Below are 72089 nucleotides of genomic sequence, written 5' to 3'. Positions count from 1 at the left end.
GGGGTAGTGGGTGGTGGAGGGGTGGATGGTGTGAAGTAGGTGGTTGTGGGATGAGGATGGGGGTAGTGGGTGGTGGGGTGAGTAGTTGTGGGGGTGGGGTTGGGTGGTGGTGGGGGTAGTGGGTGGTTGTGGGATAAGGGTGGGGGTGAGTGGTAAGGTGAGGGTGGGGTGGATGGTGGAAGATGGGGGTGGGGTTGAGTGGTAGGGCGGGGGTGGGGTGGGGTATAATGGGAAAATGAAATACATAACCACGGAAAAACCACCAAATCCGTGGTTACAAAAATTGAGACTCTTCATGGTTATATAACCATGGGATAAACCACAGGTTTACAACACCATACCACATAATTTTAAGAACAATGAAAACAAACATAATTTCGTACAAAATCATACATTAATGAAACATGGGAAACCACCATCTAAATAGGGGGTAAATTTATTTTTTATTATATTGTCATTTACATTGTTCAAATATTCAAGTATCTGTTGTTACATTATATATATATATATATATATATATATATATATATATAAATTCTAGTAATGTTTTTCCAAGCAGGAAGATTTAAATTTATCTACTTCTCTTTAGACTTTGAAATTTCTTTCCAAAGCATCCTAACTAGGGTAAAAGCAATTTTTATAGGGATGAAACACTTCACCTGCTCGGATAACTGTAAAAAAATTGACATCATGGTCAAAGATTACAAGAAAACTTTACTCAAGGCAAGTACAAAGTTGGAAAAAAAAAATGCACGACAAAATTCACTCTAAGGCAAGTAAGAAAAGTTCTTGATATATTTAGGCAGAGGCGGATCTAGAATTTGAAGGTAGCGGGTGTCACTATTTTCTTCAATATACATCTCATTAGAAACGTATATTTGGGTCCGGTCCATCTCTTTTTAATTTATTCGGGTCAAATTAATAGGCTTTTTTTTATTTGCAAATATGAAAATTACATCTCAAAAATCAAGAAACGAACATAGTTAGCATCTTACACAAGGAATCACACTCATTAACACCCATTAACAACAGAATTAAAATCAACATTTTCACCAGGGACTTGCATCTCTTATGTATATTAAAAAAAATGAATTTGCACAAGTAAAATAACACCTTCAATAAGAGAATTACACCAATCAAAATAAGAAAAATAATAGAAAAACTCTTCAATAGGTAAATACACCCCATAAGTAAATGTAGAATTAGATAAACTACAAGTTCTCAAAAATAAATCATAAATTTCATGTTTTTTCTAAGCAGTGATTACGAAATTTCCATCACAGTTTAAGTAGTAAAAGTAATTTAAATTGAAATTATACGTACTCTAATTCATTTCTCATGTTATTTATTGCTTATTAAGAGTGTCCAAGTCAAATCTAGACAAGTAAACATGGACGGAGGGAGTAAAAAACAAAAGAAATTATAAAAAAAAAATTGAATTTTGATGTCAATCCAAAATTCCCATTGAGACCCAAGTTTTTCGATTTAAATACTCACATATTTGAGATTAAGAGAAATGCTTAATTTAAGGGATTTTGAAGTTTCTATTTGTGTGTTTTCGCTAGAGATCACAGATAAAATAATACTCCCTCCGTTTCAATTTATATGAACCCATTTGACTGGGCACGACATTTAAGAAAGAGGGAAGACTTTTGAAACTTGTGGTTCAAAATAAGCCTTGAAAATTTGTGTGGCTGTAAATCATTCATAAAATGAATTTATTTCCAAATTAGGAAAGAGGTCATTCATTTTGGCACAGACTAAAAAGGAAATAGGTTCAAAGAAATTGAAATAGAGGGAGTAGAAAAGAGGAAAGGCAATATAAATAATAAGATAAATAGAAAATTAGGAGGGCCGAAAAGGGAATTACCGGTACAAAGGAAGCAAAAAGCGCAAAGAAAAATAGGAGTCGAAAAATGTTCAAGATAGATTCAAACTTGTGTCAGTCAGCCGTGGCACCTTTGTCTAATTTACGATTGGGGGTGGCAGGATCAAATATTTAACCTAATTTAAGCAAATTATAACATAAGTATATAAAAAAATTATTAATCGAGAGGATGCAATGCCACCCCCACCCTAAAGGGTGGATCCGCCTCTGTATTTAGGAAAGATATAATGTACAACTAAAATGGTGGGATTGTAAAAATGATTTGGGAGCAAATATATGGAATTAATTAATTATTCTAATCATGGTTAGATCTTATTTTAGTTAATTAAATTTCAGCCATTAACTTTAAAATATGACACGTGTCTCCATTCCAAGCAAAAACTTGGGGAAAATGAGAGAAGAGAAATAGAGAGCAGCCAGATCTAACAATTAGGTATGCACAAAATCTGGATATACATTCAACAAAGGAAAAAAAAAGTTAATGAAGATGAAAGATACGACAAAGTGAACATATATATTGCAAAATTTGAAAATACATTCACAAAATGAAATAGTAATAGTAATAAAATTAATATTACAGTGTGATTAATATGAACATCTATATTATCAAATCTGAAAAGTCAATGAACAAAGAAATAATAAAATTACGAATGTGTGACATATATGAACATATATATTACAAAATCTGAAAAATGATCTAGTAAAGGAAATAAACTTAATAAAAGGTGTGCAAATATAATAAGGTATGAATTATGTATCGTGGGGAAGAGCCCAACTATATTCAGATTTGCGCTGCGTAGGACCCATTCGTGGCGAAGCGCTCCCTACCAAGAATTTTTTCATATCCAGAACTCGAACCCGACACCTCCGGTTAAGGGGGAACAACGGATGGGGCTGCTCCTCGTGTGTTGCAAACGTGTGCTGATTTGCCCGGTCGAAAAAGACTTTGTTAAATAAACACCAATAGTTGGATAATAAACATCGTCGAGGGATGAGTCAAATCATTTTTGTTTGAAAATTATTGCTAGTAAATTGGAGCATAAATTGTCATGACCATGTACATCTTGTTTACGCTTTGTAAGCAACAAGAAATGTGACCTTTTATTGTTGTAATTTGTAATTTTATATTATAAGATCCTTTGTTTCATTTGATTTATCACTCTTTCTTTAAAAAACAATAAGTCGTCTCGGGCAGAAAATATTTGACCCCTCAAGAAAGAAAAAAAAAATTGATGCAAAGTTGAATTGGTCGAATCTAAAAATAGCTATGGACACGGGATTAAGATAAAAAAAATGGGGGGGGGGGGGGGGGGGGGGTTTGCGCGCACGTCAGGAAACGTGGTATATTGCTCTTGTGAGATTATTTGTTCCATTAAATTGTCATCTTTTTCTTTTTTTAATTTATCGATTGTTATTTTTATTTTGAAGCTAGAGATCCTTATCATACTATAAATCGTTTTCTCTTAAAAGTCTATTCATAACGGTACATGATAGGAAATTCATTAAAACTTTTCTATTCTCAACTGTTGTGAAAAAGTACTATACATCGGAGTAATTAATTATCCAATCCACCTTTACTGGTAGGTTCTTTTATTCAAACTATATTTTCTCAATTTTCATTCGCTCTTTTATTTTTCCTTTTTGGGGTTCCATATTTATATTGAAGTCCGACAAAATCAGAATTCACATAAGGAAATTTCACATTAACGCCTCTAACAAAGGCAAACATCCGAAAAGATTTTACATTCAATAGGAGTCAAATACTGAAGTCAACGCGTACGCCTCGAATTTAAATACTACTCCCTCCGTCTCAAAATATCTATCGCATTTTTCATTTACACGTCCGTTAAGAAATCATTTATAAGGTTAATTGTCATTTTGACTATTTTACCGTCTTAATGTATTTCATCATGGTCTCTCTCCTCAATAAATATTTACTCCATTAATGATGAAACCTCCTAAGTGTTGGTATGTGAACTCACAAAATCAGCCTATTGATGTAATTAATACAAGAGTAAAATGGAAAAAAGTTACTTAATTTTGCCTTGGATAAATAAAACGACAAATACTTTTAATAATGACGACAAATATTTTGAGATGGAGGGAGTACTTAGGAGCACAGGCGTACCCAGGATTCGAAGCTTGTGGGTTCGGGATTTTAATTGTTTAAAGTTATTGGGTTCTTAATTAATAATTTATACATATTTAACAAAAATTTTAATACAAATATATGGTTCGAACAAAAGCTACTGAGTTCGGCCGAACCCACACCCCTGCTTAGGAGTGATTTTCATTCACTCTCAGAAGTGACAGAGAACTTCTATTGTGGGAGGCCAAAGAAAATGACGTATAGTCAAATCTCTCGATAACAGTATCTTTGGGTCCGAAATTTTTTGGCTGTTACAGAAAATTGTTGTTATACACCTATAACAACATTTGTCATTTAAACAATAGTTGGCTGTTATAGGCAAACAACAAGCATAAAATCTATTTTTTAATTTTTTTAATGTTGTAAAAAAATAATAAATTATTTAAATTTTAAATCTCAAAGATATGAATGCTTCACTGGCTAAACATTAAAAAAAGTTAATAGAATTTTAAGAATTTCAATAAATTAATAATTGAATATATAAAGTCTTAAACTTTATGACACACATTTTAAATCAACACTACTTGAAAATTAAATTCTTTCAAGATTCATGGGAGAAATTTTTATTGTAGCTTGTTTTGTAGAATCCAATCTTTTAGTGGTGATATAACGGTTGAATTTAAGAAGATTTGCGTCTAAACTTTTAGCAAACGGGTACCCAATTGCTTTCCCTTGAAGGGAATCTAAGAGTTGAAGTGTTGAATTTTTTAACTCAGTCCAAGTAACAATATATTGAGGTTCTTCGTTAGCACTTTCAGTGCCGTCTTCGACTTTCATATTCTCTTATTCTTCCACTCCAATGCCTTGGGCAATAATCTCTTCCATAAGTGAAAGATTTAATGATTGGAAGTATTGCATCAAACTCTACACATATATTCATATGTAATATTCTGTCATCTATATAGTATATTAAGGTATCAAATTAAATACTTGGTCAAAATCTATACTGTTTATTTTTGGTAATCATAGATAGCTATTATATGGGGGTGATTTTACATAGAGCGTACTGTTATAAAGTTGGTTGTTGCTGTTATAGGTAAAATGCTATTATAGAGAAGTAAAATATAACATAAAAAATCGATTCCAAAAAATCTTAGCTGTAATAGAGAGGTGTTGCTATATGCGGATGCCGTTATAGAGAGGTCTGACCGTAACTTTCTTGCTAAACCAGTATGATCTTCCATACTATTTTGCATACTTCTTCTTCAATACTTACTCCATTTTAATTATTTTATTTTATTTTTCTTTTCGTAATAAAATATCTTTTCTTTTTACAAGTCTTTAATTCCAACAACAACAGCAATAGCAGCAGCAACAACAACATATCCAGTATAATTCCACGAATGAAGTCTTGGAGAAGAGAGTGTACACATACCTTACCTACTATAAGATGTAGATAAATTGTTTTCGATAACTCTCAATTCAAGAAAAAATATATCAAAGCAAATCAAAATAAGAAATTACGGGAAAAATGCAACCATGGCAAAGAACTATAAAAGCAAGACAAATCATTCTGAAAAAAAAAATAGTAACTAAAACAGAATAATATAATAATCAGAATACGAGACAGTAACTGTTATCAAAGAATTCCAACTTCCCTTATCGTATGTCACGCTCCGAACCATGGTTTGGGCGAAACCCGGCACTCGGTGCCTTACTGCATGTGACCGAGTGAACCACATGGCTTGTTGAATCATTATTACATAACGTGTGAGGAGTTATAACGTGAAAACATGATGAGGCTTTATAAATCATAATAAGTCATAAATATTTAATAAAAATACTTGTGAAAACATGGATGCGGAAAATACCATACTGAGCCAAAATGACTATCCGACTCTGAATATCTGACATAACATGACTGACTAACTAGTCTTTGAAACCTCTATCATGAGTATGAACTGGAAAACATACTTGCTGGGACAAGGCCCCCAGCATACCTTAAATGCATAGCTAATCATAAAATAAAGAGTTGCCGAATGAGATGGGGCCCACCAATAAGCTGATAAGTCTGAAGTCCTACTGAGCAGGTGCATCGTCCTGTAAATCTGAATCTTCATCGTGAAATACAGGCCCCCGGGCAAATAAAAGGGGACGTCAGCACATTGAATGTACTGGTATGTAAAGCAACTAAATGAAATAACATGGGACATGGAAATAACATGATAAGAACTGAAGCTGAAACTGGAACATGACCATGGAAATATATATATATATATATATATATATATATATATATATATATATATATATATATATATATATATATATATAATATGAATAAAACATTATAAGTAGGGAGAACAATAAATATAATCGACAACATGGTCTGGTACATGCGTCCTACTAGAAGAACACTCACACCTTGCCAGGGAAATGAGATTTAATTATAACATGAAAGAATCCAATCATTATGAGAAATCTTTCTAAACATGGGTGGAGCGATCCTCATCCTACGGTAGCTTACGTAGTTTCAGGCTACTTGAAGCCTTCTCGATAATTAGTGCAACTCCCAAAAATATGAACATGGAAAATAGATGGCACTTGATGCCCATGGTTTTCATAAATCATAACTTGCATGTATATGGATATCATTTAATAATATTCTTCCATGATAATTAACTTGTAAAACATGTAGAGTACAACAACGGCAACCCAGTGAAATCCCACAACGTGGGGTCTGGGGAGGGTAGAGTGTACGCAGACCTTACTCCTACCAAGGTAGGACGGCTGTTTCCGAAAGACCATCGGCTCAATAAAAAACATAAAAAGATGTCAGATAAGGCTAAGAGATTCAAAGCGATATGGAAATGAAGTAACGCAAGCGACACAAATAACATAGAATAATCAAAGCACAGGAAATAAGAGATAATAGCATAAATCAGAGCACAAGAAATTATACTACGATAATGCGACTACTAATAAGACAGGATAATGAGACTATCTACTAGCCTTCTACCCTAATATGGGTCCTCCAAACCATCTTATCTAAGGTCATGTCCTCGGTAAGCTGTAACTGCGCCATGTCGTGTCTAATTACCTCTCCCCAATACTTCTTTGGCCTACCCCTACCTTGTCTGAAACCATCCATGGCCAACCTCTCACACCTCCGCACTGGGGCATCTGTGTCTCTCCTCTTCACATGCCCAAACCATCTCAATCTCGCTTCTCGCATCTTGTCTTCCACCGAGGCCACTCTCACCTTGTCCCGAATACCCTCATTCCTAATCCTGTCACTCCTGGTGTGGCCACACATCCATCTCAACATTCTCATCTCAGCAACTTTCATCTTTTGAACGTGAGAAATCTAAACTGGCCAACACTCCGCCCCATACAACATAGTCGGTCTAACTACCACTTTGTAGAACTTGCCCTTAAGTTGTGGTGGCACCTTCTTGTCACATAGCACTCCGGAAGCAAGCCTCCATTTCATCCACCCTGCCCCAATACGATGTGTGAGTATTTATTGAAAATAACATAATAATTCATAACTTGCATGTAAGAACCCATGAAATGCAAAGTATGGGTCTTAATGGATTACGGACGGATTCTCAATAACCAAAACGGAATATCAAGAACACAATGATGGACTAAAAATAATTCAAGCATAGTGTAACATGGGACATGGACCTAGGGTTATCATGAACATGGTTAAAAACCCTAGTTTTCGTATAATTTCGTACTTTATGGAAGAAGTGACGTGGGGAAGAATAATGATATTCCCACACGTAGATAGCAACCCTACATACCTGGTACTGCTCCAAAAACTTGAGAAAAGTCTGAATCTTGAAGAAGAATTCCAAAAGCTTTGAATTTGAAACCTTAAGAAGAGTTTTCACCATTTTTCGTAGCTACTGTTCATAGCTCAAACCACACATCTCCGGACTTCCAAATCCGATTTCCACCATTCATATTTTGAAACTATATATTATGACCACTCAGTTAAAATTTGGGCTCGATCTAATGGTTAACTTATCGGTAAAATCCAAATGAATATGACTGGTCGGAGTAAAAGTCTACATAAAATACTAGGGTTTTCTCTAACTCTTTATAACTCTTGATTTTATAGGGTAAGGGGATGGTTGGATTTATTCTAGTGTTTAGCAACAATGAAATCTTGTAGAATACAAAGGTTCTTGATTAAAATATTTACCTTGGAGGAAACCTTAGGAAACTAGATTGCCAAACCAAACTCTTGAAGGTTTCTTGATTTTTCTTAATTGCAAGAATGAGTTTCTTGCGGTTTTTGTAAGATTGAAGTGCTTAGGTTCTTTAGAGATAGAGGTGGAGAGATAAAGAATAGTCTCTTAGGGTATAGAATAGTGTTATGGACGTTTTTATGTCACGCCCCGAACCATGGCCTGGGCGTAACACGGCACTCGAGTCTTGCTTGCATGTGTCCGAGCGAACCGCATGGCTTGCTTGCCAACATGGGCATCAAAACAATACAATTTATATGATGCAATTTAAATGAATCATGAAATGTAATTTGCGGAATAAAGTCTTAGAATTTTCTCATAACATGAAATATCATGAAAACACAATAGTCTGCAAACATGAAAGCATAGCTGACTCTGTGAACAAATATATGTCTATGAAACCTCTAAAACATGTCTGAATACTAACTACCAAGACATGGCCCTGGACTACCATAAACTGAATACTAATGCAGACTCCATGTTGAACCCCGAGAGGAGTGGGACTCACCAATAAGCTGATAACTGAAGTGATCCTACTGCGTAGGTGTATGCTCCTGAAAACCGGTATCTACACCGTGAAGTGCAGGCCCCGGGCAAAAGGGACGGTAGTACATGGTGAATAGTACTAGTATGTAAAACCTATTGAAATGAAGAACATGGAACAACATAGGTACAGGACATGAACCGAAACTTAATGTAACTTGAACATGAGCATGAAACGTGAGTAAAGTCTGAAAACAGTAAATCAATGGAAAATACATGTATGTAAAACTACTTGTAACGTGGGGAACGCTATAGTATAACCGACAACATGATCTGGTACTTGCGTCCTACCAGGAGAACACTCACACCTTGCCAGGGATAGGATATTTAAGTGATAATAAGCATGTAAGGATCCAAACTGCATAATGAAGGTGTTGCCTCCTTGCTGACAACCCTTATCCTACGGTGGCAACATAGTTTCAGGCTATCTGAGCCTTCTCGGTAAACTAAGCAATTCCCAAAAACATAAACATGATATAGTTGGATAAGAAGCCCATGATCTTCATGAAATAACTTGTAATCATGATTTCACGAAATAACTTGTAACATGGTTTCATGAAATATCTTATAATATGGTTTCATGAGATAACTAATCATAGTCTTGCAAACATATTCTTGATTCATGAGTACTAACAATAGTTCAAAATCATATATATATAATTGAATTGAAAACATGCTTGTAACTTGCTACATAAAATCATAAAGTTTCGTATAAACATAATAAGAACACATGAGGAAGAATTCATGATTCATGGATTAAGCTAGGGTTCCTAATAACCGTAATGGAAGATTAGGAATACAATAACGAATATAGATACAAAATTCATGTACATAAATACATAATTCCGGGCTACTAATATGTTGGGTTTAATGCCCTAGGGTTTGAACTTCATGGATATCAAGAAACGGAGCATGGGGAAGAACGTAGAGATTCCCACATGTGGATGGAAGTTCTACATACCTTAGATGCTCCAAAATCTTGAATTAAAGACTTGAATTTTGGAGAAGATTTCCTAAATCTTGATTCTTGAACCTTGAGATGGGTTTTCTTGATAACCCCAGATTAGGAACAATGATTTTTTGCTTAGATCATTAGAGTATATGTTAGAATTGTGTTGGAAAAGTTTACTCAAGTTAGAAAGGGATTAGGGACTTGAATTCAACCTAGAATCATGATAAAACTTACCTTGGAAGGTTCTTAAGGTTTGGGAATTGTTCTCTATGAATTTAGGGTGACTTTGCGTGACTAAGGGTGTTAGGAAAATAAACCCCAAGCTTAAATATAACTTAAAAAGCGAAATCCCAACTTTTGACCCGAACCCGACCTGTTACGCGATGGGTCTGCGATGCAGGGGCCATCGCGTGACATTTTGCAGGTCGATACTCAGAGTTGTGCGATCATCCCGCGATGCAGGGCCATCGCACGGGCTCGCACGCGCCTTGCAAAGCGACGTGTGTCGGTTCTACGCAGTGTTCAGTAAGCCTGTCGATCATTTTCGCAAAAACGCACAAACTTTCAAATTCTCCGGTAAACTCCAATGATACTATTCTAACCTTAGTTCTAAGATACGGGATGTAATAGACTTGATTAGTTTTCCATAACACTTTCTACACCTCCCATCTTGGTTCCATTATATTATCATCTTACGAGTCAAACCTTAGCCCGAAGGTACGAAGTGTTACAATATCTCCCTTTGGGATCATTCGTCCTCGAATGATAGATCATGATTAGAATTTAGGCTGGACATGTCATGATTACCTGGGCGTGAGGAGCATGACGTGGGACATAAATACATGAAGACTGGCTGGCATGACTACATAAGTGCTAAACTGTCATGGGATACGAATATGTGTAAACATGGATATCATAACATGGGATTTGAATGTCGAAAACATAATTGTTACAACATGAGGGTTGAATACTGAGCACGGGTAGGATCTGAATACTTAGAGACTTGATCATAGACGTTCGTTTGTCACCACGATAGACATATGAGATAAGAGTACGACTTTGGCCTTGAATGAAATCACAATTTGGTGCAAATGAGTCCGACATGAGTCATAGAATAGAAATAGGATCCCAACATATAGTGTGAAACTCGAGCATGGCATATCATGAATATGTCAAATCTGAGTAGAGTACTCCCCGAACCATGGCCTGGGTGAAACACGACACTCGGTGCCTTACTGCATGTGACCAAGCGAACCACATGGCTTGTTGAATCATTATGGCATAACATGCGCGGAGTTATAGCGTGAAAATAGGATGAGATTTTATAAATCATAATAAGTCATAAATATTTAATAAAAATACTTGAGAAAACATGGATGCAGAAAATACCATACTGAGCCAAAATGGCTATCCGACTTTGAATATCTGACATAACATGACTGACGAACTAGTCTATGAAACCTCTATCATGAATCAGAACTGGAAAACATACTTGTTGGGACAAGGCCCCAGCATATCTTAAATGCATAGCTAATCATAAAATAAAGAGTTGACTAAACCCCGAATGAGATGGGGCTCACCAATAAGCTGATAAGTCTGAAGTCCTACTAAGCAGGTGCATCGTCCTGTAAATCTGAATCTGCATCGTGAAATGCAGGCCCCCAGGCAAATAAAAAGGGACGTCAGCATGTTGAATGTACTGGTATGTAAAGCAACTAAATGAAATAACATGGGACATGAAAATAACATGATAAGAACTGAAGCTGAAACTGAAACATGATCATGGATGTGAATACATACATATATATACACATGTATATATATATATATATATATATATATGTGTGTGTGTGTGTGTGTGTGTGTGTGTGTGTGTGTGTGTGCAAATAAATATATATGAAGTCCTACTAAGCAGGTGCATCGTCCTGTAAATCTGAATCTGCATCGTGAAATGCAGGCCCCCGGGCAAATAAAAGGGGACGTCATCATATTGAATGTACTGGTATGTAAAGCAACTAAATGAAATAACATGGGACATGGAAATAACATGATAAGAACTGAAGCTGAAACTGAAACATGATCATGGATGTGAATACATACATATATATATATATATATATATATATATATATATATATATATAACATGAACAAAACATTATAAGTAGGGAGAGCTATAAATATAACTGACAACATGGTCTGGTACATGCGTCCTACCGGCAGAACACTCACACCTTGCCAGGGAAATGGGATTTAATTATAACATGAAAGGATCCAATCATTATGAGAAATCGTCCTAAACATGGGTGGAGCGATCCTCATCCTACAGTGGTTTACGTAGTTTCAGGCTGCTTGAAGCCTTCTCGGTAATTAGTGCAACTCCCAAAAACATGAACATGGAAAATAGGTGCTGCCCATGGTTTTCATAAATCATAACTTGCATGTATATGGATATCATTTCATAATATTCTTGCATGATAATTAACTTGTAAAACATGTAGAGTATTTCTTGAAAATAACATAATAATTCATTACTTGCATGTAAGAACCCATGAAATGCAAAGTATGGGTCTTAATGGATTACAGACGGATTCTCAATAACCAAAACGGAATATCAAGAACACAATGATGGACTAAAAATAATTCAAGCATAGTATAACATGGGACATGGACCTAGGGTTATCATGAACATGGTTAAAAACCCTAGTTTTCGTATAATTTCGTACTTTATGGAAGAAGTGACGTGGGGAAGAATAATGATATTCCCACACGTAGATAGAAACCCTACATACCTGGTACTGCTCCAAAAACTTGAGAAAAGTCTGAATCTTGGAGAAGAATTCCAAAAGCTTTGAATTTGAAACCTTAAGAAGAGTTTTCACCATTTTTTGTAGCTACTGTTCATAGCTCAAAACACACATCTCCGGACTTCCAAATCTGATCTCCACCGTTCATATTTTAGAACTATATATTATGACCACGCAGGTAAAATTTGGGCTCGATCCAACGGTTAACTTATCAGAAAGGGCCAAATTAATATGATTGGTCGGAGTAAAGGTCTACATAAAATACTAGGGTTTTCTCTAATTCTTTACAACTCTTGATTTTATAGGGTAACGGGATGGTTGAATTTATTCTAGTATTTTGCAACGATGAAATCTTGTAGAATACAAAGGTTCTTGATTAAAATATTTACCTTGGAAAAAACCTTAGGAAACTAGATTGCCAAACCAAACTCTTGAAGGTTTCTTGATTTTTCTTAATTGCAAGAATGAGTTTCTTGCGGTTCTTGAAAGATTGAAGTGCCTAGGTTCTTTAGAGATGGAGGTGGAGAGATAAATAATAGTCTCTTAGGTTTTATAATAGTGTTATGGACGTTTTTACTTAAAAAAATAATAAAATAAGGAGTCCCAATTCGAGTAGGAAAAGGCTCAAAACATAACCCAAAATCTGAAAATTCTGCTCCAACCAGCGTTAGTAAAGTAGGCATAACTCTTAGCGCAGAGCTCCGTTTGATCTCCACAAGATACCATTGGCAAGAAATTTCAAAGGCGCTTTCATGTTTTAGGTTTTCTCAAATTCTCATCAAATCAAGGGGTTGCAGGTTCCCGAAGTAAGCTTGTCGATCATTTTCGCAAAAACGCACAAACTTTCAAATTCTTCGGTAAACTCCAATGATACTAGTCTAACCTTAGTTCTAAGATATGGGATGTAATAGACTTGATTAGTTTTCAAGAACACTTTCTACACCTCCCATCTTGGTTCCATTATATTATCATCTTACGAATCATACCTTAGCCCGAAGGTACGAGGTGTTACATTTACCCCTTTCTAACCCTTCCATCATTTCAATGTTTTAGTAGTTTGATCTGTCATTTCACATATTGCATGCCGTTCATTTTTCAATTAGAATTAGGGCTAGAAATAAATACTGAAAATTAAAAAATCGGACCGAACCGAACTGAACTTCAAAAAATTGAAACCGAACCGAACTAGTTTGGTTCGGCGTTCGGTGTTCACCTTCAAAAAATCAAAACCGAAATAGCCGAACCGAAGTTTGATAAAACCGAACCGAAGAACCGAATGGCCACTGAAATTTAATACATTAACCAAAAAAATTAAAATAGTCTAGGCCCATTGAGTTTAAGCCCCCCAAAAAAAAAACAATTGTAACAAGCCCTCTTTTGCTTTTGTATCTCTAATTTTTTCCACTTCAATTGAGAAAATCAAATATCCTTAACAAAGGAAGGTGACTAGGATGTGTCTTTAGGATTAATGTATGTTCTTTATGTTTTTTCTTAATTATTTTTACTGTATGTATATAACACCTAGTAATCTTATATCATGGTTATGGTTTTCTGTTCTTGTGTATCCTGTTTGTTTGATTTTGATTTCAATTTATCAGTTTTATGTTTTATTGCTTTTGAGAATATGAATTAGTGTAAATGGAATCACATCTAATATCATAGCAAAAAACCGAATTGAAAAAATCGAAAACGAACCGAACCGAACTTTAAAAAACCGAAACCGAAAGAACCGAACTGAACTAGTTTGGTTTGGTGTTCGGTGTTCACATTCAAAAAACCGAAACCGAAATAGCTGAACCGAAGTTTGATAAAACCGAACCGAAGAACCGAATGTCCACCCCTAATTAGAATTGATACAATATTTTTTTGGCAAACATTTGAATAATGTTATGGCATATTAACCTTTATACAAACACGTGTTTGTGATATTCTTACAAAATGTATACTTTCAGTTTTTATAATTAAATTAAATTAAAATATTAGTACTATGAAAAATATATATCAATTTTCGTTTACGATTTTAGTTACAAATATATAATTATTAATTCAGATATTTTCAAGAATCAATATATATCTTAAATATCTAATTTAATGTCATTTATGAAGGCACATATTTTTCAAATTTACCTTTTAATTTTTGATAATTAATTTTTATTTTTAAAATTTAATTAAATTGGATGTAATTACGTTATGACAAACAAACAGACCATCATAATTACCATACCACGTAATTACATGGGTGTAAACCAAATTATCAGGTGGCTTTCCAAATGGATGTATTATCTTTAGTTTACATCTACAAGATTTAAAAGTTTTCTTTAATTTTTAATTTCATCTCAAATCCAAACTAGACAAACAAATTGAAAAAATGGGAGTATATAATTCAATACTCCCTCCGTTCTCAAAAGAAGGGAGTATCAGTTAACTTTAGAATCAATATTACTGCTCTTCCTATTTCAAATACTAAATTTGTAATGGTAATCCTATTTAATGACGAATTCATATTTTTAGGATAGAAATGTTAATTCGAGTTAGATTCATAGACCATATATATACTCCATTTTATCATCTCTTTAACGTTTTGCTTCCTAATTGGAATATAATAATGTTATTGCTTGTTTAAATGCTTAACATATTTTCTTTTTATGGTGTGAACATTTATATTACAAAATCTGAAAATACTTTCAACAAAGGAAATAAAACTAATAGAAGGTGATAAGTGTTAAGTTATATGTTACAAAGTCTTGAAATACATTTAATAAAGGAAATAAATTAATAAAGAGTGATGGGTGTGAACACATATGTTATTTTGAGATACATTCAACAAAAGGAAAAAAAATTACAAAAAGGTATTAACATATATGGACCATCTATGTGGTAATGTATCCCAATGTTCCTATAAATGTTAAGTTCTTCCTCCATTTGCAGAAAATTACAAACAACATAAAAATGAAGAAAATGGTAATCCTTTTCTCTCTTGGTTTTCTATTTCTTTCTCAAATATCTATGATCACTTCAAAATACCCTCCTTGCCTCAATTGCGATTGTACTGGCAATAATTGCAAAAGACCAGGAGATAAAATTCCATATGAGTGGCCGGAGTTAGTAGGAGTTGAGATTATGAAAGCTAAAGTCACAATAGAAAGTACCAATTCTAATGTTACTGCTGTCCCACTGGTTGATACTGAGTGTATTCGTATTCACGATGTGTGTTGCAATCGTGTATGGCTTTGCCCAGATGAAAAAGGCCTTGTTAAAGAAACACCAATAGTTGGATAATAAACATAGTGGAGGGATGAGTCAATCATTTTTGTTTGAAAATTGTTGCTAGTAAATTGGAATCTAAATTGTTACCATGTACATCTTCTTGTTTAAGCTATAGGCAACAAGAAATGTGACATTTTATTCTTGTAATGCATAATTTTATCTTATAAGATCCCTTGTTCCATTTTATTTATCGCTTTTTCTTTAAAAAATATTTTTTTTTTTTTGAAAATGACATTGAACAGTCAACCTCTCCTTGGGTAGAAAACACTTTACCCCTAAGAAAAAAGATGTCGGTACAAGTTCGAATTAATGGGATCGTGAAACAACAAACAAGTATGGACATAGGATCAAAACAAAAACAAACAAACAAAAAAAGGCATCAAGAAACATCATGTTTTACTCCTGAGAGATTATTGTTCCATTTAACTTGTCATCATTTTATTTTTTTATTATATTAGAGTTAGTTAGTTTTATTTTGAAGCTAGAGATCTTTTATCATATAAATCGTTTACTCTTAAAAGCCTATTACTATGACCGAACAAGATAATGGAGAATACATTAAATACTTTTCTATTCTCAACTATTGTGAAAATGTACTGCCCAGTCTATCACATGGGAGAAATTAATTCTCCAATCCAACTTTACTGGTAGGTTCTTTTATTCTAAATATATTTTCTCAATTTTTGTTCATTCTCTTTTTTTCTCCGTCACTCGGAGTTCGGGTTTAAAGCTGAATCTCAGATTAAGATGAAGCTATTTTACCATTCCACCACAAGTTCACAAATATTACCGGTGATTTTTATTCGAGAAAATGACAAAATTGTCCTTTAGGTTGAGGATAGGTTCAAAATAGTCCCTTAGGTATGTACGGAATATTTTTGATCTTTTAAGTTTGTCAAAAATTAACGCGTTTAGTCTCCATCAAATATTTAATAACTCTATTTGTTAGATTTAATGAGAACCATGAAACTTAGTGGGACTCACATTTAGAGATACAATTATTATAGTTTTTAATATATATAATTATTTGTTTAGTTTGCTACAACGATAGCCCTTGAGGTGTAATTATTATAGTTCTTAATATATTTAATTATTCTTTAGTTTGCTACGACCTACGGCCTTTGAGGTGCAATTTCTGTTATTTTTTATATCATTTTATTGTGTAGTGCAGTTTTTTCTTTTGTTTTTTTTTTTTAGAAAAAAAGAAAGATTTGACGGGACTTTTTTGATGTTTAAGTTTAAACATTTTTTCCCACTGTTTTTGTGAAATTTAACTAGCATGAATTGTTAAATATATATCGGAGTCTAAAAATATTACTAGTAATTTTTAACAAACTTTAAAGATAAAAAAAAAAAAAAGTTGGAGATTATTTTGAACCTCAAAGACAAGGGATCATTTTTGTTATTTCCTCAATTTCATTCACTCTCAAAAGTGACAAATAAAATGATGGGAACACAAAGAAATTGACGTACTAACTTTGTTTCTAAACCATCTGTATCCTAACTTTGTTTCTAAACCATCTGTATCTTCCGTATTGTTTTATCCGGTTTCTTCCTTATTAGGTACTCCCTTTGTCACATGGTACCGTTCAAATTTTAAGAGTCAAATGGTGTAAGTTTAATTATAAATTCGGACATATAATTTTTATGTTGTTTAAAACAAAATTTACATATTTAAAAATTACATAAAAGATATTATACGTCACAATAATTAATAATTTAAAACATTTAAAGATATATGAAAAAATTAGTCGAGAAAAAAACTCGAAATGAAAAAAGTGGCACGTAAATGGGGACGAGCGAGTATATTACTCTAAATAACAAAAATGGGAGGCTCACAAAATACGCACTCCAAAAAATCCGTTTATAGGAACTGAAAAAATGACTCCTTCCAATCATCAACAATCACCAAAAACCACCAATCTCCGACTACTTCTCCTCCATCGCTGTCCTCAATTCAAACCCCTCTTCTTACCCAAACTCTGAACCCGTTACCGAATTCTCGACCCGCTCGACGAATCTGACCCATCATTTCTCCCCCTTTCTACCCTTCCATTATTTCAATGTTTTAGTAGTATCGATTTATCATTTCACATTGCATGCCATTCATTTTTGAATTAGAATTGATAGAATATTTTTTGGCAAACATTTGAATAATGTTATGGCATTATAGTAATAAACATTCACCTTTATACAAAATGATAAATGTATGCTTTTAGTTTTTATAATTAAATTAAATTAAATTAAAATATTAGTACTATGAAAATATATATCAATATTTCTTTTACAAATATATATGATTAATAATTAATATATTTTTAAGAATCAATATATATCTTAACACATGTAATTTAATGTCAATTATAAAGGCACATATTTGTCAAATTTTACCTTTTAATTTTTGATAATTAATTTTTATTTTTAAAATTTAATCAAATTGTGTGTAATTACGTTATGACAAACAAACAGACCATCATAATTACCATACCGCGTAATTACTTGGGTTTACACCAAATTATCAGGTGGCTTTCCAAATAGATGTATTATCTATAGTTTACGACTACAAGATTCAAATGTTTCTTTAATTTCTTGTTAAATCAAAACTAAAAAAACAAATTGAAAAGAAGGGAGTATATAATCCAATACTCCCTCCATTCACTTTTACTTGTTCACTTTGAACTTTTTACGCTATTTAAAAAATAATAAATGAAGTGCAAAATTTACCAATGTATCATATTAATTGATGCAAATTTTTATTGGATTTGAAAAATAACTTGCATTGAGTAATTAATACTATAAGTAAAATAGAAAAAATAAATTGTCTTATATTGATATGCTAAAAGTGATAAGTGAAAGTAAAAGTCTATTTTTAACAAGTAAAAGTGAACAGATGAAGTAGGCGTTTGGCCATAAGAATTATTCACTTTATTCTGAAATTTTTTTCACTTTTCAGCGTTTGGCCATAAGAACTCCGAATTCCGAAATTCCAAAAACTCCAAAAACTCATTTTTAAAAAAAATTCACTTTTTTCACTTTTGTACAACTACATTCCACCAAAAATTATAATTTTAAAAGTTATGACCAAACACAGCTCTAACTCTAATTTCAAAATTCCAATAAAAAATAAAAAATATTTGATTTCTATGGACAAAAGGGGCCGAGTATTTAAGAACTCCTAACAAAACTGGAAGGCTTACAAAATACGCACTCCCAAAAAATCCGTTATCGAAATTGAAAAGAAAAAATGGCTTCTTCCGATCATCAGCAATTACTTCTCGTCCATCGTTTTCCTCGATTCAAAACCCTATTCGTATCCAAACTCCGTACCCGTTACCGAATTCTGGACCCGCTTGATGAATCCGACCCATCATTTCTACCCCTTTCGGGTTCGGTTCGGGTCATGCTGTGTGTGGGTCCTACTCCTGTAACATCGGAAATACTTGATAAGTATCCTTCATTGGAATGTATTGTTGGTACTAGTGCTGGATTTGACCATTTTGACCTTGTTGAGTGTCGCCGACGTGGCATCCGTGTAACTACTGCTGGTGATTCTTTCTCTGATGACGTGGCGGATCTTGCTGTTGGGATGTTGATTGATTTGCTACGAAAGGTCTCTGTTGGTAATAGGTTTGTACGTGGTGGTTGTTGGCCTGTTAAAGGAGAATTTCCCCTTGGTTCTAAGGTCTGTTTTGTTTATTTTATATGCTCGAAAATTCATTATTACTATTTGATTCTTGATTTCTCCAATACAACAACATAGTAATCCCACAAATGGGATCTGGGGAGGGGAGAATGTACGGCAGACCTTAACACTACCTTTTGGGGTAGAGAACCTGATTTCTCCAATGCATTTTATACTCCCTCCATCTCAATTTATGTGATATACTCCCTTCATTCCATAATAAGTGGGTTTTTAGGCTACTAGAAAATTAGGAGTGTTTTTACTAACTTACTCCTCATCAAGTTTTACTTCTTTTTAGAAAAAGAAAAGGTAGTTAATGAACTTTGACTATTTACATAAGGGTAATTTTGAAAGAATTTGTCTAAAGTCTTTTTGAAATCCTAAACCACCACTTATTTTGAAAAGCCTACAACACCACTTATTATAGAACGGAGGGAGTAGTTTGACTGGCACGGAGTTTAAAAAATAAAGGAAAACTTTTGAATCTTATTGTCTAAAATAAATCAAAGATATTTGTGTGGTTATAAATCTATCTCAGGTAAAGTTTAAAGTTAAATTGTTGCTAAATAAGAAAATCAGAAAATGTATCATTTTTTTTGGGACGGACTAAAAAGGAAAGTGTATCACATAAATTGGGACAGAGGTGTAATTGATTTGATTAATGGTCGAGATTGAAACTTCCCAGAATGAGCAACTTAGAACAGTTTGTGCTATTTTCTTATGTTGCATTAAAAATTTGGCAAGTTTTCTTAGCTAAAGAAAGCATATTTTTTGCATTAATTATTTAAATAATGTTCTTATATGCTTGGAAATTCTTGTAATTAGATACTGTTTCTTCTTTTTTAAAGGAGAATTTCCCCTCGGTTCTGAGGTCAGTTTTGTTTATTTTAGGCATAATACAATAGATAGACACTTAGTTCCCGTTTGGCTATAGATTTTGTAGTTGAAACTTGAAACTTGAAAATTTGAGATTTTGAAGTTGTGATTTTTGGAGTTGGAAGTTGTGTTTGGATATGCATTTTACTTGAAAAATATTTGAAGTTTTGTGAGTGAAAGTGAAATTCAATTTTTGGAATTTGAAAATATTTTGAAGATGAATTTTCAAAATCTGATCAAATTTCATGGCCAAACACATATTTGAAGATAAAATTCAAAATTTGATCCAAAATCTATGGCCGGACGCTAGCTTAAACTTGGCCTCTACTGGCAACTGAAAACTTCAATTTTGAGAATGCACATCTAGACATCTCAACTCGTCCCCACTGTATCAATTGAACACTCCAAGTTGCAAAATGATCATCTAGATTCTAGACACCTCCAAAGTGTATGTGCCACGTTAGTGTCAGGTGTCCACTAGACACAGTGGAGACGAGTTGGGGTGCATTCTCAAAGTTAGTGTGTTTAGTTGCCAGTAGAGCCAATTTACAGTGACTAATAATGTATTATGCCTTTATTTTATATGCTGGAACATTAATCATGACTAGATTCTCTTTATTTTCTTATGTATGTAATTAAACATAGATTCTTGATTTGTCCAATGCATTCTATAAGTTGTTTTGAGTAATGGTCAAGATTGAAACTTTCCAGAATGAGCAACTTAGAACAGTTGAAAAGTGTGCTATTTTCTTATGGTGCTTTAAAGAATTTTAGCAGGTTGACGATGTTTTACTTAGATACAGAGCTGCTAATTAGAAAAACGTCATTTCATAGCTAAAGAAACCATATTTTTGTTACTAAGGGTGTATTTCCTAGAATATAAGTGGTTTTCTGACTGAGATAGATGGAGGATTGTCCTAGCTTGCATTTGGTGGGAGCCCAAGACTATTGTAACCCAAAAATAAATTTTTGGAACCAAAATAACCCATTAAAAAAAAAAAAAAATCAAAATAAGCTTTACGCACAAAATCTGTGCGTAAAAGAACTTAAGTGTACATTTACACTTAAGTTCTTTTACGCACAGATTCTGTGCGTAAAAGCTCTTAAATATACCGGGCTCCTTCTTCCCCACCACTGGTCCCTCACGATCAAAAAAGAAAAAGAAAAAGAAAATCAGCCATTAAAGGTGCATTCCGAGGTCTCACACGATCAAAAACATCGTTTTCTTGTTGATTTCCAACCCGAAAGTCAATATTTTTGGTATATTGAAGTCTAGGAACAAGTTTCTTCGCAATAAAGCAGCGTATAATTCAATTCAAAAACTCAAAATCAAAACTTCAATCTAGGTATTTTACTACAATTTTTCTATTACATTATTATTGTGTATTATTTGCGGTTATTGACCAAAAAAAAAAACTTTTAAGCACTTTTTTTGTGTGCAAAATGGGGCTGTTTCCAGCCCGTTTTTTCGTTTTTAATTGTTTATTTAGTATTTGTTAATTGTTAGATTAACGAGTTAAGTATTTGTTAGATTAGTTATTTCAATTGTTAGACTAGCTAATTATTTATTTATTTTTTGTTAAGCCAATTGTTTATTTGTTAATAATTTGATTAGTTAGTTAATTGCTTATTTATTAATTATATGCTAATAATTTGTTAATTGTTTGATTAGTTAGTTAATTGTTTATTTATTAATTATATGTTAATTGTTTGTTAGCTAATTGTTAATTTTTGGATTACTAATCTTTATATCTTTAATTGATAATTTATTTATTTGCTAATTAGAAATTGAAAATTCTTAGTTTAGGATTCAATCCTTTGTATAATTTCTCGATAAAAGATTACATAACTAATACTACGTATTAGAGATTAATTAAAAAAATAATGATTAATTTAAAATGCATAAAAAATATACCATTTTAATCCTTACTTCATGCTTTAAATAGATAGGATTCACCAGCCCTACAAAACGCCGGCAGCTGACCCAAAAATCTGATCATACGGCGTCCATATGAAAGCCTATAGAAAGAATTCAACTAGTTAACAATAAAAGACTAACAAACTAATGTTAAATAAAAAAAACTTACCTCGGGCGCGGTCATGTGGTCTAATTGATCCCTAAACGGGAGAATGACATGGTGCGTCTCCACACCTCTGGTATAGCCTCGCGACCATCTCCGCGCGTATGGCATATCCTCATCAACATAGTCATCTAGAGGGCGAGCAGCTATGGGCTGAAAAGGTCTCAACCTAGTCCACACTCATATCTGTCATAGTCATCAAAAAAATTATTTATCAGTCGTCGTTTTGAAAAAATATATTTAGTATTTTATTACACACACTTAAATATATTACCTAAAGAAGAGGGCTAAATGCAGCGACCTCTCACCCATAGAGGCTCGATCTTCTGTACATGTAAGCCAGGACAGCGGCACCCCAACTGTAACATCCCAGCTGGTCTAGATCCTCAATAAAGAGCAGATACCTTATGCTCATATCCGCACCTGACGTGTTCCGAAATATGATGCCTCCGAATATGATGAGAAGATAATAAGCAAGCACGTCGGTCAACATCAGCTTGAGGCGTCGCCTTGCCAATCGGATGCTGCAGATCTACTAGGCGCAAGTGAGCAGGACCGCAACAACCGACTCTGTCCACGTATATCCCTCTGTTGAGGCACGAAACTAGTGAGCCTAGTCAACTCCTGGCGATACGGCAGTTGCGGAGGCTTCACTCTATACAATGCCTCTCCACCAATCTGTAGACCATAAATCATCTCGACATCCTGCAGGGTGATGGTAGCCTCGCCAGTGCGGAGATGAAATGTATGGGTTTCCGGTCGGTAGCGCTCAATCATGGCCGTCACTAGAGCCCTATCTTGCACAAGCCAATCAACCTCGATGCACCGGTAGATATCGCCCCGGCGTAGCATATCTATGACACGAGGATGTGCGGGAATAGCCTCTAGAATATCCCATGCTGAGTCCCCCGAACGGATACGGACCACTTTACTATGGGATACCGGTGCATCCCATACATACTGAGATCTATGCTCATGCTGTAGATAAAGTGCCCCTCTGTTGTCGAAGGGCCCCGACTCCATGGAGGTGTCCTATCTATTTTAGGCATTTTAAATTAATCATTAATCTATGAAGTAAGGATTAAAGTGGTATATTTTTTACGCATTTTAAATTAATCATTATTTTTTTAATTAATCTCTAATACGTAGTATTAGTTATGTAATCTTTTATCGAGAAATTATACAAAGGATTGAATTCTAAACTAACGATTTTTAATTTCTAATTAGCAAATAAATAAATTAACAATTAAAGATATAAAGATTAGTAATAAAAAAATTAACAATTAGCTGGCATATAATTAATAAATAAACAATTATTAACATATAATAAACAATTAACTAACTAATCAAATTATTAACAAATAAACAATTGGCTTAACAAAAACTAAATAAATAATTAGCTAGTCTAACAATTGAGATAACTAATCTAACAAATACTTAACTCGTTAATCTAACAATTATCAAATACTAAGTAAACAATTAAAAACGAAAAAAGGGGCTGGAAGCAGCCCCATTTTGCCCACAAAAAAAGTGCATAATTTTTTTTTTTTGTTGGTCAATATCCGCAAACAATACACAATAATAATGCTTAGGTTAATAATGTAATAGAAAAATTGTAGTAAAATACCTAGATTGAAGTTTTGATTTTGAGTTTTTAAATTGAATTATACGCCGCTTTATTGCGAAGAAACTTGTTCCTAGACTTCAATATACCAAAAATATTGACTTTTGGGTTGGAAATCAACAAGAAAACGATGTTTTTGATCGTGTGGGACCTCGGAACGCACCTTTAATGGCTGATTTTCTTTTTCTTTTTTGATCGTGGGGGACCAGTGGTGGGGAAGGAGCCCGGTATATTTAAGAGCTTTTACGCACAGAATCTGTGCGTAAAATAACTTAAGTGTAAATGTACACTTTGGTCCTTTTACGCACAGATTCTAATCTGTGCGTAAAGCCTATTTTTTTATTTTATTTTTTAATGGGTTATTTTGATTTCAAAAATTTATTTTTGGGTTACAAAAGTCTTGGGCTCGTAGTAGTGATGTACAAAAGATCAAGTTTGAATTGCATCAAACTTTTTTGTTTTTGGTGCAAGCAGATTTACCTAGAGGAGATTGAATCCATAATTGAAATCCTAGGCTCTTGTTAGATTTCAGATTTTTGGATCAGTTTTTTTCTCACTTTTGCTGTAAATATGGTTTCAGTGCAACCTATGCACCGATTAAGTTAAGACATACCAATGTTACATTTAAAAAAGAAAAACAAAAGTGGTTTTCTGACTCTCTCTCTCTCTTTTTTTTTTTTTTTGGGTGTTTGGTATTTAAGCAGAAAATAGTATCCCAAAAACATTTGTATAATCTACGCAAACCCTATCAGGGTGGAGGATGAGGTGGTGAGGATGGGGGCTATGTGGGTTGGGGTGGGGGTAGGGTGGGGAGGAGATAATTAGTGTAGAATGCCTCTTGTGGAACTTGTTTTCCAAGAGAATATTTTCCAAAAAATTTGACCAAGGAAAATTGGAAATAGAAAATGTTTTCCTCCATACTAAACACACCATAAAACTTATTTTGTGCAAAGAAGAGTTATAGTAATTTGCCAAAATTTTATATTGCAGAATTCCTAAACGGTGTCTCTCTATTAACCAGTGGGTCTGAATAGAATGAAATGGATATAGAGGATTTGTATAGCCGAGCTCAAGTGGCTGCGGATTGAGGAGTTATCCATTGATTTCCATATTAGCCTGGGTGCAAAACCTTAATAAGAAGTCGAGTTTCAGCGGTTTAAAAAAATTGAGTTCAATAAGATAGAGTAAATTGTGAACTTCTAAGTAGAAAATAGACATTTTTGTATATGGTTTCTATGTCATTTTACTGAAATGCTACTTAAGCGGGTAAAGGAGTTGTGGAAAATGACAAGATGACAATGTACATAACATGTTTTTTTTACACAGGTTGGTGGAAAACGAGTGGGCATTGTAGGTTTAGGGAGCATTGGTTCAAGGGTCGGTAAGAGACTTGAGGCCTTTGGCTGCAGCATCGCATACACCTCAAAGAGGATGAAGCCTAGCGTTCCGTTTCCTTTCCATTCTAATATTCATGATCTTGCAATTAACAGTGATGTTCTAATTCTTTGTTGTTCTTTAACAAAAGAAACACACCGCATGGTTGACAAAGAGTTGCTGACTGCCCTCGGGAAGGACGGTATTGTCATAAATGTTGGACGAGGGGCGATCGTTGATGAGAAGGAACTGGTTCAGTTTCTGAAGAGAGGTGAGATTGGTGGTGCTGGTCTTGATGTTTATGAAAACGAGCCCCATGTGCCAGAGGAATTGTTTGGATTGGATAATGTCGTGCTGTCTCCACATGTTGCTGTTTTAACTCCAGAGTCTTTTGAAGCACTTGAAGGGCTATTCACTTACAACATAGAAGCTTTTTTTTCAAATAAACCCTTGCGGGCTCAAATTGAATATGAATGATGGAATTTTCTGTTCGACATGTAAGTATACAGTTCTTTTATCAGAAATTTACTGCTGTGATCAATTTCATTAAGTTTCTGCACCAATTTGAGCGTCACTTTACTGTCCAACCAAAAATGCTGAACATGGGAAGAAATGATGTGTGTGTGTCTGGGGGTGTGGGGGGTGCAGAGAGGACATAATAGTGCAGCATCGAGGTCCGGGGGGTGGGGGGTGAGGGGGGCTTCATATTTCTTGTTTCTTCAATAAAATAATTGTAGTTTTATTGATGAAAGCATCCAAGGGGATGCTAAGCAGTACAAAAAATAGTGTTGCTCTATTTAGATAGTACGACAACAAGAGAAACTATTTAGATTCTTCAGCAGCAATATCCTGATTGTCGTTCTCGAAGACTTTGTGCTCAGCAGCGGCATCCTGTTCATCCTTTTTGACGGCTTTCTGTTCAGGAGCAGAATCCTGATTGTCCTTGTTGACGGCTTTCTGTTTACCAGCAGAATCCTGATCGTCCTTCTTGAAGACTTTCTGTTCAGTAGCAGAATCCTGATAATCCTTCTTATATACTTTGTGGTCAGCAGCAGCATCGTGATCATCCTTCTTGAACAGCTTGTGCGCCATATGCTGTGCAAAGGTGCGAGGTGGGAATCGAGGTGGATCAGCGTCGGTGACAGTTTCAGGTAGGGGCTTAAGGATGATCTTATCCTTTGGCGGCTCACAGAAAATCGCCCATGAAATCCTTACTTTCTCTTTGTTCACAACCCCTCTGTGAAGAATACTCTTGTACTTTCCATTGCTTAGGATTTCAAGGGTATCCCCAATGTGCATGATTATGGAATTAGGCACACACTTTGCAGTTACCCACTTCCCTTCATAGAAGAGTTGCAAGCCGGGCACCATATTGTGGAGGATGAAAGTCAGTGCACTCACATCAGTATGAGCTTCGACGCCAAGTGCTAGTTCTGGTTGGGGGCATTTAGGGTAGTAGTTAATCTTCATTTGAAGCAACAGGTCTTCCATGCCTCCAACTTCCTTCTCTAGTCTTCCTTCTTCCAGTCCCAGTCCAATAGAAAGCACAGCTAAAATCTTTGTTGCTAGGTTCCTTATCTGCTTGGCATATTCACTTGTTGCTGGACTGCAAATTGGAAATATTTAGTTGTTAGTGAAGTGGTAAAAGTCCCTGGCAGAAAATTTCCTGTTACCAATGCTGGTGGAGGTAGTAGGTTATCGGTGGATTAGTCGAGGTGCGCAAAAGCTATAGCCCATACACCGCCGTTATAAAAAAAGAAAAGATTGAAATTTTTTGCAATCATGACATTATGTAAAGAAACTTACATGTAGTCGGTAGGGGTTTTAGGCCAGATGGCCAAGTCGTGCTTGTCCTCGGGGAAAACACAATGGAAGAAGTAATCCTCCCACTCAAGCTGACCAGAAGCACTATTTGCTAGCTTGCTGCCATAGCCTTGGACATTGCCAGAGGTTTGATCATTAGCATACTTCTCCTTTTCTTCAACAGGTAAATCAAAGAAGGTACCTCCGGCAACCTTAACATGATCAATTAGCTCATCCGATATACCATGGTTTACGAGGTGCATCACACCCCATTCCATGGCTGCTTTCTTCAACTCTTGGTGGCATCTCTTGCGAATTTCATTGTCTTCTGAGTCGATTTGTTTAAGATCTATCGTCGGTACTTGAGGTCCTCCTTTCTTCTCTTCCTCAAAGATGTTTCCCATTCCATTTAACTCTTCTTGTGGCCTCACATACTCTTTAGGAATGGCCTGGATTCCACTTTTAGCCAAGCTTTCAACTCTTGAAGGGGTTGGAACAACTGCACTCACCATCTTTGTATGAATAAAATTAATTCCTTCTCTTGCTTTTTCGTTCTTTCCCTTTATATTAGATTGGTGATCTAGTTGAGGTTTATATATGGATGGCAAAATTGGTTTTTCGTTCTTTCCCTTTATATTAGATTGGTGATCTAGTTGAGGTTTATTATGGATGGCAAAATTGGTAGCTCTTATGTTGACTGTAAGATGAAGCTTAAGCATTCAACCACCATGCATGCACGTGCCTCATAGCTAACCTGGTTTTGGTTTAAGGTTTTCAGTTATCACACGTTGGGATAGTTTCAGTTTTACTGCTCAATTCTCGATGCCTAAAATTAGAATGGTGGTTGGGTCACAATTTTATGATATTATTTTGTAGAAACAAACGACTGGTGGCTGGAAGCTAGACCTCCATTTTCTCCCTATGCTGTTTTCCATTGACATACTTATTTTAGTTTAGTTATATTCCTTAAAAAGATATTTAATTGCCTTAACCATAGGAGAGTTTTTGTCTAAACTCTCTTCGGTCTCTTCTGATACATATTTAATTGGCAATCCATTAATTGTGGAATTGTAAGGGTGGATTTGGGCCCACAAGGGTGTGGGCTAGTGATCAACGAAATGAGTTGAGAACTATGAGGTTTCAAATTCAAATTACAATAAAGACAAAAACACTAGGTAGTTTTTTCCTATCTGTTCAAGTCTTGGTGGATAGAATTACTGGGTATTTGTGATAATGGAAGATAACAGGTTACTCATGGAATTGATCGAGGTGTGCGCAAGTTGGTCGGTACACTACGGTTACAAGAAAAATGATAAGGGTGTGGATTTGAAAAATATAATTAATGATCTCATACTTTCTAACATCAAATATTTTGAAACAAATTCGGTTTTTCAAAATGGCTAATATTTGAGACCGCAGGAATATACAATAATTATCAAGTTACTTGAAAGTCCATTACGAGCACCTTTTTATAATAGGGCAATTTGCACGATTGTCCTTATTCGGGGGTGGTCTTTAATTTTTGGCCCTTAAATTGCTGGTCTTTGATTTGAACTTTCGCACAGGCAATTTTTTTTAAAAAAAATCACAAGACAGAGTTTATTACCTTATAACGCAGAGTTTGCTTTAAGGTAGCAAATTCTACCTCAAGGCAGAATTTGCCTTCGGTCCTAAGACTTTGCCTTCAGGCATAAGACAAACTTTACCTAAAGTTTGAATTCAAAATTCTGTCTTGCGAATTTCTTTTTTAATTTTTTATTGAGCAGGGGTTTAAACTTAGAATCCATGGATTTTTAGGCGAAAGACAAAAAATTAAAGACCACAGATTTGAGGGGCAAAAATTAAAGGCCAGTGCCTAAATGCCTTTGAAGGATAATCTGCGCGAAAAAATGTTTATAATACGGAAAAGGGCCAAATATACCCTTCGGTATACTTTGGGACCAAATATACCCCTTATACTATTAGTTCAAATATACTCCTTCTCTGTTAAAGTTATCCAAGATGGACATCCAAACTTATGTGGCACTAACATTAGATGAGGTGGATGCCACGCGGCATGTCACCTCAGTACCCCAACTTATTTTACCCCTCACCTCTATTTGTTCTTCCTCCTCCATTAAAATTTTCTTCCCCTCCACCGCCATTGCCACCATTACCGTCATCGTGAATTCCAATATCTCGTGATTTAACCCACAGCAACAATCGAATGACGACATTAACAATTATGGAAGAAAACCCAAAAGAACTGTGGAAGAACGGAAAAAGCTGATGAAGAAAAAGAGAAAGAACAATTAAGACTCTAGCTCAAAATTGAGAAACTCCAATCAGTAGAATGACAATTAAAAGTCCAATAACGTGTGATTTAACCCACAACAACCATTCAATGGTGAAATTAACAAACTGGGAAAACCAAACCCAAAGGAATCCGAGAAAGACATGCAATATTTATGGTTGTTGTTCTAATCTCTGATGGTAATTTCTTTTGGTGGGGTCATGTTTTTTTTTTTTTTTTTAAATCAAAATTCTTTAAGGGGTATGAGAAAAAGAGTGAAAATTAACTTGATTAGTAAGTGTATTCCCTAGAATTCACATATTTTTAATCTTTTGCTTCTGATTTTCCTCTTTTTGTGAAAGTGATTAGGAAATTATTGTTTGAATTATAGCCATTAAAAATTCACTTACGCTTCTGGGGTAAGTCTGGAATTCCTTTGGGTCTCAAAGTAAAATAGTTAAAGGAGTCATCTTTTTAGCTCTGTAGTTAGTATTTTTTGCTTATATATGTTGATTGGTGCTTCACAATTGAATCTTCAAGTTACATGTTAATTCAATTTGATTGTCTTTTTGAAAGAAGAATATATTCGGGTTCGGGTTTTCCTTCAGCTTCTACTCATACTTATAGTGATTTTTGCTGGTGGCGGTAATGGTGGCAATGGCGACGGAGGAGAAGAAAATTTTAATGGAGGAGGAAGAACAAATAGAGAGGAGGGGTAAAATGGGTTCGGGGTGCTGAGGTGGCATGCCACGTGGCATCCACCTCATCTAATGTTAGTGACATATAGGATTGGATGTTCACCTTAAACAACTTTAACGGAAAAGGGGTATATTTAAACCAATAATATAACAACAGGGGTATATTTAGCCTCAAAGTTTAACGAGGGGTATATGTTGCCCTTTTCCAATAGTATAGGGGTATATGTGGCACTTTTCCAATAGTATAGGGGTATATTTGGCCCTTTTCCGTTTATAATATGTTGGTGACATAGGAAAAAAAGGAAGTATCCTATAACAAACTTGTTAAACTGTCTTTCATATTATGTGCAGATGTATAAGTTTTTTAAGTTCAAAAAAGGAATACTTATACATCATGGACACGGCACTTTCTATGCAACTAATAGAGTGCTAGACAGCTAGAATAAGATCAAGAAATAAACATATTGAGCAAAAACTTAGATTCTAATGTTCTTCAATAAATGATGTTCACCAAAAATATGGGCCTACGTTTCAGTTTTTGACTGACAAGAATGTCTTGACAACTTAAAACCCAAACTTTTGAAAGACAAAAGTAATGGTTTAACATTTGATGAGGTTGATTAAAAAAAAAAAAAGTATAGTTGATTCGTCAATAACTGATATTTCTAATCGTATTAACTTTACTGGTAGCTAGAACTTAGAACCATCTTCATTCCAACTATTACAGCTAATATTTCTAATACATGATGGTTAATATATTTTTTTCCTAGAAAAATCTGTTGAAATAATAATTTTTTAAAGTAAAAATAGACGTGAAAATGATAGCTAATTCATAGTATCAAAAGATCATCACATTCAAAATCTTTGATTTATTTTTCGGACTATGAACTGTAGTAGAAATATGTGTTTTCAAACAAGTTTATAACGAAGCCTAATAAATTGTTTGGTTAGTACTTAGTACTGATGATACAGTAAACTTTATCATTAATATATATTTTGTCTCTCAAATTTGTAATTAATAAAGAGTCGATTACAGAAGGTCACACCTTAAGGATAAATCTAAAGCTCAAGGGGTTATTTCTCTGGGTTTAAACTTGGTTCGAGTGAGAGTTACTCTACTATCTCCAATGTCCAAACTAAAAGATGTACTATAACATATAAAAAAACCTTTGAATCTTGTGGTGTTAAATATGTCATGTCATTCTTTTAAAAGTGTCATTGAGGTAAACTAAAACTGCTGAAATTAAAAACTAATTAAATATAAGAATATGACATTCTCTTTAAACATATTAAAAGGGAAAGTTACGACAAACAAATAGCTATATATTTGATCTTTCCTTTTGTTGATAAATTAAATCAAGTGAAGATAAATGTTATTTACATAAATTTGAAACTTTTGATAGAATAACCTGTATTTTAAAAGTTAATAATGGGCTCCTAAATTGAAGTTAGAAGCCAATGGATTGCAGTTTCAGCCTACAATTTTTTTAGTGTAATATTCACAACTCAGATGAGAGTATAAGACCTCTTCATCTTCTTCCTTCGCTTTCCTTTCATTCACACGCTCAAATAATTTTTAAATTGCCTGTCCTATTTTTACTGGGAAATATTATTATTCATGAGTAAATAGTTCCTTTTTCTATTATTACCTTTTTTTTTTCAAAGATCTCCTGAATGCGTTAATTACAAAAAAATTAAGTGCATAAATCTTATTTTACAGGTTAGAAAGATCTCCAAATTAAACCAAAAAATTAGATATTTTGAGTTCTCAAAACTTCATGATTCTTTAAAACAGAAGGAATATTTACACTCTTTTAAATTGGTAAAAGTTTATTGCCTCTGTGTTATGTCAGAAGAGGGTTATACATATATTCCTCTCAATGACCTCTTTTAACTAATTTTCTTCAAATTATGTTGTAGCGTTTTAGTGTTTAGTACGATGTTGTGAGTATCAAAATGGTCGTGCCAAACAAATCCCACGTGACAAACACATGAATCCGCGTGGCAAGCAACTGTAGGCTCCTAGATTCTGGTGGTCGACCACAGGAAGCTGACGTGGCGAATCCTGTAACATCAATAATTCAATAACTAAACTGGAAGATTTAGTTGAAGGTAAACAAAGACAGAAAACAATTAATTTCCCCTCCACACAATAGCCTTATCTTGAATTGTCATTTGTTGCCACTCTTTGCCACCTCTACCATAACCATCACACTCAAGATTTTCCCACAATGCAACAGCTTCTACTACTACTACTACCAATTTTACTGCCTTCTTTTCATTTCTGCAACCTCCATTTTTGCCACCACAAATGGCCACCAAACTTGGCTTTAGCATAACAAGTTCTCGACTTTTCCATGCACCTTTTAAAAGGCCAGTTTTTTCTGCTTCTTCACCGGCTGCTTCTTCTTCTTCTTCTTCTTTACCAAGGCTGCCATTGATTCCTTTTGGTGCTAGCAGAAAGCTGTCTATTCGAAAAAAGTTGTTGATTCTTTCACCTAAGGCTACTGCTGACCAGTCAGGTTAGGTTTTAAAGTTTTCATTTTGGGTTCTACTACTTATTGTGATTAGTGGATTATCTTACTGGGGATCAAATACTTTTCGGGGGTGGGGGGTGGGCAGAGCTACAATATTAGGTATGGGTTTGGACGAACCCAATAACTTTTAGTTAAATCCTATATTTGTATTAGGAAATCCACTAGATATGTATAAATATGATATTATTTCGTTTATGTCCCTTCGGCTAAACTTAATCGACAGTAGCCCAAATATACAAAGATATGTATATCATACATATTGTCTATGCATATTATACGTATAATATCTGTATAGTATATGTATATTTAGGTATAAATGTATAAAATCTATACATTTGCTAGCTATTTTGTTAACTAGATCACCCAAAGGTATTAGGCTGTAATTATCCCTAATATATATTAGATTATGAACCCAATAACTACAACGAGCTATGGGTTAGATGCCAAATTCAGAACCCATTTTCAAATTCTGAGTCCATCTCTGATTATTCTTTAGTTTATATTTATCAAATTGGGCAAAAATACTCGTCTACTATACCTAAAACCTTAACTATTTATCCAATAATTATATTTTTGGGGTCAATGATACCCTTGGGGAGTTACTAACGGTTAGCAAATGGTCGTTTTTGCCATTGATCTTAAATGGAGCTCTAATGAAGTAATTTGAAACCATAGTGAAAGGTAAAGAGGTAATTTTGGACTTTTTTCTTGAAGTATCTTGACACGTGGAATCCACTCATTTTATCATGGAGTTCCGTTTAAGTCAAGGGCAAATACAAGATTATTTGCTAACAACAAGAGCATGATTCGCTAACGTATAACGAAGAGTAAAGTAAGATATTTCGTATAGTATAGGGGGGAATTTGGACCTTTTTTCCCAAAGTATTTTGACACGTAGAATCCACTTGATTCACTTCAAAACTCCGTTAAAATCATGTAAAAATATGAGACAATTTGCTAAAACCAAGAGTATGAACATCCTCAGAGTATAACGAAGGGTGTTAAGTTTGGACCTTTTCCCTTTCATTTATTTCTTTTGCTTTTATGACTGTCTTAGAGAATTGTTCAATTGATAGATGCTTTGAATCCAGGTTCAAATACTTTAGCTTTTATAGGTGCTACTCTTGCAATCACCTCTGTAGGATGTCTTCTATTTTCTTTTACTGATGTTATTATGTGCTTGTTTTTATATGTTGTGAATTAGCCTAGCATGAAGTAAATGTATCGTATTGCAAAAATGGGAATGATCTAATCATAAATAAAAGTAGACTCTTCTCAAGATAGCTACTTTCTGTCAAAAAAAAAAAAAAAAGAACATTTCAATAGACTACTTCTAACAGGTCCTGTTTTAGTGAAAAAGTTCAACATTTCTGCTTCAATGCCAAGTTTCAAGATTCAAATTTTGTTTCAGTACAAGGGAGTATTTGCCCAACTGAGAAATTCCGTTTCTCTTTCATAGAGTCGTAAAGGCTTGTAGACAGTGAAACACTATGTAAGTAACACCAGCCAGGTTCGTAGTGGATGCCTGATCGTCAGTTGCTAGGTTAATAAGATAGCTAATGCAGAAAGCGTATATGCTAATAAAATTAATAAGTCACCAGGTAAGTATATATAACTATGACTGCCCACACAAACTTGCTTACATTGCCCATCGCAAGACCAGATAAAGGGGAGGAGGGTTACGACAAGCTGGTAGCCGCATAAAACTAGTCAATTTATGATAATTCTCATAATACAGAATTGTAAAAAAATAGGCTTGGGTTCCATCACATTGCGGCTTGGATGTGAGGAGTTTAAATTAAGATACATGGTCAATGAGGATTCATATTGCTGACCCCAACTTTTTGGGATTAAGAAGTAGTTGTTGTAATCACCAATCTTAATAACTTAGAAAGGCATCTAAGATATTCCAGCCTTTATGAAGTGAACTAGGCAAAGAATGACGACAGTGGTTAAGCAGAATAACATATTCAACTCCTAGCTGAGTAAGTTTGATCAAACTTTTTTTGATAACCGTGGTGTCTGGGCCAGCTCGTACCTCGACTAATTCCACGGGGTACCTGCTACCTCCCACCAACAGTAGGTATTATGTAATTCTGTTATCAAGGCTTAGACAGATGGGAAGAAATCACCTATGTTTTTTTGGCTGGTATTTGAACCCCAGACATGATTATCCTGTCTCTTCATTGGCCACTAGGCCACACCCTAGGATGCAAGTCCGATCAATTACATCGAGACCAGGGTTTTTAGATTACGTCAATTGAGAGAATATAAGGAAACTTCCAAAAGTTAATGCCATCTAGTCTTCGAGACTACTCAAATAGATTTTACAAGCTTCTGCTGCACCTCAGGAAAATAAACCTTTTTCTATGATCAATTTGTGGTGAGGCAAGATAGCTGCAAAGATAGGTGATTCACTCTCAACCTACCTTACTAACAGGAGTAATAAAGAGGAGGTCAGTTTCGACAATTAACGAAGAGTTGATCATACAAACTGAATATTTTATTTTTTCTTTTTCATTTAACTTTTTGGGTCTTATCCAAATTCTCCATTTCACGGTCGCATATACAATATTACGTTCACAAAACCTCTTTATTTTGCTTCCAGGTCAGGTCCAAGGGGATGAAGTTGAGGACAGTAAAATCGGGCAGTATTGTAGTCTTGACAGGAAAGAAAAGAAATCTATGGGGGAAATGGAACAAGAGTTTCTTCAAGCACTACAAGTAATGAAGCAAATATTTTTTTATTCATTCCCTGGATATTTATATTTTTCGTAATGATCGAGTCTTGTGTATGCAGTTTTTTCTTACCGCTTTTGATTGTTCCTTTTAATTGCTTGTTTTCGCTCCCCTTTCTAACAAACAGAATGGCTTTGTCTTGGCTGTGTACCACAGTCATTCTATTATGAAGGAAAGGCCATAATGTCGAACGAGGAATTTGATAACCTCAAGGAAGAACTAATGTGGGAAGGAAGCAGCGTTGTCATGCTAAGTATAGAACAATTTCATTTAATCGCCTAAACTCTTATAATATGATCTTTGTATAGCTTAAATGACAGCAATACCTCTCAATGTAGGTGCCGATGAACAGAGATTTTTGGAAGCTTCTATGGCTTATGTATCTGGGAATCCGATTTTGACAGATGAAGAGTTTGACAAGCTGAAGTTGAAACTTAAGGTGATTGCCCATTGGTGATTATTCTTATATTAGTGTTTCATTTATAATATACCAGATGAATATTAGCTTGGTAATGAATGTTATTATAAAATACCCCTTTACATTACTTACAAATAAAATATACCAAAAGAGTAAGAGCAAGGTCGATATTATTTTGAATTTTTGCCTGTTGGTTAAATAAAGTGACTGTTTACACGGTATAAGCTCTGGTTCTGAAATATCAATAATTATCTGGTACTTTCTGTTGGTATCAGGTTATTTTACGCTTGACCGGTAACTAATATGGGATTATTCCATTATCACAATAAAGGCTATTCTTCTATATATTATCCCAGTGAACATGGGCATGGCAAATATTCTTTGCTACTTTTCTTTCTTGTTCACGTATGCATTTTTTTTTTAAAAAGCATTTTTTTTAAAAAAAAAAAATATCTCATTCTTATGCCGTTTTCACAATTTTCTTTCTTATATCTCTTAATTTCTAGATGGATGGCAGTGATATTGTGGTTGAGGGTCCACGGTGCAGTCTCCGTAGTAGAAAGGTTTGTCCTTCAGTTTTTCCATTTGCACCACAAGGATTTGCCGTTGTGTATCCTCGTATAAGCCTTTGATCATAGTTACTTCCTGCAGGTTTACAGTGACCTTTATGTTGATTATCTGAAGATGTTCTTGCTAAATGTTCCTGCAGCTGTTGTCGCACTTGGATTGTGAGTAGCATTTCTTTTTCTCTCGATACTTCAACTTCAGAATTGCATTGTTTGCATAGTTTCAAACAAAAAAAGATGTCTTGTCCATTTCTAAAAATGATAGGTAATATTCAAAATATTCACAAAAAATGTTTACGTTTGAGCTAAGAGAAGGAGAAAACTTGTAATACAAAGTGTAAGGGTCGGTTCTTACTTGCTTTTGTGTTTATAATGTCAATTAGACATTAAGTTCGAAAGAGTGAAAGAAAAGAAGAAACACAGACATCCAACTTCATAAAGAATGATAACTAGCTCTCCTAATGGTTCCATCAATTTTATAAATTCATTTTACAACTTTCAAGCTTGTTTTTATGATCTTCACACTTAGTGTCAAAAAAATGAAAGGCAACAAGATAGCACCATATGTATTGTGTTTTTAGCTCAGAAAGCAACAATCCCATATTTCTTTAATACTGTTTATACGGCTGCTTTATTGCAGGTTTTTCTTCCTCGATGATTTGACTGGATTTGAGATCACTTATCTTTTGGAGGTAAATATCTTTTTGAGACCATTCCCTTTCTTCTCATTTTCTCCCTAGTTGAAGTGATTAAGTGCAGAATATTCTGCAGTAGCTTGGACAAAAAGTTGGGAATGTTTCATTAGCTTTAGCAAAGTGACAGGAAGTTGGAAGATCTCAAAGCATGAGACTCTAACATGGGAGGTGATTCCGGATGGATTTGAAATAACATAGGAGAATGTCTCTGAATAGATTGATCGAGGCAATATATGGTAAGTTAGGAGGTCAAACTAGTTTGTCAAAAGGATTGGAAGGACTAGTGGTGTTACTAATTACGCCTAATCTTTGTGAGAGGACTTAATAATAACTACACTCTTGTGCAAAGTCTACAGTAAAGAGTGGTTAGTTGAACATGCTTCATCATAAATTTATACAGCATATGTAGAAAATTATACTAAATAAATAGGCCAAAATTACTTTTGCATATACATATATTATATTTTGAACAACCTTAGCGAAATTCCTGAATTTGCCACGGTATGTGGTACCATATATGTATCCATGTTAATTAACCTTAGGTTTCTTCCATATGACCACAAATCCACAATTGATCTTCATTGCTCTGCACTAACCAATTTTCGTATTTAAGTCACCGTGATGCATCCAGACCTGCCTACGGGTGCCAGTCCAGATGTCATATGTTTTTGTGAAACATAAGACCATATTGTGGCAGGCCTTTTTAGTGACAAGAAACTCGTATAATTCAACTGGTTCCTTGTCTATTCCTTCTTAATCTATGATTGTTTCTACTTGTCTTAATGGTTCTTTGCGATTCCTGGACAAAACTGACACTGGTCCTTTTTCTTTCTCTCAAAAATATACTGTGCTTTGTTTTTGCAGCTTCCGGAGCCATTCAGCTTCATTTTTGTGTGGTTTGCCGCTCTGCCCTTCATATTGTGGCTATCCTTTACAATTACAAATGTTATCATTAAAGATTTTCTGATCTTAAAGGTATAAGTTCATAAGCTTTCTGTATGATGATGTCAAGGTTGTATATATTTGAAATTAATGCACCATAAGCTTAAAATTCAGGGGCCCTGTCCGAATTGTGGAGAAGAAAATACTTCCTTCTTCGGTACCATATTATCCATCTCTAGTGGAGGTAACACCAACAAAGTGAAATGCTCAAAGTAAGTCTAAAAGTGTCGACGTCTTCTAAGGAATTTTATGATCATTCTCTACTTGATTTATATCTCCATGGTCTAACCATTGATATAATCTTTCTCAGCTGTGGTACGGAGATGGTCTATGATCAAGGAACACGCTTAATCACATTGCCGGAAGGAAGCAGCGCATGATTCTAGGTACCTATACTCTGTTATTGTTGCTTAAGGAAGAAAGAAAAGACGCTTATGTTATTTTAAGAAAATGTACCTTGGACCTAACTCAACATAAAAAAAATGCTTATCTTGGTGAAATTTTCGCCGGTTGTCCCTTTTCTGAACAGTTGTTTAGTAAATGACCCTCTTTTTAATTTTGCAACTTATGGACCTTTTAGACCATGGCCTAAAAATCCTTTTTGAACAAACTGAAATTCTTATGAGAAAACATTAGACTACGGTCTAAGATTGTGTAAGTTATTGCAAACATTTGACGACGGTCAATGTTTTGTCGGCAGGATTAAACAATATATGAGCACATATTAGATCCGAATCTAAAGTTGTTTGAAACTTGAAAGGGCAATTTTCCAAGGGCTATATTTGCATAACTTTTAAAAATTAGAGACAATCTAAATGGTGGCCTAGAAAGGGATGTCCGTAAATCGGCCCTTGTTTTATGTATAGATGATGCTATTTTTGAGGAGACAAGTTAAACTGTGAAACCATGATGCACTGACAGCTTTACTTGTAAATGCAGGGTGATTTTATGTGTGAGACATCTGCAAAGAGATTGCACTAACACCAGTTTGCATGGGAGAGAGATCATATTAATGTACATGATCATGAGGGCAACTTGTAAAATAAAAAAACCATTTCTTATGTTAAAATGGTGGATGCTTTGCAACTTGCAGTATGTCAACATGTAGTTAAGTAATGTTTGTATATACCACAGGCCTAAATTGTTTGTATATACCACAGGCCTAAAAGTTTAACAAATTTTAAGTACAGGAGATCATGCATATTTTGGTTCAAATTATCAAATTTCCTGAGTAGAATTGAATCCTTTCTTCAGCTTCCCTTGATGTTTTATTGAATGCCTGATGCAGAGCAAGCAATTCAAACCAGGCGATTCAAAGAAGTGCGATAATATACCTGGAATCTGAACCAATGATCTAGAGCAATTTCTGGACCTTCTTTGCCGCTGCACTATAACTTTTCTTCATGCAAAATAAAATCACTTTGGCCTAATTATACGTGTTAAGTATAATTTTTTTACAAAGAGGATTCAAGTGAACCGGTTTGTATCTCCTTAGCTGTCCTTGCTCGTAATAGTTGAGTCGGTACACGTCCTCGTGGTTATAACTTGTGGTATTAAAATATGATTCATTGTCGGCGGCGGATCCAACCATGGATTTACGTTCGAGTGTTTCAGGGTCAACCTTATATATGTTTGTTGTTGTGTGTGTAACGCGCGAAAAGCGGGTCTAAATAGAGTTCAATACTTCAATATATATTTCAAAATTTACCTCCAACTCAAAACCTACCGCGTCTAAATTTTAGATCCACCATTGTCACAGATAATACTCTTCAAACTTCAAAGAAAAGAAAAACAAAAAGACCAATTCAGTTGCACTGAACTATATGAAATTATACTTATGTCTCCCCATACTGTGCTTGACACGTATCCATGCATACCAAACTCTATCCTCCTTTTATTATTTTCTTAATTAATTATTCCTTCTATGACTCTTCAATATTTCTTGGAGTTTTTTGTCTGAGAGATGCAAGACATGCAACTAATCATAAAAAAAATCGGCGAATTTTTTATCAACTTTAAGTTCTGTGTTAGACTACATTCTTAGAACATTTCTATTATTATTAAGAAAAAATCAATCTAGAAACAGGTACGGCGGTCTAAGCACCAAGTACCATAAAACTTGCCCGCACGTTGCCAAAAAAGAAATGTAACAAACATTGTAGTTTGATTAATTGGTATAAAGATAAATAAATTTTAGAACAAACTAATTGACTTAATCCTTTTATTATAAAACAGTTGACCTTATAGCCTAACATGTTCGTGGGGGCACGAAGGAAATATTCTCTTATAATCCCTTAGACACAACCTATAAAAGGACCAAATTTATATGTCAATTTCATCATAGCAAAGTTGTCTTGAAGTGTAACGTTCCATTCCTTAGGAAAGATCTAACTGAAGAGAAACAAAAAACAATGGCATTTTTCAACTACAAATGGAGCTTGATTTTCTTCATCATTGGATCAATGGCACTTTTTCACCAAGCAAATATGGTTGCAGCCTACTATTCCACCCCTAGCCCTGCTAAGTTTAAAGCCATGCCTTGGAAGCTTGCTTATGCCACGTTTTACGGAGACGAGTCTGCTTCTGAAACAATGGGTGCGTAACAATAGTCAATTACTATGTCTTTATCAACTTAGTTTGACTACTTCAATTCTACGGGCCATCAGCATATTGCAACCTTTTCCTACAAATGAGTTTGATATTTTTTTGAAATTTTAGTAATTTTTAACACAAATATCCACATTCCTAGCCAAAAATATTGGATATAATTGAACTCGTGATTATATGCTCCATCAACCATTGAATTTACCTTATATGTATACTTACAAAGTTACAGTGTAGAGATTTTATACATTAATTAATTAGTGCATTTTAACCTGTTGTAGTAGGTTATAGTCTTATTTTCCAAGTTACGGGTCTCACTTGTTACATACGCTTACTCATAATTATCTTTTAAGTGATCTGATAGTATAAAAATTCATTTGCACTAATGAATTGTTTTTGTGGTTTTACAGGTGGAGCTTGTGGATATGGGAACTTGTTCAATTCAGGTTATGGAACAGCAACAGCAGCATTGAGCACTGTGTTATTTAGCAATGGATATTCATGTGGGCAATGTTTCCAAATAATGTGTGTGAAGTCAAAATTTTGTTACAAAGGGTTCACCACTATTACAGTCACAAACCTCTGCCCACCCAATTGGGCCCAAGACTCGAACCATGGTGGATGGTGCAACCCACACGCCAACACTTTGACATGTCTAAACCTGCTTTCATGAAAATTGCTCAATGGAAGGCTGGCATTGTTCCTGTTTCGTATCGCAGGTATGTAACAAAATTTCTACATCATCAAATCACTTAACAATAAGCAGCACGTAAAATGATATGATAGTGTAAAAATTTATATACAAGTTAAGTTCCACATGTTATGTTGTGCTGCTATCTCAAAATCCAATCAAATTATAATTAGCTTTCAATAGTTTTGCGATATAAAAGCTTACAACTTTACGAGCATGAATTATTCATTTCATTGAATTTATCAAGATCGAAGAACCAATTTTGAGGATGATTAAGCTTGCTCTGGTAGTAAAGTACCTCTATTGTTAGCCGGTAGGTTGGAGGTTCGAGTCATGTATTTTTAAGAAATTCTTTGAAATTTGCACGTTGTTCCTCTACATAGCTAGTAGATGGGAGGTTCGAGTCATGTAACTTTAAGAAAGTCTTTGAAATTTGCACGTTGTACTACTAAAGATAATCTTACATCATTAATTTCTTGCCACCAACATGGCGTACTTCTTTGTAATTGTAGGGTACCTTGCATTAAGAAGGGCGGTATCAAGTTCGCGTTCCAAGGAAACGGTTACTGGTTGTTGGTATACGTGATGAACGTTGCCGGAGGGGGTGACTTGGTGAGCATGTGGGTGAAGGGAAGAAAGACAGGGTGGATAAGCATGAGCCACAATTGGGGAGCATCATACCAAGCATTTGCAACTCTTTCGGGCCAAACCCTGTCTTTCAAGCTAACTTCCTACACATCTCATGAGACTATTATAGCTTACAATGTTGCACCCTCTAATTGGCGTGTAGGCATGAATTACCAAGCCAAAGTCAACTTCCGTTAGTCATGTAATTATTAAGCATCAGCTTTAGCTGATTAGTCGGATCAGTGAGTTTTAGAGATTTTTTCTAAGTTTTCTGGAAGTCTCGAGCCTTAACCGAAGGCAGTAATTTTTGCCTTCACATTTTTTTTTTTTACCCTTCTACTATGTAGGCGCCCTTGAAGGAGTGGTGCTGCGGTCTTTTTTCCTACAAAAGTCTTGCTGCGGTTTTTACAGCAATCTTTAAGTTTTAGTTTGTGATCTTGTACCTAGTCTTTCATTGTTGAAAGGAATGTACATTTCTTGTACAGCTGGAATAGAACTATAATTTGATCAGAATAATTACTCTAAGCTCTTTTTCAAGTCTTACATTGCTGTGACACTCAATTTAGGGGCGGATGTAGCCTTTCAACTACGGGTTCACCCGAACCCATAACTTCCAATATGGAGTATATGTAAAAACCTACTAAAATCTCAATAAATATTTGATCTGAATCCATAATCTTGACAACGATGTCTTTAATGCTGAGAATCTTGAAAGTTGAACACATTTTATTTCTATCTTGGATCTACCCCGGTACTCAAATTAGTGAAAATGAAGACATTAATTAAAGATTGGTTTTCATGGCCAAAGAGTTAAGGAGAATCATAGCAAGCAAATTCTAGCAATAATGAATCAATTATACTATATTTGTTAATTTATGATCACTAGAAGGTATAAGTAGATAGAAAGGAATATGATGTACCAACTAATAATGGAACAAAAATGCAGAATTCTTTTTCTTCCCTCTTCTAATAGTATTAAGCATGGCGTTTCTCATTTATCAAGAAATCAGTAAGAACTTATCAAGAGAAAATTATTGAATATACTCGAGATGTATGACAATTGAAAAACAAATGCTTAATCATCTAATTATAATTCCTCATCTAATTGTCTTCCCTACCAAACTGAAGGTATAATATCAAAACTAACTTGAGAATCTAATCATATTCTTTAACACAAGTATTTACCTACAAAATAACTTTATTGTAACTCGATATAATTAACTAATTATCACAAAAGTTAAACCTGCGCCATATATTTCAAATTAAAATTTCTACGTGTAAAATGATGCGCTTTTTGCGGAGACAAGTTAAACTAATAAACCATGCTGGTCAAACTTTACATGTAAATGAAGGGTGATTATATTATATGTGTGAGACAATCTGCAAAGAGATTGCACTAACACCAATTTGCATGGAAGAGACATCATATCAATATGTGCACGAGGAGGGTTGCAACTTGCAGTGTGTCGATATGTAGTAAAGTAATGTATATATGCACAACAGGCCAAAATTTAACAAATTTTAAGCATAGGAGATCATGAATGTAATTTTATTCAGATATATTATCAAATATCTTGAGTAGAGTTGAATCCTTTCTTCAGCTAATTACATTTATACTTTATTGAATGCCTCATAATGAATGGCGGCACAAGGAATTCAAAATAAGCAGATTAAAAAAAATTACAACGTCACACTTGGCTTTTGACCCTTCTTTACCACTTCGCTGTAATTTTCTTTATGTCAAAGCGATTTGACAATTTATGTATAAGCCGAAAAAAAATCATTTTAGTCATATTTATATCGTATAATTTTTCAAAAAAAAAAATATATATATTCAATTGAACCTTGTGCATGTGTCCTTAGCTCAGCCCTGCTCATTATGGTTAAGTGGTACCCATACACACCCTTGCAGTTATAACTTGTGTTAAATAATTTTTCACTATCTGTGGCGAAATATTCAACCGTGGGTTCACATTACAATTTTTAGGATCAACCCTGCATTTGTATGTTTTGTGTGTTTGTAACTCGCGAAAATTAAAGCAAGTATAAATAGAGTTCTAATATATATTTCAAAATTCAGTCCAACTCAAAATTTGCCGTGTCTAAAGTTTAGATCCGCCACTATCCACATTTAATACTCTCCAAAGAAAAATAAACCTATTCGTTGTATCCATGCATACCAAACCCTATCCTCCTTTTATTATTTTTCTTAATTAATTATTCCTTCTTTGACTCTTTAATATTTCTTGAAGTTGTTTGTCGAACGGGAGATGCAAATCATGCAACTAATCATAGCAAAATCCGGAGGACTTGGAATTAAATTTAAGTTCAATGTTAGCCTACATTCTTAGAACAATTCTATTACTATTATTAAGAAAAAATCAATCTATAAAATAGTACGGCGGCCTAAGCACCAAGTACCATAAACTTGCCCCTACGTTGTCAAAAAACAAATATAGTACAACAAACCTTGTAGTTTGATTAAGTGGTATGAAGATAAAATAAATTTAGAAATTGCAAAATAATTGACTTTAAGATTTTTTTTTTTTTTTTTTTTTATATAAAAATGTTGACTTTATAGCCTAGGACGTTCGTGGGTGCACGAAGGTTACAATATTCTCTTTATCTCCTTAAGACACAAACTATAAAAGGCCTAAGTTTATAACTCAATTGATCAGATCAGATCAAAATTGTCTGAAGTGTAACATTTCAGTCCTTAAGGAAAGATCTAATTGAAGAGAAACGAAAAAAATATGGCATCTTTCAACAGCAAATGGAGCTTGATTTTCTTCATCATTGGGTCAATGGCACTCTTTCACCAAGCAAATATGGTTGCAGCCTACTATTCCACCCCTAGCCCTGCTAAGTTTAAAGCCATGCCTTGGAAGCTTGCTTATGCCACGTTTTACGGAGACGAGTCTGCTTCTGAAACAATGGGTGCGTGATAACATTTATGCCTTTATTTCAAACTAGTTAACTTGTCCGTGCTTCGCGCGGTTAGACACATATTTTATGAATTTTCTTGACAAAAAGAGATACAAAAATATATAATAGAAATCTTAAAAAATAGACATACAATAAAAGACATCCATATATAAATTATTGAAAGATAAAATCAAATGTGTAAGAATATATTAAATCAGCGAAGGATGTGAATAACCTTTTTCTATTTGTGTCTTTAATCATATAAAAAATAAAAAAAAATATAAAATATATCCATTAAACGTCAAACCAAGAAAAATTATGTCTTGTTATCTTTAAGTGAAGCAGAAGATTAGTTTTTCTACTTGCCATAAATTGTGATATATTAATTATGGCTAACATAATAATTATTATTGTTATAATTACTAATCGTATTTATCTATTTATTTATTTATTATTATTATTGTCTAACATATTTCAACCTTTTAAAAATATTTCAGTTAATTTTTCTTTCAAAACCCAAATAAAGAACCATACATCAGTAGCTGCACTAAATCACAAACAATGAAACTACATTTTATTGTTATCCATCAAAATCGAGAAAAAATAAATAACTGTTCTATCACTGTTGGCAGGATTAGTCGCTTGTTGGCAGACTAACCGCGACAATAACTGTGTCCTTAGATTTATTTGAAATTTCTAACAAATATCACTCGCATTATCGAGCGTATGAATTATATAGTTTAATTTCTAAAGAGTTGAGCAAACTTCGGCAATAGAATTATTTCTGAAAATATCCAACCTAGTTAATAAAGTTTGTTATAATAGTAAAAAGTTTGTTATTGGTTCATTAATTGGGAAAATTAAAAATGATGAGAGAGTTTAAGCTTGTGAAAAACTTTAACTAAAAGAATATATACATTAACCTAAAAATTATCAACAATCTTTGCGTCTCTTTTGTAAACATCCAAATTGAGAGATCAAAGTAGAAAGTTCTACTTCTAGGTCCTAAACATAATGAAACAAAAAAGAAGAAAATAACATCAATTCAAAATTATAATTATGATCAGTCAAACGCGCCATTTCAATGAATCACCAAAAAAATAAAAATAAAAAGTAAATAAAATTACATCCACCAAATAAGAGAATTAGAAGAAAACAAACCGCATTCGAAGCCAATTATTATCAGCAACAAACTAACATATCTTTATTATCCTAAAAGAAAATTAGAGTATATAACTTACATCAAAATAATAATATTCTAAGCTAAAAATTACGAAAAGACAAAAGATACGAAAAAAAGAAGATTCCAAACGTGGCGTAAAATCAATATTTTGTCTCTGAACAACTTATTATCACCTTCATATCATATTAATAAATAATGAGTTAGCAACATATTTCTAAACATTTGCCTGATAAAAATCATTCATTTGAATATATTTGCAGTATATAGTCGGATGGATCATTTTCCTTACCTTACTGAATTAGGATTCGTAGAAGATATGATCAGCTCACGTGTAAGCCTGCTTACGTTCCATCACGAATGAATAAAAGTTCATTGCAAAAGAGTTCTACCGGCTTTGAACACCTCTTAATAGAGGGATTTATGTACCCATTTACAACAAAATTTATTTACACCCATAATGCATATAATACAAAAAGACATCGGAAAGGGTAACATTAGGGAAATCAAAGGCCAGAGATAATTGGCAGGATAAATGCATAGGTATTAAAGATCCAGTATTAGTACTATCATTTATTATTAGTATTAAATTATAGGAAAGGAGAAGAGTTATCAAGACAATGAGTTATTTCTCTTGACAGAATTTGAATTCGTGCATGCATAGATATCAATAAATATTAACAAATGCTAATTACAGGATAATAAATGCTATTATTAGTATTATGAGAATTAAGATATTCATTGTCACAATAAAATAAATAAGAAATAGGGAGAAAAACTCAAAAAAATGAGAAAAAAGATAAATGCCAATGGAAGCCATAGAGAGGTGCCACATAGGATTGTTTATGCCTAGCTTTATATTATATATAGATTAGTTGAGTTGGTTATGTATTAATTTTTATATCGTAGTTTGACTACTTTTACAAGCCATGAATCGTAACAACCCTTTTCGTTTAACGAATTATACACAACGTAACATAAAAACATTGCTAATTACCTAGAGGTAGAAAACCCTCAATAATTTGGTACTTTTCAAAATTTTAGTGATTTTTCACACCTCCTTGCAAAAAATACTAGGTTCAGTTGAATGCATTGATTATATGCTCTATCTACTGCTGAGTTTACCTTATATGTATACTTATAGCGTAAAAATATTAAATACATTATTAGTGTATTTTAACGTGTAGTAGCAAGTAGTTCGTCTTACTTTCAAAGTTATACCTAATCTTACTTGTTTCAAACAGTTAGTTGTAATTATCTTTTAGGTGATCTGATAGTATAAAAGTTTACTAACTGGCATATGATTTTGCAGGTGGAGCTTGTGGATATGGGAACTTGTTCAATTCAGGTTATGGAACAGCAACAGCAGCATTGAGCACAGTGCTATTTAGCAATGGATATTCATGTGGGCAATGCTTCCAAATAATGTGTGTAAAATCAAAATTTTGCTACAAAGGGTTCACCACAATTACAGCCACAAACCTCTGCCCACCCAATTGGGCCCAAGATTCAAACCATGGTGGCTGGTGCAACCCACCACGCCAACACTTTGACATGTCTAAACCCGCTTTCATGAAAATTGCTCAATGGAAGGCCGGCATCGTCCCCGTTACGTATCGCAGGTATGTAACATAATTTTTACGTCATCAAATCACCTGAAAAAGTTATTGAGAAAATAAGCAGCATATAAAAATTACATGATAGTGTAAAATTGTTTATACTGTCAATCCAACATTTTATATATGTTGTGGCACTATCTCGAAATTCAATCAAATATAATTAACTTTGTATAATTTTATGATGTAAAATCCTAAATTTACGAGCATGAATATTCATTTTGTTGAATCTAATTAAAGAATCAATTTTTAAGACGATTGAACCTGTTCTAATAGTTAAGTACCTCTACCATCAACAGTAAGTTAGAAGTTCGAGTCATGATTTTCAGAAATTCTTAATTTCATTGAGTTTTAATCAAGATTAAATAATCAATTTTGAGGACGATTGAGCTTGCTCGGTAGTAAAGTACCACCACCATCAACCAGTAGGTTTGAGGTTCGAGTCATGTAATTTTAAGAAATTCTTTGAAATATGCACTTTGTTCTTCTAAATCTAATCTTGCATCATTAATTCTTGCCTCTAACATGGTGTACTTCTTTGTGATTTTAGGGTACCTTGCATTAAGAAGGGCGGTATCCGGTTCGCATTCCAAGGAAACGGTTACTGGTTGTTGGTATACGTGATGAACGTTGCCGGAGGTGGTGACGTGGCAAGCATGTGGGTGAAGGGAAGCAAGACAGGGTGGATAAGCATGAGCCACAATTGGGGAGCATCATACCAAGCATTTGCAACTCTTTCAGGCCAAACTCTGTCTTTCAAGCTAACTTCCTACACATCTCATGAGACTATTATAGCTTACAATGTTGCACCCTCTAATTGGCGTGTAGGCATGAATTACCAAGCCAGTGTCAACTTTCATTAGTCGTGTAATTATTAAACATCAGCTTTAGCTGATTAGTTGGATCAGTGAGTTTTAGATATTTTTTTCTAAGCTTTCTGGAAGTCCCGAGCCTCAATCGAAGGTTGTATTTTTTGTCTTCACTTTTTCTTTTACCCTTCCACTATGTAGGCGCCCTTAAAGGAGTGGTGATGCGGTCTTTTTTTCTACAAAAGTCTTGTTGTGGTTTTTACAGCAATCCTTATATAAGTTTTATTTTGTGATCTTGTACCTAGTCTTTCATTGTTGAAAGGAATGTACATTTCATGTACGGTTGGAATAGAACTATAATTTGATCATATATAATTACTATAAGTTTTTTTTTTTTTTAATTCAAGTCACCATGTTATTCATTGGAAGAGAGTGGGAACAGAGTTTGGGGAGGAAGATTCCTCCTTTCAGCTTGAGGGATCGACATGCCAACCCCTTTACATGTTTGTTGAAACAAAGAGTAAAAACAGAAGCATCAAAACTGACTATTTCTACTACCTAGTCTACGGTGGGTTGTAACATATTTCCTTCGCCTTCAGTTGGCGGACTCGAAAGGAAACCATCTCCATTTTGTCCAGTTGTATTAAGCCCCTGACTATCCTGGGCAACCTCTCAAAGCTTGGAAAGATTAGCCTCCTCTTATGTATTTGACTAATTGTTGCCAGCTTATCTGCTACCCGATTTGCTTCGCGAAAACAGTGTTGGATTTGTATCCCATTTTCTTCAATTCTCCTTTTTTATATCTTCCACTATTTGTGCTATTCTCTACGGTATTGTAGCTTCATTTTTTATGTACATTGTGAGTAGTTTTGAGTCCGTTTCCGCCACCAAATCATTTATGCCATAGTCCAGACTGAGTTTAAGCCCAATTAATAACGCCTGGCTTTCGGCCCAGTTACTGGTTCTAGGGCCAAAGTAGACCGAGAAGGCTACTATTGTATTTCCCCTACTGTCACTAATGATTCCTCCAGCTCCACAGTTTCCCATCTGGCAACTTCCATCCGTGTTTAGCTTGTAAGCTCCTTGTGTGGGTTTCCTCCATCTCATCACCTTGTAGATTTTTGTGTTCATCGATCTATCCACCACGTTCTGTAGTTGCTCCCACGACCACTGCGTTTGAACTCTTCCGAATCTCTGACTCACCAAATCACATAGAGTTTGCATGATGAACATACCTGATCTGTTTGTAGAAGACTTCTCTGCCCCATATATTGCTGCATTTCTTGATCTCCATAGCTCCCATGTAATTATATCCGGTAACACTTTTACTATGTAAGCTGCTATAATGTTTAGAGGTCTGTTCTTCCACCATTGCATCAAGATCTGTGTGAGAGATAGCCTTGTTGTCCGAATCGTAAATAACCCTGCGAAACTCGACCAGATGACCTGTGCAAATACTCCCGAGCTAAAAACATGCTCTGAGTTCTCCATTCTTGTGTTAGGAGCTGAGCAACAATAGCACGTTGGGTTCATGCTAATCCCAAGCTTGCTTACTTTCTCATCCGTAGGCAGCCTGTTGGTGGCTGCCCTCCATGTCACGAAAGCCATTTTAAAAGGAGCATGTTTCTACCATATGTTGGAGTAGACTTGATTTTTTTCTCTCCTTTGTCTCACCATCTCCCACACTGAAGAAACCGTGAACTTCCCACTTGTTGTAGCCGTCCATATAGCCTTGTCACCCCTCCATGTGTAGAGATTTATTGCTTGTAGCAATACTTCTTCTTGAGCTGCAATAGGGATTTCTATGTCTAGAGATGCAAACTGCTATTCTTCATCTCTATACATAGAAGCTAAGGTAACATTTCTTGGCTTTATACCTTCTTCTAGGTGTCTTCTCAGCGCCCCATTTCTGGTCCAATTGTCATACTAAAAAGACACACTTCCTTCGCCTGGTCTCCAAATTATATTGGCTTCCACTTCTTCTTTGATTCTAGAGAGTTCTTTCCAGTGTTGGGACTGACCTGGGTACCAGTTCGCCATGGCGGAGTGGTTTCTGCTGCAATATTTAGCCATCATAAAATCCTTCCAAAGTGAGCTGTCTGTTCTTAGATTCCACCAAGCTTTTGCCGTGAACGTTTTACATACATCATGAATTCGTCGGAATTGAGCACCCCCTTCTTTAAAAGGGTAGCACAGTGATTTCAATGCTATCCAGTGGTGTCTATCATTACCATCTGCTCCCCTCCAATAGAAATTTGCAAAAATCATTTTTATTTGCTTTAGAACTCCCTTAGGAGGTTGCACTGTTGCCAACAAATGGGTAGGAATTGCCTGCAGCACATGTTTAATTAAGATTGCCTTGCCCCCCGCTGAAAGAAATCTAGTCTGCCATCCTTTCATTCTACCCGTCAATTTTCTAATCATCTCTGAGTAGTATGCAATTTTTTGCTTCCCAACTATGAGTGGGCATCCCAAATACTTCACCGGAAATTGTTTTATTTGCATTCCGGCTATCCTTGTTACCCTGTTCATCGAGCTCAACGAAGCTTTGGGGGTTAACATTAGACAACTCTTCTGTTTATTTATTCTTTGCCCTGAATAACTTTCATACCTCTCGAGGGTCTTCATTACTAGCTTCAGAGATCGCTTGTGTCCACTAGTAAAAATGATTATGTCATCTGCAAATGCCAAATGGTTAATCTGGGGCCCCCTCTGTCTCATGTAAAATCCAGTGTATCTGCTCCTCCTTTGTATATCATTCATCAACACTAATAGAAGTTCACTAATCAGTACAAACAGTGAAGGAGATAACAGATCTCCTTGTCTCAAACCATTTCTTAAATTGAAGAAGCCATGTCTCTGCCCATTTACTATCAAAGAGTACCAGTTGTTTGAGATGTGCCTACGAATCATATCCACCCACTGCTCCGAGAAACCAAGTTTGCTCATAATGTTGAATAAATATGGCCAAGAAACTCTGTCGTAAGCTTTTGCCATATCTAGCTTCATTACCACATTCCTACCTTTCGTTGGCTTCTTGATGTCTCTTATGATTTCTTGTGCTAAAAGTATGTTCTCTGAGATCAATCTCCCTTTTATAAAACCTGACTGGTTCCTGGAAATTATTCTAGGCAGTATATTGACTAGTCTAGCATTGAGGATTTTTTCCAGGATCTTGCTAGACATATTGCACAAACTGATTGGTCTGAGATCAGTTAACTGTTTTGGGAAATCTACCTTTGGTATCATCACTAGGCATGTATGGGTGAAGAACCTTGGTGGGGATGCTCTTTTGAAGAATACTAGAACAGCGTTAAACACATCTTCCTTGATTAATTCCCAGCACTGTTGATAAAAGAGTGCACTGAGGCTATCGGGTCCTGGTGAGCTATCAGGATTTATTGAAAAGATACTGGTTTTAACCTCTTCCATTGTTGGCAGGGTTGTTAGCATGTCATTCTCTTCTTGAGTTACTCTTGGTTGGAGGCAATTTAGTAAGGAAAGATCCTTCACTGCTTCACCATGATTTAAAATCTTTTGGAAATGTTGGATTGCCGCATCTGCTATGTCATGGCTACCCTCTCTTCAAACTTCATCATTATCTTGTATTCTCTGTAGGTTTAGCCTCTTCCTTCTCCCTTTAATCACACTATGAAAAAAGGTTGTGTTTCTGTCGCCCTCCTCTAGCCATTTTGCCTTTGCCTTCTGTTTTAGTACCGAGTCTTGTAGCTTCAGGAATTGGTGATATTTAGCTTTAAGCAGATTCAACTCCGATCTCTTCGCAGGATTGTTGTTAGCAATGAGTTGATTCTCAGTATCTTCTATTTGTTTTTCAAGCCTCTTCGGTTCTTCATAAATATCGCTGAATGATTGCCTTGACCAATTACTCAGTCTACTACATACTCTTTTCAATTTTATTTTTTTTGATATAGAACCCACATTGGGTTGCCTGCTACCTCTTCTTGCCAAGTTTCTGCAACAATTGTTTTAAAATCCTGATGTTCGACCCAAAACTCCAAAAATTTGAAGTATCTTGGACCACTGATTTCCGGCTTGCTAAGAGTAATAAGGAGTGGTGCGTGATCTGAGCTTACCCTTGCAAGGAGTTGCACAGTAGTTTCTCCTAGTTCATCTGCCCATTCTGTGTTGATGAGTACTCTATCAAGCCTTTTCCAAATTGTTTTGGGAAAACCTCTGTTGTTACACCATGTATATTTTGTTCCATAGTAACCTGCATCAACCAGCCCACAATCCTCTATGCAGTTAAGAAAATCAATGTTTTTGCTTATTATGTATGGCCTTCCCCCAGACTTCTTCTCAGCTTCTAGTATGACGTTAAAATCACCCATGACGCTCCAGGGTCCTTGCATCCTGTTTTCCCAATATCTCAATTCCTCCCAAAGAAATCTTCTCTCCTGAATTGTGCATTTGGCATACACCACTGAAATGAAGAGCGAATCATGTAGCCATAGTACATATATTTTACAGGTGACCTGTTGTTCCGTATTATCCAAAACCTGCAGATTTAACTCTGATGACCGAAAAAGCCAAATTTTATTGTTGCAATTGAAGAAACTATTTTGAAGACCAAGCTGTAGGCTATATCACACAATTTTTGTTGCTCTAGCTTTTGGTTCTTGTAATGCAATGAATGAAAGTTTGTATTGGTTTTTAGATATTTAAGCCTCTCAAAAGCTTGTTGGGACTTCATGCCCCTAATGTTCCATGAAAGTGTGTCAAATATCGGAAACATTTTGGGGTGGGGTTTTTGAGTCTTTCTTGATGTTCCTCGTACCTATGTCAGATTGCCCTTTAAAGGCTCCACCAAGGCTTTGAGAAAAGCTTATTGACTGGTCATTGTTCCTAGAACCTGCCTCGAGTTCGCCTTCTTTGTCAAAAAACAAAACTCTGTGTGGTCTTCTTGCGTTTTCATCATCAGAGAAGGCACGCATCCCCTCCTCCATGATGTTTTGCATTTCCTCATCTTGCGTTTCAGGAACTATCTCCATGTCCTGGCTCTGTATTCCCAACCCTTTTGACTTGATGGGCGTTATTAACATCTGAGTAGGGGACTTCCCAGGTGTTAATTCTAGCACATCAATTTCTAAGGCTATATTCAAACCCTGAGCTCCTTTCTCTCCTACTATTTCAACATGGCTTAAGTTTAGAGTGGGAAAAACGTTGTGAGTTATTTCATCACCCAGTTCAGGAAGATTTTGGGGAGGGATTTTCGACTTGAATTTCCTTTTTCTTCCTACTCCTACCATCTTTTGTTGATCGACTGTGACATTTATGAGAGCTTTCTCTGCTTCAATAGCTGCAATCTCTACCTCCTATTCAGGGACTATAATTTTTTCTTTCCTTGGTTTCTTCATCTTCTTCTGGGCCATTTGTTTGTTCTTCTTCTTTTTGCCCTACTTGATTTTCTTTCTTCTGCCCATTTTTTCCTCTTGTGATGTTGCTCTAACCACCTGAATGTCCTCTCCGTCTTTAACTGGTTCTTCCTCCCTTTGTCCCTTTACTAAATCCATTGGACTTTTATCAATGTTTGGAGACACCATCATTCCTTTCCCAATCGGAGCCAAGGGTGCAGGGGGGTGTTTTTGTTCCCTTCTCAACAAAAATCAGAGTCTGCCCTGCCCGACCATTTGGGTTTCTTCTATCCTTTTTGTTGTTCCTCACTTCAGTCCATCCCTCTCCTTCTTCATTGCTCGCCTTGGATGGTTCCTTTCCATTTCTAATGTCATTTTCCTAGCAATATCTCCTCTTGGTAGTAAAAATTTGCATTGTTGCTCTGAATGCCCTTGTGTCCTGCAGTGGGAACAGAAATCCGAAACATTTTCATACTCAATTGACTGGGTGAAAGAATCCACTTCGCCCGATGAGTCGACCAGAGCCACCTCCACTTCCTTCAGTCTAGGACGGGTTAGATCAATTTCCACTCTCGCTTTTGCCGTGGTTGGCCTAGTCCTGGCCACCGTAGCTTTGTCTAGTGCTATGAGTGGTCCTATCGGTTCAAGGATCCTCTCCATTACTGCCCAGTCATGGTAGTGCCATAGTAATTCAGGCAAAGTTACCCAGACCGGGGTGAGTGCTGATTCCATGTTTGCTTTGAAATTCCTAGTCCATCGTTCAGTTCACATTGTCATACCACATAGATACATGGTTTTCGTGTCCTTGTAACGTTTGAAATCCTCTTCCTCCATGAAATCAATGAAGACATGTCTCCAATCAAAAGCCCCAATCTTAATCGCCCCTTTCAGAGGAAAGGTTTTTTTGAACTCCTCTCTCAATTTGTCAATTTGGAGTCTAGTTCGGGGGAATTTCCCTACCATGGTAAATTTGCATTTCTCTGCTAGTAGATCATCTTCCGTCTTATCAAAGACAACTTTTGCCTTTCCATCCGCAAACTCAAAAGGTTTGTGTTGGAGTCTGATAGCCCTCCTTCCAATGGCGTATCCTTCCGCAACGGATAAATATGAGGCTCTGTTATCCGCTACGTTGTGCGATGTGATTTGTGGTGGTGGTTGTTGCTGGTTTCCGGTGGTGTAGGTGGGATTTGGTGCATTTTAAATGAGTTTGTTGGTGGTTAGGGCAGCAGCCCTGGTAGGGTTTTGCGGTGCGCGCGTGAGGCCCGTTCCAAGAGAGTTTTTTTTTTTTTGTTGACTTTAATTGAAACATATGTTTAGTTAGTGAAGTATCTATAAGTTCTTTTTCAAGTCTTACATTGTTGTGACACTTAGTTTAGGGTGGATGTAACCTTTCTGCTAGGGGTTCATCCAAACACATAACTTTTACTATGAAACCTACAAAAATCTCAATAAATATTTGATCTGAACCCATAATCTGTACAACGATGTCTTTAATGCTGAAAATCTTAACAGTTGAACCCATTAAATTTTAAAACTTGGATCTGCCTTGGTACTCAAATTAGCGAAAATAAAGACTCTAATTAAAGATTGGTTTTCATGGCCAAAGAGTTAAGGAGAACCATAGCAAGCAAATTCTAGCAATAATGCGTCAATACTATATTCTGTTTATCACTAGAAGATAAGTAGGTAGAAAGGAATATGATGATGTACCGACTAATAATGGGGGAAAAAATGCAGAATTCCTCTCCCCCTCCTCTAATCATAATAAGCATGGGGTTGCTCTTTTATCAAGAAATCAGTAAGAACTTATCAAGAGAAAATTATTAAATATACTTGAGGTGTATGACAATGGAGAAACAAAAGCTTAATCATCTAATTGTCTTTCCTAATAAACTAAAGGTATATTATCAAAACTAAATTGATAATCTAATCATATTCTTTAAGACAAGTATTTAATTTACATACAAAATAACCTTATTGTAATTAACTCGATATATATTACCTAGTCACGAAAGTTAAACCTGTCCCATATTTTTCAAATTAAAATTCCTATTGTGTAAAATGATGCTCTTTTTGTGGAGACAATAGTTACACTGATAACCCATGCTGGTCAATGACAACTTTAATTGTAAATGGAGGGTGATTATATTATATGTATAAGACAATCTGCAAAGAGATTGCACTAATTAACACCAATTTGCAAGGGAGAGAGATCATATCAATATGTACATATCATGAGGGAAATTTGTAAAAATTAAAACCATTTCTTATGTTAAATGGTAGATGCTTTGCAACTTGCAGTGTGTCGATATGTAATTATGTATGTATATACCACAGGCCAAAGTTTAACAAATATTAAGCACAGGAGATCATGAATGTTTTTTATTCAGATATATCATCAAATATCTTGAATAGAGTTGAATCCTTTCTTCAATTAATTACCTTGATGTTTTATTGACTGCCTCATATATAATGGAATTCAAGCAAGCAGATTTAAAAGAATGCCACACTTGGCTTGTGACCCTTCTTTACCACTGCACTATAATTTTCTTTATGCCAAAGCGATCCGACAGTTTATGTATAAGCCCAAAAAAACATCTTATTCCTATTTATATTATATGGTTTTTCGAAGAAAAATATTCAATTGAACCTTTAGCATGCGTCCTTAGCTCTGCCCGTGCTCAGTATGGTTAAGTCGGTACGCATCCTTGCAGTTATAACTTGTGTTAAAAATATTTTTTATTATTGGTGGCGAATCCAACTATAGGTTCACGTTCCACTGTTTTAGGATTAGCCCTATATTTGTATGTTTTGAGTGTGTGTGACGCACGAAAAGCAAGTATAGACATAGTTCAATATATATTTCAAAATTCATGATCCAACTATCAAAACTTACCGTGTCTAAATTTAAGATCCGGCACTATCCACATTAAATACTCTTCAAAGAAAAAGAAAAAAACTATTCGGTTGCCACGTATCCATGCACACCAAACTCTATCCTCCATTAATTATCTTTCTTAATTAATTATTCCTTCCATGACTTCTACATTTCTTGAAGTTGTTTGTCGAATAAGAGATGCAAATCATGCAACTAATCATAACAAAATTTGGAGGATTTAGAATCAAATTTAAGTTCAATGTTAGGCTAAATTCTTAGAACATTTATATTGTTATTATTATTAAGAAAAAAGTCAATCTAGAAAACTGTACGGCGGGCTAAGCACAAATACCACAAAACCTGCTCGCACGTTGTCAAAAAACTAATGTGTAACAAACTTTGTACTAGAATATTACGTGGTATAAAGATAAATGAATTTTAGAACAAAACAGTTGACTTAAGAGTTTTTAACTGATAATATAATACTTCCTCCGTCTCAATTTGTTTGACACTTTTTATTTTTGAAGAGTCAAACTTCTTAATTTTGACGGTGTGTTTGAACATAGAATCTTCCAATTTTCGAGATAAAATTTACATATTTGAAAATTACATAAAAAGTACTATAAGTCAACATAATTAATAATTTAAAATATAAAAGAGACATATGAAAAAATTACAATCAAAGAACAACTCATTTGACTCTCGAAAATCGAAAAGTGTCAAACAAATTGGGACGGATGGAGTAGCATTTTTAGCCCCTCTATTATTGATAAATTCTTATTTTAGTTTTCGTGATATTCGACAAAGCAAATTTAACCTTCAGTTATTTGAAATGTCTGTTTTTGAACCCTTTGTGTAGGAATTATATTACATTTAGAATAATTTTAAAATTATATTAAGTGTCAAATATGGAGTAGTACAAAACGCTGAACATAGCACATGGGTAATTAAGAGCCCGTTTGGATGGGTTTATTTTAAGTGACTTTTTAAGCATAAACCATCAATTAGGAATTCTAGCTTTTGACTTTTAGCTTATTCTTGTTATTTTGTTTTAAAGACAAGTGCTTAAAAATACTTTTTTACTTTCCTCTAAGTGGTGAAACAATTGATAATCATAATAAAATTGTGAATATTTACAAGCAAAGGAATCAAAAGTGCATGGTTCAATTTAATTGAAGGTGAAATACACTCAATCAAATATTACAAGGACTATAATGAATAAGAATCTAAAACTGAGGGACCAAAAGTGCTATTAGCTTTTTTTATATAAACAGTTGATTTAAGAGCCTAACATGTTCGTGGGGGCACGAAAGTTGCAATATAATATTCTCTTATCCCTTAAGACACAAACTATAAAAGGCCTAAGTTTATAATTCAATTCATAAGCAAAATTGTCTCATATGTAACATTTCAGTCCTTAAGGAAAGAGCTGAAGAGTAACAAAAAACTATGGAATTTGTCAACTGCAAATGGAGCTTGATTTTCTTGATCATTGGGTCAATGGCACTTTTGCACCAAGCAAATATGGTTGCAGCCTACTATTCCACTCCTAGCCCGGCTAAGTTTAAAGCCATGCCTTGGAAGCTTGCTTACGCCACATTTTACGGAGACGAGTCTGCTTCTGAAACAATGGGTGTGTTACAAACTTACAATAGTCATTTGCTATGTCTTTATTTCAACATCAATTGATATCGACTATTTAAATCCTTGTTTCATAGTTTGACTATTTTTTACGGGTCATCAATGCACCACAACTTTTTTCTTTAATCTGAATTTGGGACTGATTATGCTTGCTCATGAACAGAGTTACACAAAACAAATTACTTATTTCTTTGAAAATAACCAAATATTTTTCAAGATTTAGTAATTTTTCCGACAAATGTCTATACTCGCAAAAAATACTGGGGTCAATTGAACTTGTTGATTATATGCTCCTGAAATTTACCTTATTGGTATGCTTATAGTGTAACGAATCTATGCATTAGTGCATTTTAACCTATTGTAGTAGGTATTATAGTGTAACGAATCTATGCATTAGTGCATTTTAACCTATTGTAGTAGGTATCTTGCCTCATTTTTCAAGTTACTAGTCTTACTCGTTACAGACGGTTATTTTGTAATAATCTTTTAGGTGATCTCGCATGTAAAAAAATTATCGGCAAAAGAACAAATAATAAATGTGTGGTTTTTGTGGTTTTATAGGTGGAGCTTGTGGATATGGAAACCTATTCAATTCAGGTTATGGAACAGCAACAGCAGCATTGAGCACAGTGCTATTTGGCAATGGATATTCATGTGGACAATGCTTCCAAATAATGTGTGTGAAATCAAAATTTTGCTACAAAGGGTTCACCACCGTTACAGCCACAAACCTCTGCCCACCCAATTGGGCCCAAGACTCGAACCATGGTGGCTGGTGCAACCCACCACGCCAACATTTTGACATGTCTAAACCTGCTTTCATGAAAATTGCTCAATGGAAGGCTGGCATTGTCCCCATTGCATATCGCAGGTATGTAACATAAGTTTTACGCCATCAGATCACCTGAAAAAGTAATAAGCAGCATATCAAATTACATGATAGTGTAAAAATTGTTTATACTGTCAGTATATTATAAGTTAAATATAACATTTTATATATGTTATGACACTATCTCGAAATTCAATCAATTATAATCAAATTTTAATCGTTTTACGATGTATGTAGAAGCTTGAATTAACGAGCATGAATTATTCATTTTGTTGAATTTAATTAAAGAATCAATTTTTAAGATGATTGAACTTGTTCATAGTAATGTACCAGTACCTCTACCATCAACAGTTGATTGAAAGTATTTGAGTCATGCAATTTTAAAAAATCCTTCATTTCATAGAATTTCAATCAAGATTTAAAAATCAATGTTGAGGACGATTGAGCTTGCTCCGGCAGTAAATCTACCATCAACCAGTAGGTTGTAGGTTCGAGTCATGTAACTTTAAGCAATTCTTTAATATTTTCCCTTTGATCCTCTAAAGCTAATTTTGCACCATTTATTGCCACTAATATGGTGGACTTATTTATCCTTGTAGGGTACCTTGCGTTAAGAAAGGCGGGATCAGGTTCGCATTCCAAGGAAACGGCTATTGGTTGTTGGTATACGTGATGAACGTCGGCGGAGCGGGCGACGTGGCGAGCATGTGGGTGAAGGGAAGCAAAACAGGGTGGATAAGCATGAGCCACAATTGGGGAGCATCATACCAAGCATTTGCAACTCTTTCAGGCCAAACTCTATCTTTCAAGCTCACTTCCTACACATCTCGTAAGACAATTATAGCTTATAATGTTGCACCTTCTAATTGGCGTGTAGGCATGAATTACCAAGCCAAAGTCAACTTCCGCTAGTCTAGTTAATTGTTAAACATTAACTAAAGCGGATTAATTGGATCAGTGAGTTTTAGAATTTTTTTTCTAAGCTTTCAGGTCCCGAGCCACAACCGAACGCATTATTTTTTGCCTTCACATTTTTTTCCTCTTTTACTATCTAAGCACCCTTGAAGGAGTGGTGCTTCCGTCTTTTTCTTCCAAATGGCTTGCTGTGTTTTCACAAGAGTTTTTAAGTTTTGGATCTTGCACCGCATTGTACAATTTCTTGTATTACTGAAATAGAACAATAATATGATAATTGTTGCACTATCTATTTCGAGTTTGTAAGGCTTAAGTTCATATGCATCCAGCTGTGGCATTCCAATTAGTGAAGATAAAAACACTAGTTAAAGATTTTTCTCATGGCTAATGAAGGAGAATCATACCATGTAAATTCAAGCAATAATGATGTACCAACTAATAATGGAACAAAAATGCAGGTTTTTTTCTATTCTAATCATAAGCATGGGCTTACTCTTTTCTCAAGAGATCAATAAGAACTTATCAAGAGAAAATTATTAAATATACTCAAGATGTATGATAATTGTGAAACAAAACTAAGCTTAATCATCTAATTATCCATCTAATTGTCTTTCATTATAAACTAAACGTCTATCATCAAAACTGACTTGAGAATCTAATCAATAATCTGTAACACAAGTATTTACATACAAACAAACTTTATTGTAACTCGATATACATTAACTAGTCGCGAAAGTTAAACTTGCACCATATCTTTTTCAAATCGAAATTCCTAACTAGGGAAAAAGTATCAGAACCTAAATAACTGAGTAGAAAGCTTCTTGATTGATTCAGGAATAGGTCAAACAATGATCGGTGTTGCATTGTGTGTTGACCACCTCATCTAAAATATGTGTTGACTATTTCATCTAAAAACTTGAATTGTTAGAAATAACATTTTTTTATTTACTTAATTATGTCTCTAACCGATTTTGCAAAGGAAAAGATTTAGAAGAATAGAAGGATTCAATTGAAGTGGGTGACATGTAAATCGTAATGAAACGAAATTAAAAGATAGAATATTTTTAGGCCATAAGGTAACACTACAAGAGCCTTCTTTTGGCTAGTTGCCTTTTCATCTCATTGTTAAGCACGCCTCTTTCTTTTTGACATGAATTGCCATCATCATATCCACACCCCCCCCCCAAAATCATTCCTCCAGCCTTTGTCACCTGACTCTACTCCCTCACCCTCTGGTTCCTCTTATATTATTTTCTATATTGCACGGCGGAGGCGAATTCAAGATTTGAATTTTAGATTTTGAACAAGTTTTAGTTATGGAATTCACAATTTAATATTTATACATATTTAATGGATATCCTAGTACGAATGGAGGGTCTAATCAAGAAAAAGCTACTGAGCTCATCCAAAGCCGCACCTAATACCGTAGTTCGGCCTTGTTGCTCAAATTCTTCAAAAATATCGTCGCTCTCATGTCGGATCCTTAAAAAATCACTTAATATTGTAGCTTTGCCCCTATTGCTCGGATTTTCCAAATATGTTGTTGCGCTCGTATCAGATCCTCAAATAATGCATTTGTGTGAGAATCCAACACGAGTGCCACGATATTTTTGCAAGATCCAAGCAACATAATTTATTTCCACCCCAAAGAACGAAAATTTTGAAAGTTGCATACCTTTCAAATTGAGATGGTAAAGTAACAGCTCATTTTTCCTCAAAAGTTTGAAAGTAAGAAGATCACTAAAGTTGGTCAAGTCTTCACCACAAAGTATACGTTTTGAAAATAGAAACTTTATTTCAAGATTATGGCCCCCTATTCTACTCTAAGAGTGGGAAAGGGGAAAAACGAATATATTGCCTGAAAAAAATATATTACGTGACAGAAACTTCACATAGTACTTCCTCTTTTTTCCTAGTTCCTCTCTGGCCCTAAGAAAAACCATAATCTCCAGCCTATTAGTATCCATTTGTGAATTGCAGAAATAGCCTCTTTATTTGCCTTTTGATGATCAATGCTGGAAAGATTTCAAGAACCTACACTCAAATAGGCAATTCCTTCTTCAGATGGGCTCACTTCTTTATCTAACTCTGACATTATTTTCACTGGCATTCACCGCGACTCTTTCAAGTCAAGCACAAGGCATAAAATCAGCCCGACTTCTTGATCTAGTCCTCAGAGACAACACAGTCCGATTTTACAACACCAAGAAGTTCAAAACAGCGAAACTGTACCCCATACATTTACCATCTAACCTCTCGGGGATCAGAGTCGATTCAGTTAGGTATCGGTGTGGTAGTCTAGCAAGATATGGTGCCAAAATCAAAGAATTCAAATTGCCAATTGGGGTAACTATCCAACATTGTGCTGAAAGAGTACTAATTGTTAGACAAAATCTTGGATCCAATTGGTCTAATATTTACTATGACAACTATGAATTATCAGGTTATCAACTTATTTCACCTGTTTTAGGCCTGTTAGCTTACAATGCTGGTGATGATATGGTAACTTCTTCAACCCCATTTGAACTCGGATTCCAATCCAATAAAATTCCAATTACAATTGATTTTACCAACACAACAAGGCTAGTAAATGCTACTAGTATCACACCAGGAATTATACCATTATGTGCTAGCTTTGAGCGCGATGGAAAGGTGACACTAACAAAACAAATGTCGCGAAATGTTTGTGCTACTAAAAAGCAAGGACATTTCGGTTTAGTCATTGAGTCGCCTCTAATACCTTCGAAAAGTAAAAGGGAAAGTAACTGGAAATTAGCCATAGGGAGCTCGATTGGAGCTGCATTGGGCGCGTTTCTTTTAGGTTTGCTACTGATCGCGATATTTGCAAAGGTGAAGAAGAAAGCAAGAATGGAGGAATTGGTAAGAAGAGCATATGAGGAAGAAGCATTACAAGTTTCAATGGTTGGACATGTTAGAGCTCCAACTGCAGGTGGTACTAGGACTGTTCCAACTATTGAACATGAGTATAGTCCTCATAATACTTAAAAAATATTTTTACAAGTTAATTTCTTGTTTCTCTGTGGATCATTCTTTTTGTAACCTGAAAATCTTTTGAAGTTTTCTGTATTGATAGAATTTAAATGTTTAGGCCAGGAAACATAGATTAAATGCTGACAATTAATTTGTACTATCTGTTCTGCTAAATGAACTTCTTTCCTTTTTCTTTTCTTTTTATCTATCTGTTACCCTTTGTTCAAATTGTTGATGTTGCATTTGTTATTGCTACGATTTTTTTAATATTAGTTTTTTCTTTGTAGGAGTTTATTTGATTTATTAGAATATTTAGTTTTTTTAATCGTGGTAAGAGTCTAATATTTTTAATAGAGGAGTCTATTACTTTATTTATGTGTCTTTTCAATCTTCTTGTTATTGGCATCTTTTCAAAAAAAATCTTGATACTAATTTGTCTACACTAGAGATCTGAATTTCTTTTTGCATTATTAGCGCCTCAGCAGCACTTGTGGAATTACACTTAGTATGTTAGTATCGTTTACTTATTACAAATGGATTACTTACTTTTTATCTTCGAGATCAACAAATTAGATTTATTATAGATAGTTACCTATTTGTAGATCGTGTAAAGTATTTATCAGTGTCTGGACATAAAAGTTAAATTCACACAAAATGCACAATGGAAAGACACTTCTTCGATGTGGGGTTTTGACTTTTAAGACCGTGGAATTGACAAAATGATGTCCCATATAATAATGAGAAAAGAAAAAAGCAGTAGTAGTAGAAATAATAAAAGCTTAAAGGTGTGTTGCTTTGTGTCGACAAAACTTTAGAAAGAAGGCATGACATGCTAAGCAATCATGAAACATTGTGATAAACATATGAGGCAAAATACATCAGAAGTCTTACATTTGTCAGTAATTATATTTAGACAATTTAAATTACGGTATAATTCTGATTGAACATGTGGATATGGGGTGTATAAAAAACCCAACAAACCGCACCAAATCGAGTCAAATCGAAAAAAGAGCTTGATTAATGATTTGGTTCGGTTTGGCCTGAAAAAATAACCGACCATAACTAGGTTCTATTTTAACTTGAAAGAACAAAAAAAAAAATCAAACCGAGATTAATCAATCCGACATTATTTGTATATAAATTTTAAATTATTTTATACATAACACTATTTATTACTCCTATAATTCTTTAAGTCTGTCATAGTTTTTATTTCATAGTATTTTAACATATGATCAGGTCATTTGCACGATTGCCCTTCAAAGGCACTGGTCTTTAATTTTTACCCCTCAAATTGGTGGTCTTTAATTTTTGGCCTTCGCCAAATAACCCGAGATTCTGGGTTCGAACCTCGATTCAGTAAAAAAAAAATCGCAAGGCAGAGATTTGTAACAAAATTAAGCCTATTCAGACAGAGGTTTGCCTTAAAGCTAACTTTTCGGGCAAAGTTAGGCCTATTTAGGTAGAGGTTTGCCTTAAGCAGACTTTTGTCTTAAGGCAAACTTCTGCCCGAATAGGTCTAATTTTGCTATAAACTTTTGTTTTGCGATTTTGTTTTTTTTAATATTTGACTGAGCAAGAATTTAAACTCATAACCCATTAATTTTTAAACGAAGGGACAAAATTAAAGATCAGTGCCTTTGAAGTTTGAAGGCCATTCCGCACAAAAAATAAGGCATATGATCGTTCACTAAAATTTTCTCCCATTACCTAATCACACGGTTTGACCTTCAAATTGACCGGTCTTTAAATTTTGTCCTTCAAACGGGCTGGTCTTTAATTTTTGGGGCAATTTGCACGACTGTCCTTATTCGGGGGTGGTCTTTAATTTTTTTTTTCCTTTCACTAAAACACCTTGGTTCTTGATTCGAATCCCCGATCAATCAAAAATAAAAATAAAAATTTACAAGGTAGAGTTTAGATTCGCAAGGCAGAGATTTGCTATCTTCAGGCATAGTTTGAAACTCTGACTTAAGTAGAGTTTGCAGTCAAACTCTACCTGATCATGCAGAGTTTTACCTTCAAGCATAAACCAAATTCTCCCTTAAGGTAGATTTTTTCCTTCAGGCATAAGGCAAAACTTTACCTTAAGGTAGAGGTTTGCCTTAAGGCCAAAAAAAAAAAAAAAAAATGACTCAGTTGGAATTTTGCAAAACTCTGCCTTAAGACCTAACTTTGGCCCGAATAGGCCTAACTTTGCTACGAAACTCTAGCTTGAGAAATTTTCTTTTTTTTTTTTAAACTGAACCAGGGTTCGAACCCCAAACCTGATGGTATTAGGCAAAAGGCAAAAATGAAAGACCACCAATTTGAGGGACAAAAATTAAAGACTAGTGCATTTGAAGGGCAATCCGCACAAAACAAAATGGAATTTTTGTCCTTCAAAATTGAACTTATGCCTAGCGGGGTATAAGTTCTTTGAGGGAGCGGGCATAACTTATGGATATTATGATATTATAATGCATAACTCATGCCCCTCTAGGATAAGTTCGATTTTGAAGGCCAAAAATTAAAGACCAGTCCATTTGAAGGACAAAAATTACATTTTTTTTGCGCGGATTGTCCTTCTTTTGGGGTGGTCTTTAATTTTTGTCCCTCAAATTGCTGGTCTTTCATTTTTTCCCTTCGCCTAAAAAGGTGGCCGAAAATATCCTGAGGTTCTGGAACTCCAGCTCAGTAAAAAATAAAAAGAATAATTTCGCAAGGCAAGGCTTTGCAAAATGTTTGTCTTATGCGGCAGACTTTGCTTTAAGGCATAACTAAAAGTCAGCCGTCTTTTGCCTTATAAGGCAAACTTTCTTATAAGGCCATAACTAAAAGTTTGCCTTATAAGGCAAAAGACGACAGACTTTTAGTTATGTCTTAAAGTAAAACCTGCCGCATAAGGCAGACTTTTTGCAAAGCTATGCCTTGCTATTTTTTATTTTATTTTTATGACTAAGTGGGGGTTCGAATCGAGAATCTCTGGGTATTTTAGGTGAAGGAAGAAAATTAAAGACCCGCAAGTTGAGGGCCAAAATTGAAAGATTTTCCCCCGAAGGACTATCGACCAGCACAAAAAAGGAACAAAAGTGCAAATGACCCGATGTCCAACAACCTAGAAAAATCCCAATCCAAGACAAAGTTTACACCCCTAAGGCCCTAAAACGTCGACAACAGAAGTTCAATTCACTACTATCTCTGAAAGTTACGAAACCCTTGAGCAAAATATCTGCATATATGCAATAATGTGAACTAATTACATGTACACATATCTAAAAGAGCACATGAAAATGTTTAACAGATCAAGCAAATGCTAAGGTATGATGCTTCACATCAAACCCAAAAGAAAAAAAGAAAAAAGAAAAAAAAGCTAAAAACTCAAAAAAGTTGAAAACCCCCAAAATAAAATTCAAAATGAAAAATTGACTTTTATTGGTTTGGTTTGACTTATAGATATAAGAAACTGACACAATTAATTTGGTTCAGTAATTGAAAAATCTGAATCAACTCGACCTATGTCCACCCTTACCGAACATATTATTAATCACTTCCGACTCAAAATATTGAAAAAGATTTTGCACATGTTCTCAAGCGTTTATTACGTAGATAAATTAACCATTTAAAATATGTTACTTTCCTTTAATTATACACATTATAACTCAATAAGCTACAAAACTTCATGCATGTTCCAATTGATGTTGATTTGTATAATTAAAAGAGGAGTCATATTTTAAGTGATTAACTTATCAACGTAATAGGCACTTATAAATAAGTACATAAACTTTTGGGATTTTTATGCTCTATGACAATTAAAGCAAAATAATTACCCGTTTTAGCCCATTTTTAGTTTATTACCCGAATTAGCCACAAAGTAGATCAGCAGTAGAGCAGGGAACCACATCAGAAATTCAATTTCAGCGACGAGAGTTGTCCTAAAAAAAGGAAAGCAGAAGGATGGCCATGGCCAAGAGGGATAACGGGTTGGGTAAACACAAGACCTCAACTTGTTAAGAACATTTCTTACAGTAAGACCCCAAACACTCACCAATTTCTCATTCTATTTGAAATTCCATTTTGTTGTTATAGTAGTACCGTTCTCCATGTTTGATGCTTGATGCTCGCTATCTTTATTTTACTTACTGATAATGAATTTTAGCAAATATGGAGAAAAAGGAGAGAGTTGGAGATGGATTTCTTGTAGAAGTTTGTATAACGTATATCAGTATAGAAGTACTATACACTATTATACACTTGTATACACTTTTATACGGTGTAGAAGTGTGTATAAACATCCTTTATACATTATGTATAAACCCCCTCATGTACAAACACCTCTTGTATAAGTTTGTATAATATTGTATACTAGTCTTATACATTATTATACACTTTTATACAAGGTGTATACATTGTCTACAGTAGGTGTATAAAGTTGTATATTGTTGTATAAAGTTGAATATTCAAGTTGGGTCATGAAACGTTGGGCTGTAGGTTTGTAATTTAAAATATGGGCTATGAATATGTAATTTTGAGCCATAAATTGTTTATAAGTGAAATTTCCCCTAAACTTTTTCAGAATATGAGCTGAAAGTGTGAGAGAGGAACACTTTATACGTGTTTCCAACCATAAATCGAGTATTTAAATAAAATTTAATGACAAATTTAAGTAGTTATCTATGTATTCAAGCAACATATAAAATGTACGTAAACACGACCAGGTATAGACTAATTTAGAGAATTTGAGAGCCAAATGTACAAAATCGGATAACAACATAGGGTTTTAATTTATATATACTAATATTTAAAGATTTTTTTCATTATTAGCATAGTAACCTGTTATACCATGTAGCTGAAAAGACATAATTACACCCCAATCTATGATCGAAGTTTCAGGGACACGCCATTTCTTTGAGGAAGTGACAAGCATAAAAATAAAAAAATAAAAAAATAAAATAATTATAGCATTTTGTATTAAATATATTTATTTTTTCTTTTTACTTTTTTTCTCTTTCTTTTTATTCTTTTAGGGTGATCAAAACAAAGCATAGGCAAAAACCGACCTCATGAGGTCGAAAAAATATGTTTTTTGAGTTACCAAAATGCACTTATTTTAGTTGTGTGAAAACAGAGCAAACCACCGGTGGCGGCATCACCTTTTATCCACCATGTAAGCTTTGCTCCTCCACCACCAGGTCGCCACTCTCATCGACTTTCCACCTCCAAGCCCCATCTCACCTTTAAATCACACCTCTCACTGTAACTTCACTAAAAACACACGAAAAATGACTTATGCTACTCCGCCATGTGAGAACAGAGCTATCAACCATTAGTTCCGCCGTGAACCACTCGTTAAACCACCATTGCCACTTCCTCTATTTTCCTTCATAGCTTCACGATCTGTTTGGAGTTTCTATTGGTTCGTTTGAGGTCTCCATTTTGAATTGCTTTCTTACATTTATTGAAAATTAGAAAAATAAATAATAAGAAGAAAATGAAATAGATTTTTTTCTAAGAAGTTGTGAAATTACACAGGGTAGTGCGTGCATTTCACTGCCTATTAAGAATTTGGTTCTCTATGCCATGTCAGCACTTAGAATGGTATTTATTCCAGGCAAAATACATCAAAACACCCCTGAACTATACCCGAAATGTCGATATCACACCTAAACTATACGAGTGACCTATTACACACCTTAACTTGTTAAAAGTGAATTAAATTACCCCTCCACAGACCAAAACCCCCAATCAGTGTTTTAAAAGGCAGTTTCAGGGCTCGCCTCGGGGCTCGCCCTGGGGCGGGGCATTGGCAAAATGCCCCGAGGCTCACGCGCGGGGCTTAGTTCCTGTGAGGCTTACGCCTCAAAGCGCCCGACTGTACGCCCTAAACACGCCTAACGCCAAACGCTCGGGGCTCGCCTAACAGTTCTTACACAAATTATATGTTAAATTCCTTAATTAGAATCGTTGACCCTTATAATTTTTTAACAAATGAATGATACTTAATAGTTTTTTCATCTATAGAAATAAGAACATTGGGTGTAACTCAAATAACAAGTCGTAGTATTGCATACATTTGAGAACATCGTGAGGGTGAATATCACTTTATATTTCTTTTAAAAATACATAACCGAATTGTACATTTTTACTTATCATTGGTCTTTTGTCCTATGTATCAAAATTATCATATTTCATTATTTCGCTATTTGAAAATAAATTTATTTTTATTCACGAAGGAGTTACGTTTTAATTATAACACTGAGATCAAATGAATAAGATGATAGCAATATTTTTTTAAGAAATTGTGATTTTTTCATTGTTTGAAAGTTAAGATGTTATAGTTGATTTGCATTTCATAACAACTTTTATTTCATTGTATTGTTTATACTTGTAAAATTATGTTATATATAATTACAAGTTGTAAGTGGCGTATAATGGATTGCTTTGATTAGTTTTATATATATATATATATATATCATTTATTTACATTTTTCTTTTATTTTTTATGTAATTTTACCTATTTAAAAGTATTTATTGTAATTATATTATTTTATGAAATACTAAAAATTAAATACTGATGGGGCTTACGCCCCGTGCCTCGGGGCTTACGCCTCGCTGAGGCATATGTAAAACGTTTCGCCTTACGCTCCCGCCTTTTAAAACACTGCCCCCAGTCAGTGAATGTCATGGGCGACACTCGCCCTTGGGTGAAGCCACGTATTAAATGAACTGATTTATTTTATAATCACGTCATTATAATATACCCAAACCCATTTTAATACCCAAACCCATTTTTAACCCCTCATACCCATTTTAACACCCCAAACCCGTTTTAAATCACCCAAACCCACCCAAATCCACACACATCAGACGCCCAAATCCTAATTCAAGAAAACCAAACGACACCACAAACAACAAATCTTTCAATATTCGTCCTAAATCATATATTTTTATAGTTTACCTGCTCAATATTGTCGGATTTCTGAGAGCTTTTTAGTTTTTCTTCATCCTAAAACTATAATCGAAGTGTTGGTGATTGTTTGAACTTGGACGATTCGAAGTTGGCTTTTTTGTTGACGTTTGGAGGACAAAAATCGGCTGTGTTACTAAAAGGTTAGTCCATTGTCTCATTCTGTTTCTGTATTGTGCGATTAGAACTAGGGTTTTTTTTTGCGTCTTTAATTTTTCTGCAAATTTACAGTGTAAATGACTGGGTAAATGCTTGAATATGTAAATGTCGATTTGGTTGTTGTGTATTTCATTGACTATGAAATTGAAGTATTTGTACTGTTTTCAGGTCGAAATATGTCTTATGAACTGATTACTTTGCGATTTTACCATGGTGGTAATTTAACGACTGGCAAAAAACCTTACGTTGGTGGACAAGTAACTGAATTTACACGTATGGATTTAGATAGGTTTTGTTACTTTGAATTGCTTGATTGTGTGAAAGAATTAGGGTATGACCCTGGTAAATGCACCATTTATGTTAAATTTGTTGATAGTGTGGTATGGGGATATTTTGGAGGATGTTTGGGGATGGGGATATTTTGGAGGCTTTTGTGTGTCACATGGTTGAAGAGCCCCTAGTGGTCCCACCCTTATTAGAATATGTAACCCAAGTGGAGGGGGAAAGTGATGTTTCTTTTGATAAAGTGACTAGTCAAGACATTGGGGGTAGTGGTGTTTCATCTTTTGATGCTGATTTAGAGCCATTCAATAAACCTCCTTTTGAACCAACTCAAAATATTGCCCTTCTCCAACCTCACTCTCCAAGTTCTGTCCCTTGTACTCCTCCAATTGCTTCTAATACTACTGCTGCTGCATCAAATCCTGCCCCTACTACTACTAATGAATCTATTCCTGCCCCTCATACCACTGCTGAATCTTCACAAACTAGGGTTGTCCCTGATTTTTCTGAAACTGGTAGTGATTTAGATTCATACCTAGATGGATTGTTTGATGAAGGAGAAGTACATAGTGAGAGTGATGTAGATGAGAAGCTAAGGGGTTTTAGGGAGGAAGAGAGAGCTGGAAAAAAAAAAGGAAGAAGGGTGAAAGAGCTCCTGTTCCTGAACATGTTAAGTTAGGTTCAGGACCAAAAGGGCCAGATGTGGGGTATGATGAATCTGAAGGTGCTAATAGAGACACCATGGAAGGTAAGTTGGCTGGTGATGAGCCTTATTACCCCTCAGATGAAGCTGCCAGTTTTGAGACTGATCCAGATGACATATCTGATGATGATGAAGGAGTAGTTGAACATATAGTAAAAGCAAAAATAAGGAAGGTGACAAACAGAGTTGTGTTTGATAAAACCTCCAAGAAAATAGTGTGGGAAACAGGCCTCCAATTTGAAAGTGTTAATGAATTTAGAACTGTAGTTACCAAATATGCATTCCATAAGCATATTGCCATTGAGAAATGTATTAATGAACCTACAAGGGTAAGGGTTAGGTGTGTACAGGGTTGTCTTTAGCTTTTATTTGCTAGTCTTGACTCTAGGACTAACAACTTTGTGGTGAAGACCTATAATCCAATTCACATGTGTGACCCTACCAATAGGAACAAGCTTTGCAATACCAAATTCTTATCTAGTCACTATAATGAGAGAATAAAGGAACAACCAAACATTAGGATTTTTGAGTTTCAGCAGCTTATTAAGAAGGAGTTGGATCTTTATGTTGGTAGAACTATGTGTAGAAGAGCAAGAAACAAGGTTTTAGCTGAGTTGATGGGTGACCATGTTTTGGAGTTTAGGAGGATTTTAGATTATAGGGATGAGTTGTTAAGATCAAATCCAGGTAGTACATGTGTAGTTAGGCTTAGTGATGAGACATTTGAAGGTGGAAAAAAATGTTTAGAGGATTCTACATATGTTTTGATGCAATGAAGAAGTCATACTTAGCTGGTTGTAGGAAGTGCATTGG

The 72089-nt window shown here is 34.8% G+C and overlaps 6 protein-coding genes and 1 pseudogene across 6 annotated transcripts; 6 read left to right on the top strand and 1 right to left on the bottom strand.

The window, feature by feature from the left end:
- The first annotated feature begins 18985 nt into the window (after nucleotides 1-18985).
- LOC132634998 (glyoxylate/hydroxypyruvate reductase HPR3-like) lies at nucleotides 18986-26004 on the top strand. The gene is made up of 2 exons (XM_060351201.1): nucleotides 18986-19486; nucleotides 25394-26004. Exons 1-2 carry the CDS (start codon nucleotides 19049-19051, stop codon nucleotides 25916-25918), a joined length of 963 nt encoding a protein of 320 aa, XP_060207184.1. The 5' UTR covers nucleotides 18986-19048; the 3' UTR covers nucleotides 25919-26004.
- Nucleotides 26005-26148: 144 nt separating this feature from the next.
- LOC132634997 (leucoanthocyanidin dioxygenase) lies at nucleotides 26149-27869 on the bottom strand. Its single transcript, XM_060351200.1, has 2 exons — nucleotides 27248-27869; nucleotides 26149-27047 (listed from the first exon to the last, which is right to left on the bottom strand). The coding sequence occupies exons 1-2, from the start codon at nucleotides 27754-27756 to the stop codon at nucleotides 26264-26266; spliced, it is 1293 nt and encodes a 430-aa protein (XP_060207183.1). The 5' UTR covers nucleotides 27757-27869; the 3' UTR covers nucleotides 26149-26263.
- Nucleotides 27870-32400: 4531 nt separating this feature from the next.
- Nucleotides 32401-39348, top strand: LOC132634995 (PGR5-like protein 1B, chloroplastic). Its single transcript, XM_060351199.1, has 11 exons — nucleotides 32401-32736; nucleotides 35360-35475; nucleotides 35647-35743; nucleotides 35829-35929; nucleotides 36415-36471; nucleotides 36560-36636; nucleotides 37115-37166; nucleotides 38034-38144; nucleotides 38226-38323; nucleotides 38422-38497; nucleotides 39051-39348. Exons 1-10 carry the CDS (start codon nucleotides 32526-32528, stop codon nucleotides 38489-38491), a joined length of 990 nt encoding a protein of 329 aa, XP_060207182.1. The 5' UTR covers nucleotides 32401-32525; the 3' UTR covers nucleotides 38492-38497; nucleotides 39051-39348.
- A 1174-nt stretch (nucleotides 39349-40522) lies between these two features.
- On the top strand, nucleotides 40523-42231 carry LOC132634996 (expansin-A18-like; annotated as a pseudogene).
- Nucleotides 42232-44786: 2555 nt separating this feature from the next.
- On the top strand, nucleotides 44787-48699 carry LOC132638114 (expansin-A7-like). The gene is made up of 3 exons (XM_060355095.1): nucleotides 44787-44970; nucleotides 47451-47760; nucleotides 48305-48699. The coding sequence occupies exons 1-3, from the start codon at nucleotides 44787-44789 to the stop codon at nucleotides 48615-48617; spliced, it is 807 nt and encodes a 268-aa protein (XP_060211078.1). The 3' UTR covers nucleotides 48618-48699.
- Nucleotides 48700-58262: 9563 nt separating this feature from the next.
- LOC132637100 (expansin-A18-like) lies at nucleotides 58263-60195 on the top strand. The gene is made up of 3 exons (XM_060354248.1): nucleotides 58263-58446; nucleotides 59016-59325; nucleotides 59883-60195. Exons 1-3 carry the CDS (start codon nucleotides 58263-58265, stop codon nucleotides 60193-60195), a joined length of 807 nt encoding a protein of 268 aa, XP_060210231.1.
- Nucleotides 60196-61917: 1722 nt separating this feature from the next.
- On the top strand, nucleotides 61918-63393 carry LOC132638113 (uncharacterized). Its single transcript, XM_060355094.1, has one exon. The coding sequence runs from the start codon at nucleotides 62263-62265 to the stop codon at nucleotides 63202-63204; it is 942 nt and encodes a 313-aa protein (XP_060211077.1). The 5' UTR covers nucleotides 61918-62262; the 3' UTR covers nucleotides 63205-63393.
- Nucleotides 63394-72089: the final 8696 nt, after the last annotated feature.

This window comes from Lycium barbarum, chromosome 4, assembly GCF_019175385.1.
Source record: "Lycium barbarum isolate Lr01 chromosome 4, ASM1917538v2, whole genome shotgun sequence".
NCBI lineage: Eukaryota > Viridiplantae > Streptophyta > Magnoliopsida > Solanales > Solanaceae > Lycium > Lycium barbarum.
This window is presented reverse-complemented; position numbering and strand designations above follow the sequence as displayed.

Bases quoted from the DNA above. Each gene is read 5' to 3' on its own strand.
- LOC132634998 (XM_060351201.1), top strand. From the start codon at position 19,049: ATGGCTTCTTCCGATCATCAGCAATTACTTCTCGTCCATCGTTTTCCT. The intron at 19,487-25,393 runs GTCTGTTTTGTT...TTTTTTACACAG, and splicing joins AATTTCCCCTTGGTTCTAAG to GTTGGTGGAAAACGAGTGGG.
- LOC132634997 (XM_060351200.1), bottom strand. From the start codon at position 27,756: ATGGTGAGTGCAGTTGTTCCAACCCCTTCAAGAGTTGAAAGCTTGGCT. The intron at 27,048-27,247 runs GTAAGTTTCTTT...TCCAATTTGCAG, and splicing joins AAAACCCCTACCGACTACAT to TCCAGCAACAAGTGAATATG.
- LOC132634995 (XM_060351199.1), top strand. From the start codon at position 32,526: ATGGCCACCAAACTTGGCTTTAGCATAACAAGTTCTCGACTTTTCCAT. The intron at 37,167-38,033 runs GTAAATATCTTT...TTGTTTTTGCAG, and splicing joins AGATCACTTATCTTTTGGAG to CTTCCGGAGCCATTCAGCTT. The intron at 38,145-38,225 runs GTATAAGTTCAT...CTTAAAATTCAG, and splicing joins AAGATTTTCTGATCTTAAAG to GGGCCCTGTCCGAATTGTGG.
- LOC132638114 (XM_060355095.1), top strand. From the start codon at position 44,787: ATGGCATCTTTCAACAGCAAATGGAGCTTGATTTTCTTCATCATTGGG. The intron at 44,971-47,450 runs GTGCGTGATAAC...ATGATTTTGCAG, and splicing joins GTCTGCTTCTGAAACAATGG to GTGGAGCTTGTGGATATGGG. The intron at 47,761-48,304 runs GTATGTAACATA...TTGTGATTTTAG, and splicing joins GTCCCCGTTACGTATCGCAG to GGTACCTTGCATTAAGAAGG.
- LOC132637100 (XM_060354248.1), top strand. From the start codon at position 58,263: ATGGAATTTGTCAACTGCAAATGGAGCTTGATTTTCTTGATCATTGGG. The intron at 58,447-59,015 runs GTGTGTTACAAA...GTGGTTTTATAG, and splicing joins GTCTGCTTCTGAAACAATGG to GTGGAGCTTGTGGATATGGA. The intron at 59,326-59,882 runs GTATGTAACATA...TTATCCTTGTAG, and splicing joins GTCCCCATTGCATATCGCAG to GGTACCTTGCGTTAAGAAAG.
- LOC132638113 (XM_060355094.1), top strand. From the start codon at position 62,263: ATGGGCTCACTTCTTTATCTAACTCTGACATTATTTTCACTGGCATTC.